General features: G+C 38.3%; 8 protein-coding genes across 16 annotated transcripts; 2 read left to right on the forward strand and 6 right to left on the reverse strand.

Moving 5' to 3' along the window:
* Positions 1–1,488: 1,488 nt before the first annotated feature.
* On the reverse strand, positions 1,489–3,869 carry LOC137748877 (uncharacterized). Its single transcript, XM_068489066.1, has 3 exons — positions 3,843–3,869; positions 3,585–3,746; positions 1,489–1,966 (listed from the first exon to the last, which is right to left on the reverse strand). Exons 1-3 carry the CDS (start codon positions 3,848–3,850, stop codon positions 1,711–1,713), a joined length of 426 nt encoding a protein of 141 aa, XP_068345167.1. The 5' UTR covers positions 3,851–3,869; the 3' UTR covers positions 1,489–1,710.
* A 571-nt stretch (positions 3,870–4,440) lies between these two features.
* Positions 4,441–11,425, reverse strand: LOC137747132 (citrate synthase, mitochondrial). Its single transcript, XM_068487155.1, has 19 exons — positions 11,159–11,425; positions 10,965–11,027; positions 10,782–10,823; positions 10,284–10,349; positions 10,014–10,079; positions 9,782–9,895; positions 9,404–9,467; positions 9,103–9,185; positions 7,367–7,416; positions 7,211–7,288; positions 6,833–6,961; positions 6,702–6,744; positions 6,431–6,517; positions 6,173–6,274; positions 5,554–5,661; positions 5,393–5,443; positions 5,057–5,130; positions 4,894–4,945; positions 4,441–4,802 (listed from the first exon to the last, which is right to left on the reverse strand). The coding sequence occupies exons 1-19, from the start codon at positions 11,207–11,209 to the stop codon at positions 4,704–4,706; spliced, it is 1,422 nt and encodes a 473-aa protein (XP_068343256.1). The 5' UTR covers positions 11,210–11,425; the 3' UTR covers positions 4,441–4,703.
* Positions 11,426–12,411: 986 nt separating this feature from the next.
* On the forward strand, positions 12,412–16,649 carry LOC137747695 (GTP 3',8-cyclase, mitochondrial). 2 transcript variants are annotated; one of them, XM_068487852.1, is made up of 7 exons: positions 12,412–12,725; positions 13,078–13,704; positions 13,823–13,990; positions 14,078–14,269; positions 15,432–15,500; positions 15,651–15,740; positions 15,871–16,649. In XM_068487852.1, the coding sequence occupies exons 1-6, from the start codon at positions 12,633–12,635 to the stop codon at positions 15,732–15,734; spliced, it is 1,233 nt and encodes a 410-aa protein (XP_068343953.1). In that variant the 5' UTR covers positions 12,412–12,632; the 3' UTR covers positions 15,735–15,740; positions 15,871–16,649. The 2 variants fall into 2 exon arrangements, with proteins under 2 accessions (XP_068343953.1, XP_068343954.1); XM_068487853.1 differs by lacking the exon at positions 15,871–16,649 and having other exon boundaries at positions 15,597–15,730.
* Positions 16,650–17,951: 1,302 nt separating this feature from the next.
* Positions 17,952–18,612, reverse strand: LOC137748787 (uncharacterized). The gene has a single exon (XM_068488973.1). It carries the CDS (start codon positions 18,453–18,455, stop codon positions 18,141–18,143), a length of 315 nt encoding a protein of 104 aa, XP_068345074.1. The 5' UTR covers positions 18,456–18,612; the 3' UTR covers positions 17,952–18,140.
* Positions 18,613–19,567: 955 nt separating this feature from the next.
* On the forward strand, positions 19,568–25,179 carry LOC137747488 (phosphoenolpyruvate carboxykinase (ATP)-like). Of its 8 annotated transcripts, none has more exons than XM_068487604.1 (14): positions 19,593–20,342; positions 20,461–20,546; positions 20,702–20,950; positions 21,049–21,143; positions 21,262–21,346; positions 21,851–21,904; positions 22,015–22,085; positions 22,183–22,356; positions 22,488–22,553; positions 22,711–22,757; positions 24,002–24,054; positions 24,466–24,530; positions 24,736–24,827; positions 24,947–25,179. In XM_068487604.1, the coding sequence occupies exons 5-10, from the start codon at positions 21,270–21,272 to the stop codon at positions 22,719–22,721; spliced, it is 453 nt and encodes a 150-aa protein (XP_068343705.1). In that variant the 5' UTR covers positions 19,593–20,342; positions 20,461–20,546; positions 20,702–20,950; positions 21,049–21,143; positions 21,262–21,269; the 3' UTR covers positions 22,722–22,757; positions 24,002–24,054; positions 24,466–24,530; positions 24,736–24,827; positions 24,947–25,179. The 8 variants fall into 8 exon arrangements, with proteins under 8 accessions (XP_068343712.1, XP_068343706.1, XP_068343705.1 ...); XM_068487608.1 differs by having other exon boundaries at positions 19,594–20,342; positions 21,049–21,140; positions 21,260–21,346; positions 24,935–25,179; XM_068487603.1 differs by having other exon boundaries at positions 19,594–20,342; positions 21,049–21,140; positions 21,260–21,346.
* Positions 25,180–25,581: 402 nt separating this feature from the next.
* Positions 25,582–29,454, reverse strand: LOC137747487 (uncharacterized). The gene is made up of 2 exons (XM_068487602.1): positions 28,385–29,454; positions 25,582–26,009 (listed from the first exon to the last, which is right to left on the reverse strand). Exons 1-2 carry the CDS (start codon positions 29,424–29,426, stop codon positions 25,999–26,001), a joined length of 1,053 nt encoding a protein of 350 aa, XP_068343703.1. The 5' UTR covers positions 29,427–29,454; the 3' UTR covers positions 25,582–25,998.
* A 13,559-nt stretch (positions 29,455–43,013) lies between these two features.
* On the reverse strand, positions 43,014–43,941 carry LOC137748207 (calmodulin-like protein 6). The gene has a single exon (XM_068488319.1). It carries the CDS (start codon positions 43,799–43,801, stop codon positions 43,346–43,348), a length of 456 nt encoding a protein of 151 aa, XP_068344420.1. The 5' UTR covers positions 43,802–43,941; the 3' UTR covers positions 43,014–43,345.
* A 4,541-nt stretch (positions 43,942–48,482) lies between these two features.
* LOC137748903 (AAA-ATPase At4g30250-like) lies at positions 48,483–50,654 on the reverse strand. The gene has a single exon (XM_068489096.1). The coding sequence runs from the start codon at positions 50,318–50,320 to the stop codon at positions 48,656–48,658; it is 1,665 nt and encodes a 554-aa protein (XP_068345197.1). The 5' UTR covers positions 50,321–50,654; the 3' UTR covers positions 48,483–48,655.
* Positions 50,655–56,487: the final 5,833 nt, after the last annotated feature.

Below are 56,487 nucleotides of genomic sequence, written 5' to 3' on the forward strand. Positions count from 1 at the left end.
TAATTCCATCATAATTCAAAAACTATTGCTCCAATTTTCTCTCAATTCTAATATGCACAATTCATCTAATTATACACTTCATGGTTGCGTATGTTACTCATTTTATTCTTTTTCTTACTTGAAAATCCATATTTAATCTTGAAACCCTACAACAGAATTATTGTAGAAATCTGACATAAATACAATTACATTTACATCTCTCTCTATGAATGATGATCTTTTTACATCAAAAGTTTCTCTTCTTGCAAGTGGTGCTTGCTTACTTAGGCATCAAGAAATATCAGATGAAGCTCTTTTTCATAATGCTAATCATCTCCTTAGGGAATATGATATTCGAAGATAAGATAAGACCGGTAAAAGCCAAGACGGCTATACATAGAAAACATAGGGTCCCGTCATCCACCAAACTTTGCAGCCTGCAAAAGACAATGGTGACTTATATATAAATATTTGGTTACCATGCATGTATCCATATTTATGCTATTGGCTCACCTGTGGAAAAAGTATCTTCTAAATTTAATAATTGATCCCTTTAAATAGTTACCTTTTGCTTTCTACAGTTTTGATACCTAACTTAACATGCACCTTTTTTATATGACAGCACTGATTTTCTCTATGTTATTGTTGGGTAATTTTTGGAAACCTATTTTGCTAGCTTAATTTAAAGTACGTGTTATATGACCCGGCAAGGCCGCGGCAAGGTTTTTACTGAGGTCGAAATAAATGCACGGTATCTTTCTATGTACTTGTTTATTCTTTGTATGAACGAATATCATATTTCTTATAAATAGAAAAATAAAAACTTTTAGAGTAAACTGTTATTTTCACTCATTTTAGGAAATTGATTTGTGGCATCCATGCATTCAAGTAGGTGGTGTTAATTAATTAGTTAATTTAACAAAAGAAAGCATGAGGAGAAAGACATAAAGCGACAAATGTAAAGCAATGGAGAAAATGTGGTGAAGTTGTTTTTTGTAAAGGAAAAATATAAAGTTAGTGATGTGTTAGCATCAGCAAAAGATAGATAGATAAACTTTCTCTATCTGCTGAAGAAATCAGCTAGTAATTAGCATGCAAGAACACGAAAACCATCGAACACGAGAGAGAGAAAAGTGACACCAATAATTTCAATACTAATTAAACAATGGTCACTTGGATGATGGCAGATGTCATGATATGTATATTTTTATGTACACATTATACATTATATATGTTAGTCATTGTGTTGTGGGTCCCATTGATTAAGACTAATCACTTATCTTTTATCATGTACACTAAATGTATACATATGACTGACCTAATCACTTACCTTAATTTGTTATCGACTGGAGACTTAAGACTTGTATCATGCAAAATGCAATGCATCCATGGCAAACTTGATCAGTACCCCACATCTAACTTTTATCCGACGAAGTCGATTCCGCATCTGGATTAGGTAGTTAGAACATTTCTCCTCAATCTTTCATTTGTGATTGACGTATTTTACCACTCGACAATACAATACATTGCACGTAACTATGTGTCCTTGTCAGGTGTTGTATTGGATTCTACACAGGTTTCAGGTTTTACATTGCACCATCCATCCACCCAAGTCAGTCTACAGAAACACCGAAGAATGGAATCATAAATTTGCAATCCAATAAAACACGTTTGCTATTCATAAATACTTTCAGCATAACGATCGAACAAAGTTGAGACGGAATTATGTTCCTATTTTGACGGAGGCAACCTAAAAAGAAGACTAATCACCCACATTAGGATCGATCCAAGAACCCAAAACACGAGAAAAAGGACTAGAAATCCAGCCAAAATGGTTAGCAGAGGAGGGCCCTGGGGAGCAGGATCATTCGTTTCAACCCCACCTGATTTATCTTTGGTCGAATCTCCATCTGGAGGGTTGGAGTTTGATGCAGACACAGCGTGCCTTGTTTCCTTTATTTGCAATCCCAAAACATTCTTGTTGAACCTGTTAAAAGAAAGTAGCTAACATTAGGATATTATACAGCAAACCTATTATAGTTGACCAAAAATTGACCCGTACAAATACAGTATATGACAAACAACCATCATATTTTCTACTTGTTCGGACAACAAATCAAGCAAACAACTAAGTTTACAGAATGAAGTACCAACCACGATACTCATATCAATTGTTCAGAAAGTAATTACCAACCGCGGAAAATAGTGCTAGTTGTCAAGGTATATATTGAGACCCCATGGCCATGGTTACGAAGCACTTTCTTCCTCCTTGACGGACACTATCCACAAGATCAAAACAGTCCATCCGCATTTGATTTGGATGTGACCCAGCAAGTAAGTGACAAAACAACATTCATCCATAAAGTAACAATTCTTCTGAAATCTGGGGTCTTGGTGATATAAATGAAGTCAAATGTTATTGAGAGCAGCCAGCACCCTAGGCTTATTTTTGGTCAAAGCACGAATGTTTAAAGCCGCTATAGGCTACTTAACCAAAACATGATTGTTTAAAGTTATTACATTACATCAACATAATGTCTATATTTGTGAAAATTAGTTCTTCAACTTTTACCATAGTTTACAATTGCTCTCATGACTAAAAATTTGATAACTGAGGTCCCTAAGTTTAGCAAAATGTGCACCATTGGTCCCTATCATTAACTTCCGTCAAAGGTTTTGTTAGTTTGATGACGTAGAACACATGTGGGTCCCCACTTTTTGAACGCGTTCATGGACCAAATCTAAACTAGAGTGAAAGTTAAAGGGCAAATTGTGAGTCACACGTCCTGCCATGTAATCAAATTGAAGGAAGATCTCATAGAAGGCGTTTTGTTAAATTTGGATTACAATTAACGAATTTTTAGAGGGGGTATTCAATTGGGAATTTGAGATAGTTTAATGGATTTATAAATTCATGGATTTTGATTCAATTCTCTCGAAATCTCATGAGGAGATGTGAGATTTGTGGATGCTTAAAATACACCACAAAATTTCTACAATTCCTTCTAATTCCTAACACTTCCAAATTATTTAAATTCTAATTCTAATTGAATACACCTCGAATGTTATAAATTTCTTTAAAATTCTAATTGAATACACCCGGATTTCAAAATATTTTAATAAACTATCTTAAAATCCTGATTGAATACACATTGAATTTCAGATAATCACTTAAAATCTAGATTGAATACGAATTTATTAAAAGAATTAAAATCCCTAAAATCCCAATTGAATAGTTTAAAGAACAAATCTGAACTATGCTAAAAGCTCAAAATCCCAATTGAATAGCTTAAAGAACAAATCTGAACTATGCTAAAAGCTCAAAATCCCAATTGAATAGTTTAAAGAACAAATCTGAACTATGCTAAAAGCTCAAAATCCCAATTGAATAGCTTAAAGAACAAATCTGAACTATCCTAAAAGCTCAAAATCCCAATTGAATAGTTTAAAGAACAAATCTGAACTATGCTAAAAGCTCACGACCAATTCTAAATTTTATTCCCCAATTAAATTACTAGAGAATGCCCTGAAACTAGACTAGTGGTCTTGATTCTCATCCGCAAACAACGGATATAATATTGCTCAGAATTGAGAAATTAAACTACCTGAAATGGATAGTCGGTGGTGCTGCTGGTGCTTTAACGGCGCTGAGTTTGAGGGAAGTCTGAGGTGCTACCGCGCTTGGACGAAGCAGAAGCCGCCGGCAATCAGAATTATGGGATGGTCGCGCTCCGCCTCCACCCAACAACACAGATCTTGCCATTTTCCTGCACTTTCACACAATCACACAACGAACAACCAAGTATCACACGTTTGGACTTTCTTCAAAATAATTTTATTTTTTTTGGGCCTCAAGTTTTTACCATTTCATAGCAAGTTTTCACCTTTTTCCATCCGTCCAAAACTGTTTTTTCCTTTATTTTGTTTTTATAATTTCGGAAATTACGTGGAGCTCCTTTTTTTTTATTTAATTTCTTTTGAACAGTATTTTTCACACATTTATTTTTATGTTTTACACATCTTCGTTAATTTTTATCGATTAATCTTTTTCCATTCATTTTAACGATCAAAAATTTAAAGAGATATATGAGAAATAAAAACAAGTATACAGACACCACTACTTTTTTTTTTTGGTTTTTTTTTTTTTTTGTTAAACATGGAGTTCGAGGAAATCGGGTGAGAGTTGTAACCACTGACCAAGGGCTAGGCTTGACACATTTCTTTTCGATTTTGTTCTCTTCAGACCAGAAAGAGAAAAGGCATTGGCCAAAAAGAACAAGAGATGTAGGTAAAAGGAACCACGGAGTTTACCAGATTAACCGACGACAAGGAACAGAGGACAAAGCATAAATTAACAACATACAAAGAAATAATTTTTTTCTTTTTTGCAAATTCATACCAAGTGGCAAGCGGCGAGAGCAGAACACGCGTAAAAAATAAAATGCATAAAACTTGTGGAAATCTTTAAACTATACGATTTATTCGAAAAGCTCCAATCTGTTTATTAAAAGAGCAGCAAAACCCCCTGCACCTATGTCACCTCAAAATTCCTTCAAAGTAGTTGAAAATGCTCAAGTGTGTGCGTGTTAAGGTTTTCATTGAACAATTTCTCAACTAAAACCAACAGAAACTGACATTTTTACACCACCGTTACATCCTTCACAAAGCCATCAATCGGGAGCAATTATTACTCAAACAAGCGATTTCATACAGCACTCCATTTCTCAAGACGAAGCTGCTTTCTTGCAGAAATTCTCAAGCGATTCCATCGTAACACTTTTAGGCCTTTCGAGAGGCAAACCTAGAGCTCGGTCCCATATCAACTGAAACAAACCAAACCAAACCAAACCAAGACAATACATTAAGATAATGAAATTTTAACAATTTGTAATAAACTAGAGAGAGGGAGCTAACCTGAGAACCAATCCCTATACTCCTCGACACACCAAAGAGAACAGTAAAATATCTGCCACAGTTGAATTTCAAGTACATTATCATCTCCAAACAGGTGCCGCTTCAGAATATCATGGACCATCACCAGGAACAACGGAAGAAATAATAACATGAAATATCATACCTTGCCTCAGTCAAACCAAAATGGTTCAACAGAACTCCACTGTGTGCATCTACATTGGGCCATGGGTTTTTAACCTACGAACATGATAAAATCCCAGATACAATCAGCATCAGATTGCTCCTCAGTTTAAATGGAAAAGACAGATATAATGATTGTGAAAAATTATCAATTTCTCACTCAGCTTTAAGCGAAAGATCCTAGCTCAAGCACAATAAAAGATTTTGCACTTCCGTTGGTACATAAAATAATTAATTTCAAATCTAAAGGATTACGGTATATTCTGAGAGGCAAAGATATAACATATTTTACTTTCATAAAGTAAAGTTATTAAATTACCTTGCCTAGTTCGGTAAGTATGGGAGGCACAACTTCATAAAGCTTGGAGACCTGTTTAAGGTAATGGATAAGTGAGCTCATAAAGGATGGATGCAATTACAACTACAATTAATAGTGTGCATAAAAAGCGTACACCCTTGTGCAATCAGGGTTACACCTACCAACTGAAACAGCGGATCATCAGGCATGTGTTTCAATGCAAACTCCCTTTGACATGTGTATCGTGGGTCTGTTTTACGCAAGACCCCATGTCCAAAACCAGGAACGACCTGCAATATGAGAAAAAGAGGAGAGGTGACAACTAGAGACAAGAATTTAGCAGCTCATCAAACAATGGTGTCAAACGAAGTTTCAAAAATATTTCAAATGGTGAAGATTCAAGAAAAGTGAAAGTCCATTTTGCTTAGGGAATGAAAACACAAGCTAATGAGGTCTGATGAGGCAACTTCCTTTGCAAGTTTAAAACTTCTACAAAGTCACAGGTAGAATAGTCAATCACCTATTAGTTATGACTACCTATTTTATTTTATTTTATCTGTTGGATGACAGTACTAAGCTCAGTAGACGAGTTCTGACAAAGATTGAATGGTTTAGCCAATTTTCTGGCAGAAAATGTCAACGAGCAAAGATGCATATTGCTCGTTAGATAATAGACCCATACAAAAATAATAATAAATTCATGAGCTAAGAATCAACCGTGCATGTTTAGTACAACAAGAGAATAAACTAAACATGGGCCACATCTAAATAGATTATTTAGGTAAAAGTTAATGGCTTTACCTTCCCACTTTTTAACGTTTGCCAGACATAATCTTTCAACTGCTCGGTAGTTACATTCTCTCCAACTTCATCTACCACAGATTTTATCCAAAGCAATACTTCCTGCAATAAAACAGTTCCGTATGAGGAAAAGAGAATACATGTTGCAACATGCACCCTTTCTAAACAGCAATACCATTTTTTGATAAACAAAATATAGTTCCCGCTTTTATTAGAATAGACAAATGGAAACAACCAGACAAAAGAAAAAAATAATACCTGATTAGCCAAACCATGGAGTGGGCCAGCCAAGCCATTTAAAGCAGCTGCAAATGAAAGATACGGATCTGAAAGTGCACTAGCAACCTGTATTCAGAAGGTAACATCAAAGAACATATACATCCGCATCCAAAATTGGAATAAATATCAAGTTATCGATCAAACTCACATGATTCACATTTTTCAAGATGAAATGATGTTAACTAGAGTCCTCGTTACCAATGTATAAGAAAATAACAAGGGAAAAAAGAACAAAAATTGGGTAGCTTACCAAGTGTCCCGTGTGAGCACTGACATTCCCACCCTCATGATCACTGTAATGCATTATTACTTAAGAAGTCATATAACTTGAAACCAAAATAATATATCATAAATGTCCTGGAAAGAGAGGTTTATACAAACCTATGGATGGTGACATAAAGCCTCATGAGCTCATGCACCTTGGGATCGTCAAAACCCAGCATGTGTGAAAAATTTGCACCATAATCCAAAGAATCATCAATCTGTTTTACTTTTCCATCCTTGAAAATTCTTCAAACCACATGGAGGAAGAAGAGAAATAATGCCACCGACCACCAGTCAGTTGAGAATATCATACATAAGAAACAACTTTTTAACACACAAAAGTTTCACAGATTTAGATTAATGCTGTTCTAAAACATGCACAACTCACAATGTTAAACCCTTTTTTTTTTTTTTTTTTTTTTTGTGTGTGTGTGTGTGAAAAGAACACAAGGTGAAGCCCATAACTATGAGGAAGATGTAATCTGCTTTACTAACCTTCGATAAATATAGGCAGCTACTACTGGCACTTGTGCAATCAAGCTAAGTGAATCCTCAAAAGTTGGCTCCCAGTACCTAAAAATACCATATGTTAAGATGTCTAAAAAGTAATGGAAGACTTAGGTTAAAGAGAAAATGTAAAATCAAACTTACTTTGATTTATGTATCCCCTTTTCATATGCCTTCTGGAATTCACTCTCTACCTGAAAGCGGTATTAAAAAGTGGGATATTTAGTCGCATATACTAGAGATACTCAGAAAATCCGGTAAATGAGTACTGCCAGCCTTTTAATGAAATAATTAATTATTTCATTCACATGGATAAGATTTCATTCTCCTACAATGAAATACAATCAATAAAAAAAAAAAGAAACACTGAAGCTGACTGAATGATCCGATAAGGAATAGTCATTCAGAAAAATTAGCCTCCTTAAATCTAGAACAACAAGAACAAAGATGAAAGACAACACGCAGTATTGCACCACATAATCAGTAGCATGCATCAGCCTTTTGTGACAAATACTAATTGATAACTGTACAGCCAAACAGACCATGCCCAAGCAAGGACTTCATCTAATTACTTGATTGTATGTAACTCATTGTGATAGAAAAAATTGCATAGTAAACTCAGGTCTATTAAGTTCTTATCTCAGAAAGTAATTAGGAAATTTTACAACATAAAACAAAATCTCACATTTTACATATTCAGAAAAAGTTTATGAAGAGAAAATCTGGGGACTCAACACTCCTAAGTTTTCTTACATATAAGTAGTAGCTCTCCAGATCAATCTTACATAATGTACAGCAAATTTTCCTCTATTTTTAAAAGGCGAAGGCACAAGCGAGGGGTTTCATGGATAGCCCCTCACGAAAGCCTTGAGGCGTGAGGCGAAGCCTCAAGGGACTTGAGATTTTTAGTATATATTTAAAATTACCAAAAAATAAACAAAAAAAATGCTTATTTTTTCTTGCTGGTCAATCACATTTTTTAGTAAAGAATAATGTTTTTATAGAAATGTATTATTTTTAGTCTCTTGAAATCTATAAAACAATATTAAACGTAAAGTGTAATAAAAAAGAATATATTGGGGAATATGCTGGATTGCTGGTGAACAACTGTCAATGGCTTAAGTTTAAAGAGAGAAAAAAAAAAAAAAAAAAAGGCCAAAAAAATTATTAAAAAAAAAAACGAAAAATCAGCAAAATAAATCACTCCAAACAACACCGTCTTCTTCATCTTCTTCAAAGTGCAACGGCTCTACAACTAAAACTTTCAGATTTCAACTGAAAAAAATTCCAGATTCCGATGACTTTTAAACAAAAAAAGGCCCAATCGAACACCTCAGGCGTGCCTCGACCACGTCTAGGGGAGTTTTCGCCTACTCCCACTTGGCAGAGGCGATTTCAGCCCTCCTCTTCCCCACCTATGAAGCCACCTAGGTGTGCCTCGGGGTGTGCTTTTTAAAACACTTATTTATACAAACCCTAAAACAAAACATCCTGGAATTGATCCTGATAATCATAATACTTTGCAGTTGGATGTCTGAAATCAAGCAATCAAGACTCAAGACGGGTAATAATGAGAAAATTTGGCATACATTACATCATCAATGATATATTACGATTACAAAATATCAAGTTATTCACATATGCAAACGCACCCTTAGCTAAGGGAAAAGCCTAAAAGAAATGCCCCACCTTCCATTTCACAGTTACCTGGAAGCCTGAGGGTTCCACGAAAGACAATTTGGCTAACCAAGAAACGAAACTAAATGCATGAATACAGAACACTAAATCTGATTTTGACAAACTGTGATTATGGCATAAGGGCAAACGTAAAATAACTGAAATATGAGTATAATGCAACCCTGAGTAGCCCATATACCAACCTGGAGGGCCATGACACCAGTGGTAAACTGGGTCATTGGATGTGCTGTAATAGGCAGAGCATCAATGGCCTTATACACATAATCTGCAATGGAGAATTATATATATATGAGGAGTAATCTTGCATTAATGATCAAAACCAAAGCACTTCAATCACATAAAAGCCTTTCTAGATACAAATATCAAGTGAAACAAACATCTTCGGTAAGTAGGCTTCTTATGAAGACAAATAATATTATCCAATTTTTTTTTTTCATTAATAAAATTATGGGTATCAAAATAGACAAATATAAGCTACCGAACCTGGAACTACGGCACGAGTCCTCAATTCCTTGGATAATGCATCTACTTGCTCTTTGCTAGGTACCTATGACACATAAGCAAGGCAAAAGGTGTGTTCAATGTTAGGATATACCAAAACTAACACAAAGCAAAAAGGAAAACAAAGCCACATAAATAATAAATACAAATACAGTCCATGTTATAGGCAACAAATGTTTTCGCAAAATTTGAACTGTGACATTAACGATGACATTCAGCTGAGGCTAAATATTTCAGGACGTGTATAGGGAGTTAAAGATATGTGTGGATACAGATTACAGTAAATGAATCTTTGTATTTTTTTCAAGAGTGCACCTTCAAAAAATATCTTGTGATGGAAAATGCCCTAAAAAACGATACCTTTCCTGTTAAAAGCAGCCACAGAAGACCCTCAGGCAAAGGTTCTCCACCTGGCTTTGCAGCTGGTAATACTTTCTGGCATTCTGGAATTGACAAACCCCTGAAGCGAATTCCCTGCATAAAGTAGCCAAGACATCCTATTAACATAATCTTTTCAATTCGCTGTTAGAATTATCAGAAATTTATCCACGTTGATTCATAAAGTTTCAAGCTGACTAATTCAAATGCAGACCTCATCTGGATCAAGTAAGGAGGTTTCCCACAGCAACCCTGTCATTCCTCTCATTCCACCAATCACCTACGCAATTTTAGATCGAATCCACACACAGGTTACAAACTATGACCATATGTAAGTCCAAAATTAAGAGTTTATTCAAAAGAAAAATAACAAAGATCAGATGAAGGTTCACTAATTGGCTTTTAGTCGTACAAGCATTAAGTTCTTCCACTGATAACAAAGAGAAACATTCTACAATTTCTTTATGAAAGAAAGATACTTTACCATATCAACAGTTATATTGCCCAGTTGAACTTTTCCATAATCTGCCTTGAGTTTCTTCAGACGTTCCTGTTACCACAAAAAAAAAAAAAAACAAAACAAAAAATACGGGTGTGATAATATTAACATATCTAATATTCATATATAAGTAATTGTTTTACTTTTTAGATCTCAGAACCGCTCAAAGTCATAAAAACTGTTTTAACTGAAATAGACATGGCATAAGACCTCTATTCAAACCTTTCTCCACAGCTAATTCTCATAGAAGAATGAAAACAAGTTAGAGTTATAGATAGCTCTTCAGCACAGATACACTGCTTTTGCAGCAGATGGAAAGCACGGATTCTCACCCATACATTACACCCAGGCATCTCAATAAACAAAGATTGCACCAAAAGAAACTAACTCAAATTATATCGACTCAACCGAACTATCTTAGCATATGAGTAACTAAAAATAAGAAAACGGAACCATTGTGAAAGTAAATGCCGTACAACAAACCTGTTGTTCAGGAATCAATTCAGCCAGCTGAGAACGAAGTTCCTGCATGGCATTGGCAACAAAAACACAATCACAATCACAAACAAAATGATGGTCATGAGCAAGTTAATTACTACTTTGCACATGCTAGTAAATTAATTGAAACCAAAAGCCTCGAATGTACAAGGAAGAAGAAGAACTCACAAGATCTGTGGAGCTCTGCGTTTGGATCCATCTGACGGAATCTCTGAGACTCGACTGTTGCCCCTGCAACCAAAAGCGATCGCCATCACAATCACAACCACATTTGGTTCCAGAAAAATAAAAATTCCAAAGAATCTGAGAAATAATAAAGAGCCGATTTCAGTCTGAATAAGGGAAAAGGAAAAGGAACTCACGAGACGGGAACGGAGCTTGGAAAGCGCGGTGACGCTCCTGAAGAACACCATCGATGACTGCAGCGATCGATCACCTGTCTCTCTCTTGCGGTACTCTGCACCGATCCAACTCAATTACGTATTAAATATGAATTTCACAAAATGCAGACAACATTCCAGAGCCCAGCCCAACCCAACCCGAAAGACAGAGAGAATGAAGAGTCGAGGGGAGAATTACAATCTAATTTTGGAGTTGCGCTTGAAAATTCAAAATGGCTGAAAAAAGGAAAGTACGTAGGGACTAGGGAAGGAGTGAGTCAAAACTCAAAAGTCAGAGAAATAGTAGTGGAATCTGAACGTCAAACGTAATTTGAGACCGACCACCAAATCAAACGCAGTCATTCCCTCGTTTACCTTTCAAAGTTTCAAACCCCTCTTTTCCCCTCGTTCCTTTTTTGTTTTAACATTACACTCCGGTATATTTATATTTTAGTTATTTAAACAATACATTAGGAAAAAAAAATTATTTATCAATTGATAAGGATTCCATCTTTTTTTATCAATTGCCTATTTCACCGGCTAACGAAATTATTTTACAAGAAAATTGGACTTTAATAATTTTTTATTCATAAGTGCTAGATTTTATGTTTCAACAATTGAAAGATATTTGATATCATAATAAATTAAGAATGTGACTTGGACTAATACTAATATTTTATTTAAAAAATTCGAAGGCAATATATTTATATTATAGGAGAGCAAATAGAAATAGGTAGAGCATTTTCCTGGCGGGCGGCCAGCGCATAGCTGTCAACATCACTTTGGTATCTGATGCCTTTCACTGACCGTTCAAAATTCAGAAAAATCTAGTTTGAAAGATTTTTATTTAGACAACAAAAAAGACAAAAGATCTGGATTGTCTGCCTTCCTCATTCCATACCTTTTTCATTCTCTCTTATTTCTGTGATCACGGTTAAATCACGTCAATATTTTACATTCCTGCTTTTTATCTTATTATTTCTATAAAAATATAAATATATGTTAATGTGGCTTAATTATGATCACAGACAGAAATAAGAGAAGATGAGAAGGCATGGGAGCTTAGATTTTAAAGTTAAAAAAACATCAAAAACGTGTTTGTTTCCAATAATTAGTAGAATGAGCATGGGTTGGGCCGACTACTTGAGCCCAATTGGCGAATTTATCCACCTATTGAGAATAGGTCATGGTTTAAAACGAAGAGCTCAAAATTAGCACGAGTCTCCAAAGAAAGGTGCACTCAAATGTCACCCCAAAAAATAAGCTTTTCGGCGCTTGAAAAGAAAAAATGATGGAGAAGCAGACGAGACCACCAAAGCTTCCTTTTCCCATCCCTTCCCAAAATATCCATCATCCCCAAACTTAGATTTAAGATTACTATGAATTTATTTATGTAGGAAAGAAGGAGGGAGGGTCGGTTTCTTTCTTTCATACCTCCACCGCCGCCACCACCACCATGATGATGATGAAGCGTCGTCACCATTTCAGCTTTGCCCGCTCGGCTTTGGAATTGGGCTTGGTTTCAATTTCCAATTCCAGTTGCTTCTTGGTATGTATCTCTCTTTGCTTTGCTTTGTTTTCTATTCCCATGGACGCCACGCCACTTTTTAGCTTTGTTTCTAGCTGAAATCAAATTAGTCTGCAATTCTACCCCGTTTTTCTTTCTTTTCTAATTTTATTTTGCTTGCTTATTCATTTGATTTCCGTTATCAATTGATGCAAAAATGAATTCCCAACTCCCTTAGTTTTGCTTCCAATACTCAACGCAGACTCTGTCTGTGATAGGAGGCAGATGCACTTAACTCTCACAAGCACCCAATAGTTTCATTTCTTGTTGCTCATATCTGTTCTGAGCGAGAATTATATATATGTGACTATCGAAATCATACGCTTTCTATTAGGCCCACTTGGAAACTGCCTCGTCTTCCACCTCCGGAATTGGAATTATTCATGCTAACGGTTCACTTCCCCCTCAAATGAATGCATCCACGCCAAGGATGTTCGCTACTTCTAGCGCTAACTTATCAGAACATCTTCCTAAAAACAATCCTGCTTCTGATATGTTAATCGACTCATTTGGGAGGCTCCACACTTACTTGAGGATCTCCTTGACAGAACGTTGCAATCTCCGCTGTCAATACTGTATGCCAGCTGACGGTGTGGAGCTCACCCCCAGCCCTAAACTTCTTTCACAGACTGAGATTGTTCGCTTGGCAAAGCTGTTTGTAAGCTCAGGAGTAGACAAAATTCGTTTGACTGGAGGGGAGCCAACCGTAAGGAAAGATATTGAAGACATATGTTTAAACTTATCTAACTTGAATGGATTGAAAACGCTGGCCATTACTACCAATGGAATTACTCTTGCAAGAAAACTTCCCAAGCTCAAAGAATGTGGCCTTACTGCTCTCAATATTAGCTTAGACACGTTGGTCCCTTCAAAGTTCGAATTTATGACCAGGCGTAAAGGCCATCAACGGGTTATGGAATCAATTAACACTGCCATAGAACTTGGATATAATCCTGTTAAAGTATGTTTCTTTCTCTCAAACTTGTACTACTATTTTCATTTCCTCTGAACTTTGCATACACTAATACATTATCATGCACAAGTGCCATTCATTATATGCTTTCTATTCTATTATTCAGGTAAACTGTGTGGTGATGCGTGGATTCAATGATGATGAAATTTGTGATTTCGTAGAGCTGACACGTGATAAACCGATTAACATTCGATTCATTGAATTCATGCCTTTTGATGGAAATGTTTGGAATGTTAAAAAACTTGTACGCTACTCGGAAATGTTGGATACAGTGGTAAGGTAGAACTCGGACTAAGAATCCTGCAAATTTATTTCTTAATGCCTTAATACATCCCTCACCTCACATGCTATTAATGAACAGGTAAAGCGTTTTACAGGTCTAAAGAGACTTAAGGATCACCCAACAGATACGGCCAAGAATTTCAGGGTAGATGAACATGTTGGAATAGTTTCTTTTATCACATCAATGACTGAGCATTTTTGTGCGGGTTGCAATAGACTGCGACTCTTAGCTGATGGGAACTTCAAAGTTTGCTTGTTTGGTCCTTCAGAGGTGAGTTGTCACCCTGTTTAAGCTTTTGGCTTAGTACTAGAATTTGACAAGTATTATATGCAGTAAACCAGCGTCATCATTTCCGATATTTTTCTTTCTGCCATGGATTATTAAGAATACTTTCAGGGATGTATGCATATGCTATTTTTGCTTAAGCAATCCATCTAGCTTTTTGGACAGATTGATGCTTACTTTTTTGCAAGTCAAGTGCTAAGTTTGCTTAGTGCACCATTGATACAGGACTAGACCAGAAACATACAAAGGAAAAGAAAAGATTGTGCTCGGTTACTATTCATAGTACCATAGTTGCACTTATCATTAGGTTTTTGTGTCCTTTTGTGTTCTTTGTATCGGGATTTTGGATGGTTTAAGGGCAAGAGTTTATTCCTATTAAGGATTTTGCGCATCATCTTCTTATAGTTATATAAAATCACCTAGTAGTAGTACTATACTCCTTACTTGTTATTAAGATAGCCTAAAATAGCTATTAGCCACCCTCCAGATTTCTCAAACATGCGTACCTTTAAATTTTTGTAGCTCAGCGTAAAGGTGGTCCACATTTTAGTTTTCTGGCTATAAGAAGCCTCCCCTTTTTTTAGGTTTTTCATATCGATTACCGGATAGGCTATAAGCTCAAAATTATTAAAGGGAAGAGGCCATTGTAGTCCAAACTTAATATATAATATATGGGTGGGATGCATTGATAGCCATGAAGGGTAAGGGATATCTGAAATTGGGGTGCTGATCAGTACGGACAGTGACACTAGACTTATCTCACAGAAGATCATAGGCTTTTCTGGCAACTTTGCTGGACTACGTCTATAGAACTGAAATTCTTGATGAACACAACATTATCTCCTGCACATCAACTAAAAGCTCACAAAATCATAGTTGAAATTTAACAAACAATAAAAGAAATTCAAGAAACACCAGAGTAGAAAGTGTGATTCTTTATTTTTGATGAAGATCCTCTATCTGTATGTTATTATTCCTAAATCTATATTTATTCTCCACGAGGCTTTCTTTTTAATCTCTTTTGTTTTTCTTTTGGTTTTGTTTGTGGTCTACTTATATTAGCTTTAAGTTAAGGCATTAGGAATATGTGCAACAGAAATTTTAAATAATACTTTGCTGTTATTAAAATAAGATGTTTAATTTGCAGGTCAGCTTAAGAGATCCTCTTCGTGATGGTGCTGATGATCACGAGCTGAGAGAAATAATCGGGTCAGCGGTATGTGCATGATAATTTGTTCAGAAATGCTCAGTGCTTCAACTATCGAATTGTTTTGTGTTTGATCAAAAGTTCTTGTTCTCATGCAAAATTCAGCTTTCAAGCTTTCCTGGTTTGGATTTTGAAGCCTTCTTTTCATGTTTGCTATAGGTAAAGAGGAAGAAAGCTTCGCACGCCGGAATGTTTGACATTGCGAAGACGGCGAATAGGCCTATGATACATATTGGTGGCTAATGCTTGGTATGACCTCTATTCACGAAATTCTATATTGGCAATTTCTTCAAAGGAAACATCTACAGATTTAGTGGTAAAAACTTGATCCGCCTTAATCCAGTGAGAGTGATACAAAATGGAATAACTGTATCTGCAGGTTCTGTAGAATATAAACTTGGACGTAGAGAGCATAAACAGAGCCGTGTGTCATATTTTGTAGTGCCGATCTGAGCCTCTCATTAAAGAGTGGAAAGAAAATGTTGGTGCTATTTGTTACTGGGGCTGCTGGCATCTGGATAAGCAAGCAGTGAGATACTTGAGCCAGGACAAGAAAAAAGATGTTGGATTTGTACTTTTAGATTTCCTCTGATCTTTGTTGGCATTTATGGTGAAAGAAACATTTTTCCTTGTAACCTATATTGTGTAGTAGCGAAGGAATAAATAGCTAAATTGTATGGACTGAGCAATTTAGCAGTTGTTCGTAATTGTGTGTAATCTTTCCAATGAATAAGCATTCATTTTCTCATGTACTTTACTTGTTCTACAACTGCTGCTCTACAATGGACTCGACGAAAAAAATTAAACCAGAGGCATAGGGATATACGTGGGAGTTCGAAAAAGATTTAAGTAATTAAAAGAGAGAGATGATGAGCAATGACATCTTAATATATGGGATTATACGTAGTTTGCACTAGCCACGGCTACTTAATTAAGAAACTCTCTAGAGAGATGATATAGTTAGTCATTCATCTCTAAGTAAATCCATGGGGATGGAGGAAGATGTTAATCATGAATGAAGTTAAGGAAATCCAGTACTTAACTCTTCGATGAAGCCATCCAAATCTGAGAAACCATCCAACAAACCGTTTATCTTCTCACTGTGCAGGTCGCCTGACAACGATGTGGATGATCTCCCCGCGTAGTTGAGAGAGAGAAATGGAGGAACTGTTAAATAAAGGAGGTAGTAGTATTAATATTCAACAAGTTGCTGCAGGCCATAACCATAGAAAGGTAAGATCCCTCGTCCTCCTCCATTCCCCGTTTGAAGGCTTTCGGCTAAAGCTAGTGACAGAAAAAAGAAAAAAAAATAATATATATACATACATATATATATATATATATATATATATATAAAATAAAAACGGGCATGCACTGCACGGATACAGGTACAATGATTCGAGGGTCTGCATCTGCATGCAACTTAATATGATGTGCACGTACGCTCGAGTGCAAACGTTAATGTTGCAGACTGCGGTTGGGGTGAAATGACATTTACCAATCAATCCATATTCCATTGTGTTGTACTAGAGAAGATAGTACCACTCTTACTGCAAGTCTGACAACAATTCGGCTTGAATCAGCTGCAACATACCAAACCCGTTCAAGAGACGACGGAAGGCCCAGTGAACTAATTCTTGGTTTCACGTGGCAAGATGGTCCCGTTGAAGACTAGATTGCCTCAACTTCACTAGCGGTTTTGTTTGTCCCCACGACCACGAGACTACTGATTGATCGAGCTACCATATAACACATTTATTTTCAGCGGGCGTACAACCACAACCGACAAGATATGATCGGCCTACCAAAACTCATCCCTTCATTTGTTTAGGCCTTTTCATGGAAGATTGAACCACGTAAATGCTCTACTTGAGCCCCCTTCCCCCAGACAAACTTCTTTTTCGTAAAATACAAACGACATCATTACTTTAATATACGTTAGGAGGAGGGGACGATTTGAATGTTAGACACATTGAGTTGAAGAGAGAAATACCCTAACCACCAAAGTAAACTCATACTTGCGAGTCCTACCCGAACTTTAGCTGTAACAAGTCTGCAAAGGACCTGAGCCTTGAACTGATTCTGAATTTCTGATTAGCGCTTGGTAAGGAGTGTGATCAATGATCGATCATGCCCTTGTCCACTCGCAAATTTTTTCAATTTATTTCAATAGCTGGTGGATTAAATGGATAGATCATAGGTGGTGACTGGTTTCCTTGTGAAATTTAAATACTTTTTGGAAAGACCATATGTGAAGGAGCTTGTTAAAACGTTTGGGGATAAATCACTAACTGAGAAATATTCCCCAAAGCTAATTTATACAAAATAATACCAATCATAACAATTTTTCTCAATTTTCTTTTGCCCAGCTAGCTTGTAAGAGGAGATTTTAGATTATATTCTAGTGTACTCGCACGCGTTCACACACATGTATCAAAATTCATTCTAATTTTCAAAATATTGTCTCAAAATTCTAATACCAATATATACCCAGTATTACATATTACAAGGCATTTAACCAAAATAACAAATGAATAATCTCTCAACTCACAAACAAATTTAGTAGCTAGCCTAGAATATTAACAATCTTGTGTACAAAAGTAAATTTAAATCCAAATGGACTCACATATAAATATGTGCTTAATTTAATTAGGAGAATCGAGCGGTTGAGTTTTCTTGGCCACTACTTTTGCTGTTAGGGGAGTGCATCATCATCGTGTTCAAGTCCGTTGAGTTTGTTGAAGGAGAGAGCTCGCCGCCGGCGGGTAAGTCAGAAAGAGCAGCAAGCATCCGGCGAATACTAACAGAGCGAGCTGGTTTGAAGCTGTGGGACCTCGGGGTAGTTTTGGAGAAGATATTGGATGAGTTGGAAAGGATGAGATATACCAAGCCCTGAACAAGGATGAACATGCCTACCTTCACCAGCACATCTGCGAAGCTGCTTTCCATCATCATCAGCATCATATTTCCCAGAATAAATTAGACAAGTTTGATTGGGTGGAAGTGGACGAGTGAATGAATGAATGAATTGGATTCAATCAAAACTATATTGCCAAACAAGTATTCATAAATACATATATATAGAGATGGGATTATGGAGGGCGGGAGGGAAGGAGGAAGGGAGGGGAGGGGAAATGGAACATGGAAAACATGGCATGGGATGTTGGAAGGCAAGCAAGCCAACCTCTTTGACTTTGCCGTATCAATCTAGAACTTGTGCTTACGTGATTATTATGTTGACCATTTATTGCAAGTTGAAAAGTAAACCAGTAGCTGAGCTGTAAATATATGAATAAATGTTTGTTTGCAAGGAAGGGGAAGGGAAGGAGGCAACTAGTTTGAATTCGTTGTAGTGATTACTGCCACGGCTCTACCGTAAAATTAGCCACAACTTGAACTTGAACTTGAACTTGGTCCTTAGCAAAGCCAAGTTCTCTCCCTTTCACGCTTGACATTACTTTAGTCTAAAGAAGGAGGCGAAATTGCACTGTAGAAATGAACAGTGTTTTGGACCACATTTCAGTTTATTTACAGGATTGCCACTCGGTTGCTTTTAACACACTTTCGTTTTATTTACACAATTGCCACTCAGGCTTAAGAACTGATTTTCTACCGTTCGCTGCATTTCAGCTTTTGACTCGGGGAGAGCGGGGAGGGGGATATCACGGCTGACAGATTGGAGAGAGACGATGACTCCCATTTTTGACTCGGAGACAGCTGGGTGTCGCTGTGTCGAGCGGAGAGAGGGGGACAGAGCGACTACAGAGCAGGGAGACACAGGGCCTGCATTTCAGCTTTGACTTGGGGAGAGAGAGGGGAAGGGGACATCATGGCTGACGAATTTGAGAGAGATAATGGCTCCCATTTTTGACTCGGAGACAGCTGGGTGTCGCTGTGGCGAGCGGAGAGAGGGGGACAGAGAGACTACAGAGGAGGGAGACACAGGGCCTGACAGATTGGAGACGGATGGGTGCTACGGATTTGGACTGAGTGAGAGAAAGATTTTGCTAGCTCCTCTGCCAGGATCTATGGGATTTTCTCCCATTTTAGAGAGAGATACAGAGCGGAAAGCATGGGTGTGTGTATTCTTTAGGGTTGACAGGTTACGAATAGAGTCGGTGATGAGGGGATGCCTCAGGGACGAATGGCAGGGTCTGGCCTTCATTTCTGTAGCTCGAGAGCTTCGGTGAGATGAAGGAGAGGAGCAGGGAGATGGGCTTGAGTCGGCGAACGGCCGAAAAGATCTTCAGGGATTACAGTGATCGGAGAACCGACGCCGTCCACGATTTAACTAACGGTACTCCGATCTCTCTCTCTCTCTCTCACTCTCCTCCGTTTCTCTCTCTTAATTTCCTTTTGGTTTTGGAAATCTCTGACCTTTTGGGTGATGTTGTTTTCTCATGTGGACAGAGAGAGAGGTCGAGCAAGGTTTCGTCCATTTCGGTCAACTTGGGCTTCCCCCAACGTTTGGTAAGGTATCAATCTCTTCCTGGTTTTCACTTTGATTTTTTTTATGGAAGGTATGAGATTTCTTTAATCATACAATCAGCTTGCCCTTAATTATTCTTTCACTATATTTGACTGTTGTAGTCCTCAAATGACACAATAAAAATCCCAAGAAAAATTTTCTCACTCTGTAATTTCCCTCAGATCCCTCGCCGATCTCTTCTCTCGCCTATGTCGTCTTACTCCACTGTTCACGTCAGGAAGGCCCGTGCGTGGTTTTTTGGGTGGGGATTTCAGATTTCAAGGGGGAGAGAGGCTGTGCTTCATTTCAATTGGGCCAAGCCTCTATCTGCAAATCGAGGCCCCGGTGAAGCATAAGCATTACAGGCCTGCAGTAAATTCTAGGTCACCTCCTCCATCTCCGATAAGCTCTCCTATATACATAAGTATTAAAAGAACAATTTCCAATATTTAATTTCACCATTTTCTCACACTTCCAGTTGATTGTCCCTCGAATTTGCAGGGAAAGAAGAAGGAAGGAAATGCCGCGAGGTACGTCACCAGGTCACAAGCTGTCAAGCAGCTTCAAGTCAGTCTTCCCCTCTTCAGGTCTGTCTTTGGTATTCAAGTTGTAATTTCTGTATTTTCACATGATTTATGCAATTTATGTTAATCTAGGGTTTAGGGTTTGTGCATTATTCGGATTTATCGGTTGAATTATTGTATGATTGCTTAATATATGTGCATGTTGTTGGAAATTATAGAAAATTTTGTATTCTAAAGGGCGTGTTCCCTTGGGAGCTGAAGAAAAAGGTGAAAGGAAATCACCATACCTATTATTACTTGAAGGATGTTTCTTTCATTCAGCATGAACCGCTACTCGAGTAGTTGAGAGAGATAAAAGCATACGAAAGAAAAGTAAAGAGAGCCGATGCGAAGAAGAACAAGGAACGAGCTGCTCTCCTGAAAGAAAGAAGACCCACTTACAAATTAGATAGAATTATTTTGCAGAGGTTTGTTGGGTTTTTCTTACTGTTAAAAAATTAGTTGCATGTTTGTTATTGTATGTAGGGCCTCTGACAGTTGTTGTTTGGTATGTTTGGAATTGCAGATATCCAAAATTCGTTGATGCACTTAGAGATATAGACGACTGCCTCAGCTATTGAGGACAGAATTGATGTCAAACGCATTCATAACTGTCGACAGGTATATTTGAATTTTTCTAAAAAAAGGAGTTCTGAAGTATGAAATGATGCTTAGTTACTTCTAGGAGTTAATCGTTTCGTGGAATCTTCCCTTAATATTGGTGTTGCTTTCGTACCAGGTTGAGTCATGAATGACAAGCTTACATATCTTGGACTCATAAATTGCGTAAAGTCTTTGTATCTGTTAAGGGCATATATTATCAGGTTTGGTTATGTACTGTACACTGCTTATCAAATCTTCAACTGTGCATTTTATGTTATTGTGTTATTTGGGTATGAATTCTTCCGTTGTTTGTCCATGCAAGCAGAGGTTAAGGGGAAAAAAGTCATATGGTTGATCCCTCATCCTTTGCACCAAGTTTCGACTGATGATATTGATTATATTTCGTACTTTGTATTTCTTTTTGTCCGTTATCAACCTCTGTTCGATTCCGGAGTGGGAGTTTGATAAAGAATGTGACTTTGAGATGACAGAGTTTTTGAAATTGTGTTGTAGCCATGTGTGAAGCTAAATGATGCAACCTTTGATCCCTCCCATCTGAATAAAGCTAAATTTTTGTATTAAAATGTTATAATATTCAAATGTATACTAAGTTTCTCGGTAGCCAAAACAGACCCTTTACATGATTTTGTCTAGAATTCATTTAAAGATTTAAAATTTCTCTTCACTCTGTTAATGGGTTTGATTTTTCCCCATCTGTTTTGCAGTTTGAGTCTACTGAGTTCTGCGGATTCACTCAATTGCAATCATCTCTTCTGCAAGTAATCTCTACCTTCATTATTATTCGCATATGAATGTTAGGTTTTATTTAGATGTATTAATACTTGGAATGTGCTTGATCATATTGCCAGTGTTTGCTTATTTTTTACAGCATTTGCACCGTGAAGTCAATGAAATCGGGTTCCATTTGTCCAGTTTATAAAATTCCATATCGATGCAGAGGTATGAATCATGATAATTTTATGTGTGCAATGATCAATTGGCGATGATACATCAATCTTTTGTGTTTGTGTAACTGATCCTAGGATGTTTGTTGCAGGCACTGGGAAGACGACTCTGTCTACGGATCATAATCGGTATCTAATTGGATTTGATGAGCACTGCTGGAGCAACAATGGTGTGTCAAACATTGAAGGTGGTTGCTATGCCAAGTGCATTGATTTGTCAAAGAACTGGGAACCAGATATTTGGAATGCTATCAAATTTGGGACTGGTACTTAACATCATGATTTAATTGAACATTCTACTTTAAAAATGACAGTTAGCGCGAAATGTTTATGTTCTGTGTCATGATTGGAGTGATATTTCAAATTCTTATCAAATATGGTTGCAAGTGTTTGGCAGTTTTGGAGAATGTTGTGTTCGATGACCATAATCGAGAAGTTGATTACTCAGAGAAATCTGTTACTGGTAAGTAATTTAAATTTTGGGGTATTTAGTTGAAAGTTTTAATTTATAGTTTAGTTTAGTTTTTTATTTATTTATAATTTTGGTATTTTGTTTGTGTTTGATTATATTGAATTCGGATTTTAGTGAACTTATGTTTGGGCTTGATATTTTCCTACAGGTTGTGATTGAGGGAGCTTGAAATAGTAGTTGGATTTCATCGTCGTTGGTAAGGAAGACCTTCTCCCTCTCTCATTTCCATGCTAATCATTCCAATTTTCATTTTTGTGTCCAATTCTAAATTTTAGAATCAGGGTTTAGATTAGAACCATGTGTTACGCATTTGGGATTTTGAGTACAGTTAGTATTTCATATTTTCCCTCTTGTTTTTTTTTTAGAGATAATCAACTGTTATTAAGCTGTTTTGGTAGTGATTATAACTTCCTTTAGAAATAATGAATCAAGTGATAGAGAGATAAGCTAATCGAAACAGTTCAAATATGAAGGAAAAAATGTTTTGCTTTTTGAAGGTTTCAATTTTTTTGAAGTTTGGAGGCTTATATCAATCTATAACAATTGTTTGAATGGTTGTATCTAAGCATGCATTATACATTCAATTGAGCCGACGATGCATGTGTGCCAATGAATTTTGAAGAGTTCGGCTTGGTTTTCTCTCTTTGGTCTTTAACATGAAAGGTGAGGCACCTGTTCGTTGACTAATTGAGTCCCTTCTCCAAGTTTTTAGTATAGATTGGGTCGCTGTAATTTGCTTTTATGAGCACATCTGTGACTAAAGAAAATTTAAGCTGTCAAGTTCCCAAAATGTCTAAGGATATATCAAGTTTAACAAGTCACGAACTGTGATCAATCGAAATGCAGTGAAATTAGGGATTTTACACTAAAAAACTCAGTTAACTTTAGACCATAGGATTAGCATTTTGTTGCACATGTGAGTATCATTAACCTGCTCATTTTATTTTTCTGGATAAGAAACAAACTGTCATTGAAGGGAGAAGACACTGTACAAAAACAAAGTTTATGTAAGATTTATATACGTGAGATCTTTGCTGCCATAGTTTTTACTTGCTATATATATTTTGGGTCATAGTGGATAGCTGGGATAACCTCACAATAAGTATGTATTTTTCTTCTATATAATCAATTCTATAGCTGTTGTTTTTCCTGATCCATATTTGCATTCTACATGTTATCTTTGTGACTGGCTTATCAAGTCACTAAACAGCAAGCGGATGTGCTGTTTTTAATTTTAGTCAAATGGAACAAACTAATGGTCTAAGAGATTGCCTAAATGGATCCTAGAATAGTAAAAAATGCATAAAAGTTTGAAATAAATTGAGATCCAATATTATGAGTTGATTATCAGTACCATACATAAAACAAGGGAGTTCTTGATTCAAAGGTGAACCATTCCATGAAATTATGATATTCTGAACAATGAATTTGTGTTTTCCGTTAAACAAGAAGCTAAAGCGTAATCAAAGGATTTGTTGACCTATTGTGGAAGGTGAGATGCCAACTTTGTTTCCCAATGCTTATCTTTTATGGAAATTTTAATATTTTATATTTTGAAACTCTAAACTGATTGTCCTTCACGTGTTTTATGTAAATAGTGACATATCTATGCACAAATGATTACAATCAGTTCATCGAAATCTTGGTTATTTAAATTCTTAAGAGATGCCTACGTTGATTTGTGATTTTGTTGCCCTGTGTTTTACTTTGTTGGTTGGCAAGAAGCATGTTCAGTTGATTCAATTTATTCTTTTACTTTCTATGACAAAGCAATCCTTTGCAGTCCTTTGGTATCAAGGTTTTTTTTTTTCCGTATAAATCTGGTGCCCTACATGCAATTACATATGTGTGAGAGACTTTTTAAATTAGACGCACTACACACTTACGAATTTTATAACGTCAGATTCTCATTCAGTTGCTGTTTTAAATTTGGGCTTCCGTTTGGTTGAGCAATCTTTTCTCCAAAAGGTAACATTGTTTCTAATGCCTAATCAAATTTTGATTTCTTGGGTCATTACAATTTATGTAGTTTTGTAAAGAGAATTTTTTTTACAAGTGCAAACAACTGCCAGATTTTATTTTGAATTCTGAATATGCCAATAGAACCATATAATTATGATAGTTGGGCAGTTACCGTAAATCTTTTTGTGACGTTTTTTAATGGATATATTAGGGGATGGACAGAAGTCCCCGGCAGCAATCTCTTTGTGATCATTGCTGGGATAATATCTTGGTCATTTTGAGTTCAGATTCAGCTAGCATGTGGTAAGCGTTTCTTTTCCGATTACTTTCATTTGTTTATTTGTGAATCATTAACTTTTTTAGGAATAATGAATGTCACAATTGCTGATAAATTGATACTTTGTTCGGAGCTTGAATTGTAGATTTGTGCAAGCTATCCATATATGGATCAATGCTATGGACTCTTCTCAACTTATGGACCTCAAATTTCAGTGCGTCTTCCATCATTTATCCTACCTGACTATGTATGGAGCTATTACATTTGCAATCATATTAATTCCTTGAAAACAATATTTATATTTCTCTGTAAACTGCTAATTTTGTAATATACTATCGTTTCCTTGCTGGTACATTAAAATGAAAATATGAAAAGTAGCCTCAATCTTCTGAGGGAGAGAGGTGTTGGGTGCCTGAGACGAGGGGTTTCAGGTTAGGGAACCAAAACGTTCAGTTTCGTCCTATTCATTGTACAATGTATTTTCATGTCAGCTCAGTTGAATGTATATAAAAACGAAGCTGCATATCTTACTAACTTCATTCACTCATTTATCCCTCTTTTCATTTATGATTGTGTTAAATTTATTCAGGTAAAATGTATAATATTCATGCAATTTAAGGTGATGCATTCAAGTCCCGCAGCAACGCGCGCAGACACATTTTCTAGTGAAACATAATTGACTTGACCATTCCTTTTTAACGGTTTTTCTCCATTCATATCACATTTCTAATGGAAAAATTGGAAATCGTCAAATCCAAACAGTCATCCATTCACCTTTTTCAATCATCCTCTTAGCCAAAAAACATACTAGCACATTTAATTCTAAGAGGCTTAGGCTCGGAAAATCTAAAGAATAAAGGAAAAGAAGAAGACAGAAACAAAAAAAAAAAGGCGGCGGCCACAATATAGAGCCGTGGATTGTTAAAACAGAAGTTGCGTTCCTGGGTGGATAAGCTGCTTCACGTCCACAACACACATCACCACAGGCACCTCACAAACTCCACCGCTTCAAAACAACTTTGATTTCATGCATCACCAAACCAAAGAGGCGGACAATCCTTCCATTTATTAACTGAAAATTGAACCCCAAGCTCTGAAAGGGGGAGATGGGGACAGTTGACCTACACCAAGGAACAATCCTCTGCAGATTTACACTTGAGTTTTATCAAGACAATCAACATTCCTCAAACACTTCTGCTATAAATTCCCTGCATTCACTTGTTCAAATAGATACATTAGTTAAATCTACAAACTACAACACTTGCTCTTTTAGCTTTTCAAATTTGATAAAATGTATCTCAGGTGACATAAATAGTAATCCCCACTCAGGCCATCACCATTTATGCATAGAAAGCTAGGCTGGATATGTTCCGAAAGATTCCCCATGCAGACAATTTCAATGTCTTGTTTTTTACTGGAGTAAAACTACTACAATAATAAAGCAAAATAAAGAAAACAAGATTTCGCCCCAACTTCAGGCTGCACTTGCCAGAACCTTGAAAGTGGTACACGAGGCAACTTATGTTACCTTGAATATACTAATCCCAAATTCTGAATATGTCCTGTTAGAAAATCCTCCCAGTACAGACTTCAATATATAAACACACGAACCACAATGACGGGTAGAAATTTGTTGATTGCAAAAAGAATAGCCAAGTGTGATAGAGGCAAAATGGAAAAGACTAGCTCATTAAAATGAAAAATGATATAACTATCCGGCACTTGTGGTTTAAGTATAGTAGCACTCATAAAACTAAAATATGGATGCCAAATCAGTATAAGGTGGGCGGAAAAATAGTACAGGTGGGTGGGCAACTAGGCATAGTTGCACTACTAAACCCAAGCAAAATAAAATGGCTTTAGTAAACCCTTAAACCAAGGCCTTTCTAAATGGCCGATGACATTAACTTTCTCCTAACAATCCAAGAGCATATCAGACCACAAAAGTGTACTCCAAGCTGTTCAAGGTTCTTAGCAATCTAATAGGAGCCTAAACTCATGCCCTGCCTCAGCAAGAAATCCGATAGGCACAGGACAGGCCTCAGTGGGGGACCAGCAGGTCATGGAATCCCACATTGAGGGAGGAGTTTCAAAAAAATAATTTACTATATATGTGATTGTGAACAGAAAAAGAAATGTGAAAAAAGCATTCTTGGTCATTGTAAAGAGGTCCTTTTTTTCAAAAGAGAAAGGTGCAAAATATTACGAAATGCAATCCATCAAATTCCAAATTTTCCATGGTTTTCTAGTAGAGTTATTTCTTCAACTCTACAGATATAATTTCCCCCTACAACTTCTCAATTTGGAGGTTACCTGAATCTTCTTCCCATGTTAAACCAGTACATTAGTATATGTTCCCAGTATGCTTATCCAATGATCAGAATTTTTACCATGTAATCTCCCTAGGCTTAAGGTTCAACTTTTGAAACTCAATAAAATATTTCTTTTATAAGTTTAATTTTTTTTTCTTTTTGACCAATTGTCATTTCTTAATGATGTAGATTTCTTTACAAGTCTCTAGGACAGACCCTGTAAAGGCATCCCAAAGGAAAAAGAAAGTAAACAGACTAGACCATTGACCACTGATCATAGGTTTCAGCCATGATAAATTGGGCATTATAGTACTAACAAGTTACAAAGCTAAAGAAGGGAGCATCTAGGAAACAGCTTGAAGAAGAATAACACTCAAGCCACCCACACAAAACAGTCAAAATGAGCTCAACTGGCAGTCGCAGAGACTTGACTTCACTGGAAGCATAATCTTTGGTATGATCTAAAATGGAACCCAGGAAAATGTTGTCCATACCCATGCATAATATTGTTTACCATTGTATTCTAACCCTACAACACAGTAATCCTGCATAAAAATCAACTCTTTTCTAGTTTTAATCATAGCTTTATAATTTATAAACACCAATACACCAGTAATGTTAATTACTTAAAAGGCCAATGATTTTTGCTTCTCTATATCCAAGAATCTCAATGTAGTATAGTAAATCGTGGAGGAAACTGTTGGAAACTATCTAAAACAATAATGTTCTCATTGATATGAATATGAGTCTTTGGTAGCCAACGAACTAGCAACGCTCACTAAATTTTATTCCTTTAAAAGTATTGTAAAATTTTAGATGCAATGTAGTGAATGGGTGTATGTATCTCCAATTGTCCATGTTAAGACTGTTGAGAATGAATGCTAATAAGAGGTTGGGCTACTCCTCATATTGCCAATGTGTTTTATGGTGGAACCTCAACTTTCTTCAAAGACTTGTCTGAAACGGTGGCTTTGTTTTTTGGAACTGCTAATTACGACTAGAAGATATGCACATGCTTGCTGAAAGCTATAAGACCGTTGATTTGTTTGATTAGTAAAGTACAGAGCAGAAAGCAATCAAAGAAACTCAGTAAGCTGAAAGAAGAAGCTGGGTGTTGAGAGACATGAGAGAGATTGATGATATGAGAATGCAAGCAAAGGGCAATGCAATTCACAACTTAATACAATACAACACACATACAGCAGAGAGCAGACAACAACAATATAAGATTTGATTAACGACAAAGATAATGAAAAGGAAAGCAAACCAACCGTTGAAAGAAGTATCGGCATTGGCATTGAAATTGGGGGCTGCAGCAGGACCCAAATGTGCTTGGTTGGCCATGTGTCTTCCACCGGCCGAAATGTAGTTGAGACGGAGACTGGTTCCATAGGAGGAGGAGGACCCATATTCCGTAAACCAATCGTTGAGGTCCTCGTCGTGGTCATTGTCGAAGTTGAAGCGCAAGGGGGTATGGTGGCCAAGCTGAAGCTGGTGGTGCTGAGTTTCGGTGGGGAGCTGGAAGCGGCAGAGAGGGCAAGAGCTGTGGGAAGAGAGCCATGGGAGAATGCAGTGGGGGTGGTACAGATGGTTGCAAGGAAGCTGCTTGGCGTCGACGGAGTGGTGAAATTGCTCCTTGCAGACGGCGCAGAGGAGAAGAGGGTCACGATCGAGCATGGAGGAGGTGATCTTAAGGGTGGGGATGGAGTCGACAGAGGCCCTGGAGGCAGGGAGGGAGGAAGAGGGAACGGAGGAGGAAGAGGCGGTGGCAGAAGGGAGGAGGTCGTCGTGGTTGATGGGGTGGGTGGAGAGGTGGTGGATGAGTCGATGGAGGAATGGGCTGTTGAGGAGGTAGTTATCGCTGTGGGGATGTGGCTGGTGTGGTGGCGGTTGGAGGATGAGGGAGTCGTGCTGAAGAGAATCAGAATCCATGAGCTCCAAGAGGTCGCTGAAGCAGTGAGGGCAGAGAAGAGTGTCCCTCTGCCTCTCCCTCTCCCTCTCCCGGGAAAAAGAAGCGGGCAAAGGCAGGAGGCTCACGCTCATGTCGCACTCGTGGCACCAGAACGTCTGCTGATGGTGATCATCCATAATCTGATATTCACCAATTTTTGGTAATTTTTTCTGGCAATTTTTGGAAAATGCAGAGGAAGGAAGAGGAGGGAGGAGGCGGCCAGGGACGTCCCACTCACCACCAGGCAGCAGTGCAGTGGGGACTACTTCTTGGATCTTCCTTTGGATTTGGGCTTGCTGATATGAGGGCATTCTCGTCATTACGTTTTTCCTCCCACCTAACCCGAGTTCCCTCAAATCCATTGGAAGTAGAGGGGATTTTCCAGTGTTTCTGAACACGAGCAAATGTGTCAAATATCAATTATGGATATTTGAAAAAAATAATTTTGTTAAAACTCAAAATTTTAAGTTTTAATCTCACTCGTATACTTAGTCCTATGGTTTAATGGTATTCTTCCTCACTTGTAAGTAAGAGATCGATTCTCGCCAAAAGCAAAGTTGAACCATTTTATTTTGGTAAGCCCGCTATAAGGCTTAAACCCACTCCCCCACTCCCTTAGTGTAGATAATATCTTTTGTTACAAAAAAAGAAAAAAAAGAAAAAAAAAAAAAAGGGTTTTAAACTCACTCTTAAGCTTCTTCAATCATTGGGCTAAAATATATTTTGGATCAATTTTTTTTTTTTTTTGGGGAAAATTTGACCCGGAAAATAAGTCAAGGTTAGTTATTGAGACCCAGTTGATGACATCGTTGGCCACTTGAGGAAAAACCAACAACTAATTTTTTTTATTGGATGACCCTCGTGGTTGTCCGTTGGTTCAACCAATGGTCCAACTTCAATTTTAAAAAATAAAAATAATAAATACATTTAATCCAACCGTTGAGATTGAAATTGCACAAATCTAACAGCAAAAATTAAATTCAACGGTTAAAACAATTAAAAAATTATTTAAATTAAAATTCACCCATGAACTATAAATACCTATGTTATTGTTCAAACAATTCTTCTTCTTTTTTTCTTTCTATGCACCTATGTATTTGTGTTTACGAATGGGTTATGTTGTGCGGTTTATCTTGTTCTTTCATGTGGTGCATATGTCACATCTCGGCCCGGGGCGGATCACTTCTCGGGCCCGCTCCACCACCGTAGCATGATATTGTCCGCTTCGGGCTTACCATTCCCTCACGGTTTTGTTTTTGGGAACTCACGAGCAACTTCCCAGTGGGTCACCCATCATGGGATTGCTCTAGCCCCATTCTCGCTTAACTTCGGAGTTCTTACGGAACCCGAAGCCAGTGAGCTCCCAAAAGACCTCGCGCTAGGTAGGGATGAGAATATACATTTAAGGATCACTCCCCTGGGTGATGTGGGATGTCACAATCCACCCCCCTTAGGGGCCCGACGTTCTCGTCGGCACACCACAGCCAGGGTTAGGCTTTGATACCAATTTGTCACATCTCGGCCAGGGGTGAATCACTTCCCTGGCCCGCTCCACCACCGTAGCATAGTCCGCTTTGGGCTTACCATTCCCTCACGGTTTTGTTTTTGGGAACTCACGAGCAACTTCTTAGTGGGTCATCCATCATGGGATTGCTCTAGCCCCCTTCTCGCTTAACTTCGGAGTTCCTACGGAACCCGAAACCAGTGAGCTCTCAAAAGGCCTCGCGCTAGGTAGGGATGAGAATATACATTTAAGGATCACTCGCGATATTGTCCGCTTTGGGCTTACCATTCCCTCACGGTTTTATTTTTGGGAACTCACGAGCAACTTCCCAGTGGATCACCCATCCTACGGAACCTGAAGCCAGTGAGCTCCCAAAAGGCCTCGCGCTAGGTAAGGATAGGCATATACATTTAAGGATCACTCCCCTGGGCGATGTGGGATGTCACAGCATATGTGTAAGAATAAGGTAAGGTTAGTAATTTTCATTATTTATCAAAATTTAAATATTTTTAGGTTAAATGTTCATCAAAATAAATTAGGATAATCTATATAAATTGTACTTTTCAAAAAAGTTACCAAAAACATCAGAGTAAAATTATTATTTAATCATCTCGGGCTAAAATTTTAATCCAAAACATTAGAGGAGAAAAACTATTTCTACGTTAGAACCTAAATTTTATGGGCTAAAAATTTAAGTTTTAAACCCGATCATTGGAGTTAGTCTTATATAATAACATATGACATATCGCCTGTATTCCAGCACATTGAAAAATCTCTGTGAAGGTAGGCACGTTTCATGTTACTTTGTTTGTATTACAAGTCAATGCTCTTCGAGATTGTTTATGTAGTAAGCATATTTGTTAATAACTAAACTTTTTTCTAGAAGTGGTTTCATTAGAAACACGCTGGAGTTGAAGTGCCTTGGAAAAAAAGTATATGATATTTGTTTCTTCAAAAAAGTATATATATGATCAAAAGCACTTTCAATTTTTTATGTAACATGAAACCAAAAGAATTTATACTTATTAGAAAGCGTTTGTAATTTTTCAGAAACAATTACAAGCATGACAAATGATGTATAGGAAAGCTTATTCCAAAAGACTATGATACATGTGTAAGAAAGTATTGAGAATAAATCTCACACTGATGCGAAAAGGGACATTACATGTGCTTATAAGTAATTGGGTTACTTCCTATACTGCCAATTGTTGCGGGTGTGGAGCCTAAAATAATCCCAAATATTCTAAAGGTGACATATGAACTTTTTCTCTAGAAAGACAAGATTGCCCTTGTTAAATGGGTAGGCTTCTCATATACTCTCATGCGCAGCTCACACCCCTGAAAGTCCCTGCAGCTGAATACGATTGCCCACAACTCACTTACCATTGGCAAGGAAAAGTCAAAACATTAAAATAAGGATTAATTACCCAAATCCTATCTTTAATACATCCTAATTGAAGATTGACTCCATTTAAGTAAGTAATCCCTATTTAAATCAATTAAGGATACTTACTTCATTATCTCAAGATATTATTTCCTATTTAATATCTTGAGAATATTTCTCCATAAAACCTTGGCCAATAGGATGCCGCCATGTGTAGGGTAAGACCCTACCACTATGGCCGCCCTCTCCTCCTATATATTCCCCAAATTCTACCAATTTTTGGTAAACTTTTGCTACCCCTAAAAGCCCTAAACACTGTACTCTTCTAAGAGAAACTAACTTAGGCATCGAAGATCCATTGGCCTAACTCCCCCATCTCACGGGCTCGTGAGGCTTAGGTCCTTGATCAAAGGTGTTGATTATTTTGCAGATACATTTTCGTCAAAACTAGAGACAACGAAAATTTGCATTGACAACGAGTTCTCCAATTTAGTGTCTGCTTTATATCTCCCCCGCGTCAGCAACCCAGACAGTCACCCATGGTAGCAAGCTCCATTCCACCAACGGCTACTCTTACTCTTACGCCATCTCTAACTAAAATAGCTAAATATAGCCCCGTCCATAATTATAACTCTGCAAAATGTTATTTTTAAATGAATAGTATCATGTTATACTCATATACCACATCCTCCAACTTAAAGGGCTAAACATAACTCCCTTAATAATTTATTAGTTTTAAGTTTATATTTTAAGTTTATTAATTAATTTAATTAAACTACATTTGGAAGTTTTTAAATTTAGCCGTTGAATTTGAATCAATTATTGCAACTGAGGAGCTCACCCCCCCTCCCAACAACAAAAAAGGGCTAAGAGGTGGGCTACATATGGCCAGCTTGATGCTTATTTGGCCAAATAAGTGGCCTAGTGGGCTACATAGAATTATAGCTCAGCTTTCGGTTGGAGATGACCTTACTTACCGTCAGCAAAGCCTCTCCCATCTTCAAATTATAACTTTCCTTGATAACAAGAGGTAGGCAAAGGTCTAGTTAGTGTGCCTGTGATTGGGATGCTAAGAGTAATTCCAGTGTGTAAGGGCTTCCTATGGCAATTGGCAATTGAATCCCCTCGAGTGAATAGTAACTACCTTTAATGAACAGTAATTGCCTTTTGCATCTCCACCTCTAAACTAAATAGCCATGACAATAGGCAATAAAATATTACTATTTTTTATTTTATAAAATAATAAAAATTTTAAATTTAAATTTTGAATAAAATTTTTAACCAATCTCGTCACACCATGTGTCATTATTCGAAAGTACCATTTTTGTGAATAGATTTCAATAAGATTTTTAATCAATTTCATCACGCGACATGTCCTTACCTATTTAGAATCGTTAAAAATATTGAAATGTGGTATAAGGTGGGAGAAAATGGTAACATATTTATAAAAAAAAATTATAATTCTTTTTTAAAACTTTCTTTGGATTTTTAATTAGTTTTTTTTTTAATTATTAACTTAATTAATTTGGACCGTCGTATTACAAAAAAAATCTAACAGTCCAAAATAAGACACATGGGCACCCAAACATTTATGATTTTTTTCTTTTTCTAATTTTTTTTAAAGCCTAAAAAATTGGACCGTTGATCGAGAAATTAAACGGTCCAGATTCAAAGTGATTGAGTGAGGCTGACATGCGAGCCCCATCGTCTAAAAATATGCCTGAGAAGTGCCCCCACGCGCCTGACGCAAATTTTTTATAACGTGGCTGATGTCAACATCACTCCCTCTTAGGCACTTGGGCCTTGAACTCCCGCCTACCCTTTCCCACGGGTTTCCTCTTAGCTCAATTGCCCGAATGGGCTGGAGCTAGTTTGGGAAGGGATTAGATTGCAAATGGAGCTTGCCCACAGGGCAAAAGAGCACACTGGAAGTGCTCTAAAGAGGGTTCATGATAATTATGAAATTCTAATCTATTATATTCAGAGTATGATAGGTCAAATCCTAGATATACTATATTGTTAGGATTTAAGATTTAATTTATAGGAGATGAAGCTTTGCGGTGTTACATCCCACATTGCCCAGAGGAGTGGATCCTCTAAGCCTTATATATATATATATATATATATATATATATATATATATATATATATATATATATATATATATATATATATATTCCCATCTCTACCTAGCACGAGGCTTTTTGGGAGCTCACTCGCTTCGGGTTCTGTAGGAATTCCGAAGTTAAGTGAGTTCGCGCGAGAGTATTTCTAGGATGGGTGACCTACTGGGAAGTTCTCGTGTGAGTTCCCAAGACAAAATTGTGAGGGCGTGGTTGGGGCTCAAAGAGGACAATATCGTGCTACGGTGGAGTCAAGCCTTGGATGTAACAATTTGGTATCAGAGCCAATCCCTGGCCAGATGTGTGCCGACGAGGAATGGATCCTCTAAGCCTTATATGTATATTCTCATCTCTACCTAGCACGAGGCCTTTTGAGAGCTTACTGGCTTCGGATTTCGCAGGAACTCCGAAGTTAAGTGAGTTCGTGCGAGAGCATTTCCAGGATGTGTCACATCCTAGCCCGGGGCGGATCACTTCCAGGGACCGCTCCACCACCGTAGCACGATATTGTCCTCTTTGGGATTACCATTCCCTCACGATTTTGTTTTTGGGAACTCACGAGCAATTTCCCAGTGGGTCACCCATCATGAGATTGCTCAAGCCCCCTTCTCGCTTAACTTTGGAGTTCCTAAGGAACCCAAAGCCAGTGAGCTCCCAAAAGGCCTCGTGCTAGGTAAGGATAGGAATATACATATAAGGATCACTCCCCTGGGTGATGTGGGATGTCACAATCCACCCGCTTAGGGGCCCGACGTCTTCGTCGGCACACCACGGCCAGGGTTAGGCTCTGATACCAATTTGTCACAGCTTGGCCCGGGGCAGATCACTTCCCGGGACCGCTCCACCACCGTAGCACGATATTGTCCGCTTTGGGCTTACCATTCCCTCACGGTTTTATTTTTGGGAACTCACGAGCAACTTGCCAGTGGGTCACCCATCATGGGATTGCTCAAGCCCTCTTTTCGCTTAACTTCGGAGTTCCTAAGGAACCCGAAGCCGGTGAGCTCCCAAAAGGCCTCGTGTTAGGTAAGGATGGGAATATACATATAAGGATCACTTCCTTGGGTGATGTGGGATGTCACAGGATGGGTGACCCACCGGGAAGTTCTCATGTGAGTTCCCAAAAACAAAACTGTGTGAGTTCCTAAAAACAAAACCGTGTGTGAGTTCCTAAAAACAAAACCGTGAGGGCGTGGTCGGGGCCCAAAGCGGACAATATCGTGCTACGGTGAAGTCGAGCCCAGGATGTGGTGGGCGCCCGGGCTGGGATGTGACATGCGGACTGCGAGGATTCTCTCCTTTCATCTTTCCATCCTCTTCCATCACCTTTTCTCACATTCTCTATTTTGTCTTTCTCTTTCTATAAAAAATTAATATAAGATGCTGGCGTGGCTTAACCGTGATAGTTCAAATAGGAGGAAAGGGAAGGGGAGGGAAAAAAAGATGGGAGAGAATCTTACTTCGTCAGGGATGTTGTTAGTGACGTAAAGGTGGTTGGCGTTTGGGTCAAGGTCGAGGTTGCTGTCGGAGTATGTGTGGATATCGATGGGCAATAGTTTTCCCTGTTTTGATTTTAGTTTTGATTTTTCAATTTTATTAATAGTTAACAGAGTTAAGTTTGAGGTTAAGTGATTGGACACATCAAGAAATAAGTAAAGAGACATGAACGAGATACCAAATTGGGGACAACAGACCCTTAGTCATTGCCAATTAGTTTAATGGTGGAACCTCAACTTTCTTTATGGTATCATAGTAGGTTGTCCCATTGTTTGGACCCGATTTTACAATATCGGCCCGAGCAATTGAGACCGTTGAATGAGCGGGTTCTAGATTGTTGGATTTCATATTTTTCTAGATATTACTATTAGATTTTCGTAGTAATTATCTATGAAATATATTTTTGGAAGCAAAGGAGATAAATTCCAGTTCGAATTGCTACACTTACATGATGATTGGTTTGAAAGCTAACGTGGCGGGTTAAGAGACTATTTTCCATGCATTTCATGCATAAGATAATAGTTGGAAATGGAGACAAAAGATGGCAAAGGTGGATAAGGGCCGAATTTGCTCGGAACTAAACCATGCATGCAGGTTATCTCGGTAATGGTGGTATCTGATGATTACCAAAAGATAATTGGAATGGCAATGGGTGTGATCATATGGGTTTTGAAGAGATAAAAATTGGTAAAGAATGAAAGAATATTCTTTTGTTTTCATATCTGATCAAAATAACAGTGTGCATGCAGATTGAATGTTTGTCAGATAATAGAATAAGGAAATAAAGATGAGAATAAATAGTCAAAGGATGGGGTTGCATGCAGGTGTGTGGGTCTAAGTTTGAGATGATGCGATTTCATTGGTGCATAAGGCTCCAAGAAAGCTTTGAAGCTTTAATCATGTGGAAGGCTTTACAGTTTTGAAGTTTTCAACATTATCTTTAAGAAATTGGGAGATATATGCTTTGAATTATCTTGGAGAAAGTGAACGGCAGAGAGATATGATGCGCAAAACTTGAGATAAAGTTTGAATACAGGATGATGTTCCCTATTGTTGGATTGTTGATTGGACTCTACAAACACCATCAGGTCGTGCCAAGCAGATATCCAACCTTATAAATACAAGACTCAGTGTATTGTTCAGGACCCCTTAAAATCAACACACAAATTGCCTTGTGCAAAGCTTCTCAACAACCTTGAGATTTTTTCCTTTTCCCTTTTCTTCTCACCAACACATCTTCAGTTTGGATAAACAGCACTGTGAAGGCAATTGGCGACATCTTCAGTTTGCATAGGCATCACTGGTGCCGTAGAATCAACCGACCGAGGAGCACCTTCAGTTTGGATAGATAGCATTGCTTTGAGGCCAACTAATTATTTATCCAAGTCTCGGTTAAGAAGGATTTTCGAGTCTTTGTTGGCAGAGGTCATCTCATCAGCCTTCTCGGCGAAGTGAGGTGTTACTAAGTTACTAGGCTCAGCACATTGAAAACAGAGTTTTGTTTTATGATTGGATATTCACAAGTACATTTCATTGATCGGCATTCCGACGGCCGAACCACATTTACGATCAAGACATTTATCTCTTTCGAGTATTTGTGTCCATGTAGTCTGGTACCAGTTTAGCGTACTTATATTCTCACGAATATAATTACTGAAACCAAACCCGATGCCGACGATTTATGAACTTTGCAACACTAGCAACCTTGTCTTCAGGAAGTTATAACTAAAGAAAGGTTACCAGAACAAGGAAGTGAAAAATAATGCACCACAATAAGAGGGATGGAGAGAAAAATGAGGTCTGATCTAAAACAGAAAATAATTAAGATAGAGAACACACTTGATTTTAAGGGTATTGGATTGATATGTAGCACCAATATATGTTAGAGTAGCAAGGAAAACAAAGGCAGGATGGGACGGGGGCCATTTTGGTCCATTAGTGGCTACGCCGTGTTGTATGTCACACGATTTGTATTGTTCACGTGGACTTTAAAATTCATAAACGTGACGAGTATGTGGAGAATAAATCTCACATTAAGAGCAACTCCAGCGTTGGAGCCCTCCCCCCAGGCTATGCACTATTCAATCCACCTAATGAACAGTGACTGCCCTTAATGAATAGTAATAGTCCTGGCAATAGCATTTGCATCTCCACCGTTACACTTCAATAGCCCTGGCAATAGGCAATAAAATATTAGTATTTTTTTTATTTATAAAATAATACAAAATAATTTTAATTGTAATATCGGATAAGATTTTTAATCGTTCTCGTTGCGCTACGTGTCATTATCCGAAGTATTATTAAATAATACAAAATAATTTTATTTGTAATTTCGGATAAGATTTTTAATTGTTGTCGTTGCGCCACTTGTCATAAAATCCGAAAAGACAATTATTGGGGATGTATTTCCGATAAATGTTTTAATCGTACTCGTTATGCCACGTGTCATTATCCGAAAATACAATTATTGGTGATGGATTCCTGATAAGATTATTAACCAATCACGTCGCGTCACGTGTCATAATCTGTTCACAATCTTTGAGGATAGATTTCCATCAGATTTTTAACGAACGACGGCATGCCACGTGTCATAATCTGTTCACAATCTTTGAGGATAGATTTCCATCAGATTTGTAACGAATGATGGCATGCCACGTGGCATTATGTACAACCTAATCCTTTCTAAATCCTCCATATAATCCACCATCCATCCTCACAAATCTCACACCAATTTTCTCAAGATCTCTATCATTATTCATAGTTTCTGCTTCCTTCTTCACAAAAATCTGTATCATTATTCATAGTTTCTGTTTCTTTCTTACAATGTCTTCTTCTTCCTCAAGGATGATGTGGGAACTCGATAAAGAAGAAGAAGAATTGTTTAACCAATAAGAAGCAATGTTCAATCACCAGGGGCCAAAAAATAAGAGGGAAGAGGATGAGGAACGTAGGAGAGATGATGAAGTAAGAATGGGCAGAGCCTCACATTCCCGTCGAGTCGTCCAAGCTATGGGTCAGATCTGCAGGCCCAACCGTTCCAGAAACCTTGATAGAAGCAGGCAACGACAAGGTATGGAACTGTTGGATGATTATTTTGTTCCTAATAGTACATTCCCTGATACGTACTTTAGACGTCGTTTTAGAATGGAACGACATTTGTTCAACAAAATCATGATTGCTGTTTGGAACCATGATTCTTACTTTGTGCAAAAGAAAGATGATTTTGGTGCTATGGGTCTACTGCCTGAGCAAAAAATTACTGCTGCCTTGCGGATGCTTGCATATGGAGCATCTGCAGACCAAGTGGATGAGATAACGAGGATGGGAAATCAACCATTCTTGAGTCCCTGATGAGGTTTTGCGAAGCAATCAAATCTATCTACACCGCTGAGTACATTCGCAAACTTACAAACATGGACTTGGAACGGCTGTTGAAGAAGACTGAGATGCGTGGTTTTCCTGGGATGATTGGAAGCATTGATTGTATGCACTGGACGTGGAAAAACTGTCTAAGTGCATGGCAAGGCGCTAATGGGGACAAAAAATGAGCAAAAAGTATTATTCTGGAGGCGGTGGCATCTTTTGATACATGGATTTGGCACGCCTTTTTCAGGGTCCCGAGAGCTCAAAATAACATCAACGTCCTTACCCAATCCCCAGTATTCAACGATGTCCTGCAAGGAAAGGCACCAAAAGTCACGTATGAGGTCAACGGACATATGTACGACGGGCCATACTACCTAGCTGACGGCATTTACCCGTGATGGTCAACATTTGTCAAAACAGTGCCACGTCGGCGAAGTGCAAAGGAAAAACACTTTGCAAGCTGTCAAGAGGGGTGCAGGAAGGATGTGGAGCATTGTTTCGGTATCCTCCAAGCTCGCTGGGCGATCGTCAGGGGTGCTGCCAGATTGTTTGATGTAGAGTCGCTTTGATCCATCATGATGACGTGCATCATTCTTCACAACATGATTGTGGAATATGAGTACGATTATGAAGCCGTTGATGAATATGAGCCAGACACGATGAACAATTCAAGAACACGTATATATTGTGCTCATGACGCCACCGATGAGCCCATGCAACATGAGCCATTACAAAGGGATGGACGTAACAATGAAAGGCTCATTCAACGATATACTGCATTTCAAATGCCAGACATGCACAATGCCTGACAAATTGACTTGATAGAGCACTAGTGGGCATTGAAACAAGCTGAAGATAATTAAGTTTATTTAGTGTGTTTTTTTGAATTTGGTATGTTTATGTTATTTTATTTGGTGTGTTTTATTATTTGGTATGTTTATGTAATTTTTTTAGTGAGTTTTTAATTATTCCGTATGCTTATGTAATTTTATTTGGTGTGTTTTTGTCATTTCAATAAATATTCTCTTAGTATAAATAACTTACCAAATTAATTTGAATAAATATTCAATAAATTGGAAACAACATAAATAATACAAACAATAAATAATAAATTACAACCCAAAGTGATTGGAAAATTATGGGCTCCGATTACAAAAAGTACTCTATTCATCATCACTTAACCAATTTGTGGTGCTAGGATGATCTTCTCTTGTGGTGCTAGGACCACATTGGCTTGCTATCGCTTCTCTTGCACACCTCCTTCACACCACGTCCGCTGTCTTTGACTTCCAAAAAAATTTAGAATTTGGAGACTTCCCTTCTAAAGGCGTGTTCATAATCTCATGATCTCGTTGAGCCCGTCTTTCTTCTCTAATATGTTCCCTTTCTTGCCTAAGTAGCTCTCTTTCTCTCTCATTAGCCTGAAATTCTCTCTCAATAGCTGCAGCTTTTGCGTCCTCTCTAACCTTATCAGCCTCATATTTCGCTAGTTCCCTCACCAAAGTCAATTCACCTTGGCAAGTAAGTTCTTCCATGAACTTTGCATAATCATTCTTGGAAGCACTCCCTTTTCTCTTTGAAGCCTTCTTACCTTGAGGCCTAATTGGATAACGGGTCGAACCCGATGCTTGTTCAGGGAGGGGCGTTTCAGGCACTTCTTCTGCATCATCTTCATGAACATGCGAGACATGATCGGGTGTAGAGTGTAAATGGGTGCTGTTCATGTGCACTTCTGGACCAACTGGCACAACTCTAAATTTAGGACAATCTTTGACAATATTCCAACATTCCCACCGGTTGAATGATTTATTTTTGCTTTTGGTTTTGGCAGTGTACCAATCTTGTGCTTGAAGTTCCTACACAATGTGGGAGAAGAAATAATTATAATAAAAATAAGCATCAAATAAATAATACAAACAACATAATAATAATGTAAGTAGGTAACAAATAAATAATACAAACAATAAATAATAAATTATGTAGGTAACAAATAAATAATACAAACAAATAATTATAATGTAAATTTGGGTATCGAATAAATAATATATTGTTACCTGATCCGAGTAATTTTCCCCACTTCGAATATTACTACTAGCTTGTGACAAGGCGTCTCTCCACGTACTAAACGATTGGCTAAGTAATTTTCAACGACTGGACATCGATTCTTTGGTTCTTTGCCCACCAATTTTCTCAAGATAATTGGTATGAATAAGACTCCACATTTCTCGCAATTGCATCTCATTAACCATAAGCGAACTATGAGTAACTTCAACCCAGCTAGTACACAACGCAACATCTTCAATAAGCGACCAATTCGTACCTGCACCAGTGGTCATTTTGTTGAAAAAAAATGGATTCAAACTTTGAGACAAAGAAAGGAATGTGATTGAAAGTAGTTGAGAAAATATGAAATTGTTGTGTAAGGTAGATGATAATGAGAAGGTATTTATAGAAAAGTAAAAAGAATTTTTTTAAAAAAAATTTCAGATTTTTTTTTGAATTTTTTTGAATTTTTTACAATTTTTTTTAAATTTTTATTCAATTAAATAATCTCTGCCGTTGGATATAAAAAAATATGAATTCCAACACTCTAGATTGTGCCACGTGTCACAATGGTAACTTTTCTTAATTTGAAAACTATTTTTTCTTTTATTTTTTTATTTATAAAGCATATTAATATCCACCGTTGATCTCAGATCGAATGGTGGATATTAAATAAGACTTTTATTTTTTTTGACCGTTGAGATCGAATGGTCCAAATTAAATAACTGTTGAGATCGAACAGACCGTGGGAAGCCACGTGGCTTCCCAACGGTAACTGAAAAAGTTTTTTTTTTTTTTTTTTTTTTTTTCTGATTTTGTGTCGGCGACGCGCCCCCACGCGCGAGTGGGGTGCACGCGCCTGACACAAAAAAAATTAAATAATGCCTGATGCCAGGCTGACGTCAACGCTAACGTCACATGGCCTCAGGCTCTCGGGCTGGCAATTCTGCATGGGCCCGGAGCTCGGGCCTCCACCTTCACTCGGGTTTGCCCACGCTGGAGCTAGTCCACGGGGCCTCAGGCCCCTGTTCTGTCCCCTGTCCCCAGAGCATTTGCCCACACTGGGCTTCCTCTAATGAGATAATGAACCTTGCATAAGCTTATAAATAATTAAACTACTATCTATATTATCAATTATTTTATAATAAAACCTTAATTTTCTTCAAAAAATTTCTTTCAATGACTTTGAGATAATAAATTACTTGAGATATACCGCTACAACGACATTTCAAAGGATAATACTAAAGAGATTAAATTTATAGATAAAATATTATAAATTAAATAATATGGAAGTTGATAATTAGATTATTATCTTAATAAAACATACTCATTCTTATTAGGGACTTATCATTAAATTTACAAATTTTATCTACAAAATCAGCCTCTCAGCGTTTTACATATATAAAAGTTTCTTGTATCCAATCCATACCATCTCAGTTTCTTTCTCACCTAGAAGGTTTCTTAAGTCGAGTCTCAACCTAACTATCCTAGAGCTGGAAACATGTTTGATATATCGTCACTCGAACCAGCCCTGTCCTGTCAGTTCAAATATCCCCCACTTTCACTTCTACCTCCTACTCCTGACCTTCATTTCTTAATTATTAATTAATCTAGTATTACACACTTTTCTTTTACTTGAAAAACAATCAACATTTGTCATTCAATAGTAATATTTATCTTTACTTGTAAGTGAGAAATTTTAAGTTTGAATTTCGTGAATGACGAATTTGATGTCAAATTAAATTATCTATTATGTAATTTAGCTAAACTTCCTCCTCATTCTAGTATAAAATATATCGTTGTACTAAAAAAAAAAAAATTCAACATTTGACTTGGGCACATTTTATATTGTCCCATTCATTGGCTTGTTTGGTAGATCTAATGAAGATGTTGCCTACGCCATTTTATGGGGAATAAAACATAAAATGAATATTGTGATATTTTAAACTTGTTTCAAAGAAATGTCAATGGTTTGTTGAGATCCCTTTATAATTTATATATTACTCACAACTTAAAATGGTACACTAATGGGTTATCAAAATGTTATATATTAAGGACAATAACATTTGAATCCCAATCTCGTAATTTGATATCATCATCAATTTTATCATCCAGCAATATATAACAAAACATAAGGCCAATGAACAATGGAGAGTAGGACTAACATTCAATTTATTTATGATTATTTGTTAAAAAAAAAAATTATTTATGATTACGATCGATGACTTTCAGGTTTCTTATTAAGAGGAAAACTTTTGAAAGAAAAGATAAAGGACAAGAACAGAGGAACACTAAGCTAGACTAGAGCCATGCCAGCACTCACACGTGGCACAAGGCCAGCAAGTCTAGCTAGAAACTAGAAGCCTACAAGCCAGCAGCGCCAGTGCCGGCGGAGGAGATTGAGTGAGAGGCCTTGGCAGTCTCCAGATCTGCTGCTTTCTTGAGCAAGTTCTGGTCGTCGTCCTCCAGAACCATCTGGATGGGGGAGGAGCCCAGCCCGTCGGCGATGGCCAGCATAATCTTCTTCATCTCCTCCCTGAACTCTTCCAGATCCACCGTCCCACTCTGGTCGCTGTCGAACTTGTCGAATATGGAGTCGTACAGCTGCGTCAGCTGCTCCGGCGGGGTGGCCACGTCGATGCCGAAGTGGGCCTCGATGAGCCTGAGGGACTCGAAGGCTTTGCGGAGCTCCGGCCGGGAGAGGACGCCGTCGCTGTTGAGGTCGAGGGCGGCAAACTGGTCGTCGACGCTCTTCTTGAACTGGGCCTCGTCACTCACGAAGTCCCTCACAGTGCTTCCGTCGATTATCACCACTCCCATCGATGATTGATTCAGTGATTGTGTTGTGAAATTCAAATTAAGATGTGATTGTTTGGTGTTGGTGTTGGTGTTGTTTGTGTTTATTGATGGTGGAGATGGTCCATGGATGAAGGAGAAGGATAATATATGGATTGGTGGGCGGTGATTGACGAGAGATTTTTGAATACGAGTGTCATACGGATGCTACATCACGTATCGTTATATCAATGGTGGGATATATGTGTTAAAAAGTTAATAACTTAAAAAAATAATTTTTTTTATTATTTACATAAAAACACGTAACAATTAAAAATTTCTCAAGACTGACATTGGTAGAGTGGCACATGCCACGTGCAGTTACTGTGTGTGCTTAAATAAATAATAAATAAATGTACACAAAGTAGCCATTATTATTTAGAAAGCAAGTAAAATGTCTTGGCAAGCAGAATAATTGTCATGTGTCGTGGAGTGGAATAATAATCGAATAACATTTTGGTGATGGAAAGGATAAGGGAAGGGAAAGTTTTTGAGAAATTTTTTATTATGATAGGAATACTGATGGTACATCATATGTTTTTATATAAGTGATAAAAAATTTTATTTTTTTAAGTTATTAATTTTTTTAATACACATCTCTTATTATTTATATAATAATCAGTGTGACTGTCATACGGGATGGTACGTCATGTCTCTCTATCAATAGTGAGATATGTGTGTTAAAAAGTTAATAACTTAAAAAATAAAACTTTCACCATTTACATAAAAACACGTAATATACCATCTATGTTTCCGTCCCAACTAAAAATTTCTCAAAATTGGTGGAGTGGCACCTGCCATGTGCAGTTACTGTGTGTGCATAAATAAATAATAAATAAATGTACACAAAGTAGCCATTATTATTTAGAAAGCAAGTAAAATGTCTTGGCAAGCAGAATAATTGTCATGTGTCGTGGGGTGGAATAATAATCGAATAACACTTTGGTGATGGAAAGGATCAAGGGAAGGGAAAGTTTTCGAGAAATTTTTTATTGTGATGAGAATATTGACGGTATATCATATGTTTTTATGTAAATGATCAATAATTTTACTTTTTTAAGTTGTTAACTTTATAATACATATATTTCATTATTTATATAATAACATATGATATACCATTCCTTATGCTGATTACATTAAAAAAAATCTGTAATAGCTTTCGGTTTTAGATGAAGCGGTGGTGGTGGTAGACTGGCAGTGGTACAGGTCCTGGTAGGTAGAAGTGCTGTAGATGGGATGGACTCATGCATGATGACACACAATGCAACACGTTGCTCTTCCACCAACTGCCAATTTGACAACTTGGCAATTTGGCACCCACACCAAGAGAGTGTTCTGCTCAACATCTTATTTGCCACTGAGTTTGAATTTTAAGATTTGTGTAATGGATAATCAGAAATCTTAAAATTTAAACATATAATAAATAGAATGATAAACATACATCAAATAAATAGTGGTGAGCAAAAATGCACTCTCCACACCAAACACCAAACACCAACACCATTTAAGTGTAACATTGTAAATTACCTCCCCGTTTTGTTTGATTTGAAAATTGGTCTAAAAAGACGCAAAACAAAGACTTACGGTTGTTGGTTCATTCTATTCTATCTTATACGCAAAATGGATGAGCGGGCCCTCTATCTTATGGGCCTTCATATTAGGCCAGGACTCAATTACTTCACTGGGCTGGGTTAGCCACATATATCATCACTTTGATATTGGATCTAAGGAGGGGAGGGGGAGTGGGAGGAGGAGGAGCCTTTCGGTTAATTAATATCATGCTTAATTTTTTACAATAATAGTTTTACTAAAGCTATGCTCCTATAGTATTATTGTATAGCATTATCCGTATTTGGGTGTGTTGTAGTTTATTTTTTTTATTTTTTTATTTTTTTTATTTTTTACAAACGATATTATTAATACTAAGGGTGAGAATGTGCTAGTAATAATGTAGTTCGAAATCACCTTTAATAAGAATCGAATTTAAGACCTCTCACTTACAAGTTACAAGATTGAAGAAGAATCATGAGTAAAACAAAAATACTTGTACAAATTGGGAAAGTAACCACATCCCTAATGGTGATTTTTATCTTCTTAATAGGATTTTATCTATTACACAATTTTTAACTATTAAAAAAAATAAAGAGAGTAGATCTCTTTCCTTTTTTTTGTTTTTTTTTTTTTTTTTTTTTTTTTTTTGTTTCTATTTTTTAATATCACTAGAATTGTAGTAGTACGTGGTGGGTGTGATGTAGTTACTAACAAGGTTTTCATAGATGAGAATTGAGTAGTGGCGTTGCTGTTTGTTTTCCAAATTTGAGTATATAATAGATGAAGTCTCATAATGGGTTCTCGCCGCACTAAAGCACTACTCTGAGACTTCCCCTAATCTCTGAACTTCACTTCACACCAGTAGTTCCCATTCCGGTTTTACCTTACATGTCATATTTATTTATTTTCCGACGAATGTTTCTAGTGGTCACTTCACTACTCCAAGTCAAATTCACAACTAATTCCTATTGCATGTATATTACTATTAATTGCTAGCTGCTAGAAGCCTACAACCGGAATTGCAACATACACCCAAAATATAACATCACTAATTAACAGCTCTAATAGTTAATAAAAATAAAATAAAGGGGTTATTGAACTGTAATCCTTTAAGAAGATTAAAATTTAATAAAAATCTGATGTTAGAGTATATATTTGATACTGTGCTCGATGCACATATGCAGCAATGGCAGCCACCATCGCTATACTTCCTGGCGAGATTTCATGATTTTTCCGACCAAGGTAGGCCTTGGGAATCCCCCTCTCTCGTCCTTTCTAGTTGTTTGTGAAAGATTTTGAAGATATAGGCCTGTGTTTGTAGGATTTAAGGACATAAATCATGAGGGGATGTTTTCCCTAGTTTTTCCGGCGAGATTCCAAGGTTTTGCAGGCCATTTCCGGTTAACTCCGGCCACGGCTCCATCCCACATTGGTATATTTTGAACCTTTAGTTCACGAACTTCATTTTGACTTTTATTTCATTGAAAATGGTTGAGTTTTGAGCTTGAACAAAGCTCTGGTTCGCTGCCCAGTTTCCGGCCGAATCTGGCAACTTGCAATCGGGTTGACTCGGCCCGATTTAAAAAAAGAAAAGCCCAAAGCTTGATCCATGGGCCGACCCAATCTTTTAGCCTATTAATCCTAAACTAGGATCCGACCTGGCCCACTTCCTAATGGATTTGGAATATTCCTGAAATATTCCTTGCTTTGACTTTTTTAAAATTTTTCTTGAAAACCCTCCTAGGCTAATTTCGACACCCTGAGTCTGTTTTTGACATCCATTTAGTGAATTTCCAAAGTTTTAACGTAGTTGACTACTGGGGCGTCTCGGTTGACTTTTTAGGGTTGATCGTTGACTTTTACAAAATTTGCCTGTGACCCTTCTTAGCATGTTTCGACGTGTTGATTTCGAATATGCCGTCAATTTCTTCAAATTGAAATGTTTTAATTCATTTCGAATCTGTGAGTGGGTTTTTTCTTTCATAAAGTGTGTGTATATATATTATTTGAGTTGCCATACATATATTAATAATGTCTTTTCCATGTAATGGCATAATTAAATTGACGTTATAAGAATTGTCGAAATGGTGAAAATTATGAAATTATTCTAAATCTTGCGGGATGCACATGTATGCGTATTAATATGAGATGTTTTAGCCAGGCTTCATGTGTATGTTTACATCGCATTGCACACTCACTTTGGATCCATTGTAGGTGCCAATCATGTCCTAGATTGCTATAGGCAATTAAGACTCGTACGTGATGCGCATAGTGCCAGTCTTCACGTGATTGCAGTGCTAGAGTGTAAATCATTGTTACACTTAGTCCTATTCATGTTAGAATATCTTTGCATGAACTCGTATGTCAGCATACGTTGATGAACACTCGATTTGACATTCAATTATGCGATTTGTTGTGATTACCGGATTATTATGTGTTTATTTTGGAGATGTTGTAAAATGTTGTATGCTCGAGATATTATCGTTTACAGTAAGTATTTTCATACTATACGTAGTATGTTATATTTGGAAACTATAATTGTTTTACAGCAAGGGGTTATTATGTTTTCAAAAAGGTTTTTACAAAACTTTATTTTTAGGCCCACTCACCTTGTTTTTCGCCCCTCCAGGTTTTAGTGGCTGAGCTTTTGTGTCGACGAGGATTCTTGACAAACTTTGGTATAGGTGATTACCTTCAACGGTATAATTTTTATCCTACCTTTATTGTACTTTACTTATGCTCTGACATCATATGTGAATTGGGTTCATTCATGCTCACTTATGCATTCTTCCATTTTGGCACTTTTAGGTTTAAATTTACTGGCATTTTCCACATGACTACACTTTATGGCTTCGTCACCCTCCTGGTATTGCCCAGCATAACTCGATTTGGAGTCCATTCGGGTCGGGGTGTGTCAACATAAGTGTAAACGAAAAGTCCGTACCCAAACATATTATATTAAATAAATGTACCGAAATGTCCGTACCTAAATATTATGCTAAATTAGTGTAGCGAAATGTCTGTACCTAAACATATTATAAAAAAAGGAAGACATTGAAAGCATATACTGACATTAATTAGAGTTTAGGGACTAGAATCAAATTTTAATCTTGTATAAGACATTTTTCTAAACTTCATCAAATTTTAGTGTTGCTCTTACACGATGACATGAGTTTAAATCCCATCAACCCTCTAATATAACAAATCTATACCAAAAAAAAAAAAAAAACTAATTTACTAGATAATTAATTAATTAACAAATGATGGAGTTATGAAAGGTGCGGAGGGTCAGACTCCCCTCCTTCCGGAGTCGGACTTGGTCAAAGACCTAAGCCTCACTAACAATTTCATCTTCATCCTCTGGCTGCTCTGATCCCCTTCAGCTTCAGCTCCAGCAGCCGCCTTCTTCTTCCTCCCCATCCCCCGCGGTGACGACGTCACCCAATTTTCCGGTGACCCACCACCCACTCCCACCAGCACGCTCTCCGGTGACGATGACCTCATCCTCACCGTCTGATCATCACACGATGAGTAAAGCTCCGGTAGTTGATCTCGGCTTCCCCCATCAACACCCAAGTTGATTCTGGCCTGCATCGCCAACACCACCTCCTTCATTGCCACGTCAGCATCCCCTCTGTTCCTGAGCAGAATCTCTCCCACCTGGGCCGGCGTGAGTACCCCGCCCGACCTCACGCACCCGTCCGCTGCCTCGAAGAGCGGGTGGGCATCGAGCCCCAAGTAGTTCTTTGCCAGCTGCCGGAACGCGTGGGGACCGCAGGTGCCGAGGCTGACGTGGACGTCCATGCGTCCGCAGCGCAGCAGCGCCGGGTCCACATTGTCCCTATGGTTGGTGGTGAACACTATGATGCGTTCATCTCCGCAACAAGACCAGAGGCCGTCCGTGAAGTTGAGCAACCCCGACAGCGTCACTCTCCCTCCGCCGTTTTGCTCGTCGTCGTCCTGCTTCTGCTGAGCCTGCTTCCTCGATGATCTCAGCCTAGTCTTGGAAGTTGAATTCGAGATCATTTGCTGCTGCCTGTCAGCCGTCAGATCGAGGGAGCAGTCTATGTCTTCTATGACTACGATGGAGCGGTTGGTGGTCTGTATAAGCAGAGCTCGCAGCTCCGAGTTGTCAGAAACCTTGGTGAGCTCGAGGTCGTAGACGTCGTAGCACAGGTAGTTGGCCATGGCAGCGATCAAGCTCGACTTGCCTGAACCGGGAGGGCCGTACAGAAGGTAACCCCGCTTCCACGCGCGTCCCACCCTGTGGTAAAACTCTTTGCCCTCGGCAAACGCCGTGAGGTCTCCGGTAAGCTGGTTCTTGAGTTGGGGTTCGAGAGCGAGGGTTTCGAAGGTGGAGGGGTGACGGAAGGGGACGGAGACCCAGCCGGACTCGTAGGAGGCGTGGCCGTTGTTGGTGAAGAGCCGCCTCTCACGAGAGACGCGCTCGAATTCCTCGGCACGTGCGGTGAGATGGTGGAGGTAAGGCTGGAGGAGGGCGTGGCGGTGGCGCTTGGGGAGCTTGAGGACGAAGGAGCGCTTCTCTTCAAGGGAGTCTTGGACGGTGTCGACGTGGTGGGTCCAGGAGAGGGTGAGGCCGCGGAAGGAGTCGTGGACGGAGTGGTTCGGGGCGACGGTGAAGGAGATGCGGTTGGAAGAGTTGGAGCGGGAGAGGGTGAGGCGGGAATTGAATGAGGAGGAGGAGGAGGTGGCAGAACTGGCAGAGGCGTTGGCGTTGACGAGGGAGTTGAGGTAGAGGTTGACGTGGCGGTAGAGGTGATTGAGGTGGACGCCGCAGTAGCCGTTGAACTCGGGGACGTCGAAGTAGGAGTAGGGGCTGAGCATGTCTTGGAGGGACTCGTATAGGGAGTGGAGGAGGGAGAGCAGCTGGGAAGGCAGCACATTCTGGAGGACTGTCAGCAGCCCCAGCAACGACCACAGCTGTGACAACATCTATAAATCTCTAATCGTTTCTCTGGCTACCTATCTTTTGTCTTGCTTGCAGACTTGCAGTTGCAGCCGCTATATATAGTACGCAGTGATCACTGATCGATTGCGATTTTGTCTCTGTCTAGAAGTAGTTGTAGTAATTAAGTAGGTGCCATGGAGATGGTCTACTTAATGTCATGTGAGGACCTTATCTTCATGCATGGAAATGCATTATTTATTTTTATATGTACTATGGGAGAAGAAAACAAATTATTAAGCAGGGGCCGGGGCCAGAGTTGCATGCATTCTAATGTGTAAGGATAATGCTAGGAAACCATTACATTTTATTGTGTAAGAATAATGCTACGGAAATCATTAAATTTTATAAATAATATGGTGTGATTGTTGATGATTGTATGATTAAGTTTCAATTAACGTTATTGGTTACATATCACAAAATTTGTAAATTTAGTTAAAAAAAATTAGTCTATCTAGAATTACTTAATATGTAAATAAAGGGCGATATTGTGGGGAAATATATCTGACTGGTCACTGGGGGCGTCTTTAAATCTCATTCACCATATTAATATGGAGTTCAGATCTACTGTTAGAGGTGGCTGAAAAAGCATCAGCAAAGCAAAAGAATATGGCTAATAAAGATGATGCATGAAAGCAGAAAGCAGAAAGCAGAAAGCTGACTCTTCTTCTTTTGCTTTTTGATATTCTCTATCCCCATTCCGTAGAGGTTTTCATATTCTGCTTCACTCTCTCGTGTACAAGGTGAGTACATGAACAATAAAACCAATTCACGAAACAAGTCCAACTCTTAATGAAGAGGAAAGTTGAGGTTTTGTCACAATTTGATAAATTTTTAGGTTTATTATGATTAATCAACATCATCAATATTATTTCAACCATTTATTGTATTGAATTTTACAAAAGTTTCAGTGATATTAGTAGTGAAATTCTTACATCTAAGTTGTATATTATTTCGTTATATTTTCATTTGTAATAATCTATTCTCCAACATACAATTATATAATGATATTAAGAGTAATTCAACTCTTTATACATATTTAGTAAAGTTCAAGTATTGAACATTTTTTGCAGTTCACACACGTCATGTCATAGTGAAGCCAAAACCTTAGCCAAGATCTTATAAGAATAATTACATAAGCTAATCAGTCGGAACTAGGAAACATATTTTGGATTTTGAACTTTCGGAATAAGCACAATATGAGTTGCGTTGAGTCGGCGAGGATTAACCTCCCCAAATTCCAGCATCCGAACCAGAGCATTAACCTCCTCCCTAATACTCTCCCAAAAAGAATGATAGAACACACCTTGGAAGCCATCAGGTCCCGGAGCCTTGAGACTGCCCATTTGCAGCGTTGCTTCTTTAATTTCCACATCCGAGATTGAAGACATCAAGGACTTATTCATGCTGCCGGCAACCGACGGAGTTACACACTCCAATATTGGTCCCCACTCCCTTCTCCCTGCAAAGGTGAAGAGATTTAGAAAATAGTCATCTATTAGCTTCCTCACTCGATTCAGATGCTCCACCCAATTGCCATCCTCCTTTTTAAGTTTCATCACATGATTTCTCCTCTACCGTTGCATGGTGGATTGATGGAAAAACTTGGTGTTAGCATCTCTTTTACGAAGCCATTTAACCCTTGACCTTTGTTGCCAAAAGCTTTCCTCTTGTGCCGATAACCTATCAATCAACTTTGTCTTCTCATGAATCTTATCAATATGTGCTCCCCAATCTTTTTGAAGCTCCCCAAGCTGGGACATAAGCTCCGCAATTTCTTGTTCCCTCATTTTGAATTTCCTTCTACTCTAAGTAATGAGTTGAGATTGACAATCATTGATTTGTTTTTGCCATCGATCAAACGCATCGCTACTGCAAGGACGGTCCCAGCAAGCTTTCACCAACCTTTTGCATTCTTTATCCTTAGCCCAAAAAGCTTCGAAGTGGAATAACTTTTGACCAGCAGTTCGCCGGGATCACAAGATGATAATAGGGCAATGGTCTGAACCCAAAATAGTACCGTGTGTGACCATAGTATACGGCCAAGAAACCTGCCGTAACTGATTGATAAGCCCCTTATCTAACCTCCCCTCCACTAGTTCTCAATTTCTAGTACCTTTCCAAGTGAAGGAGAGGCCATTGAAGTTGAGATCAACCAGCTTCGCCGTGTTCATAAAATCTGCCAGATATTGGGGCCTATTATACAAAACATCCGTTCCATCAGATTTCCCGTAATCCCAAATAAACTCATTGAAATCGCTGCCACATAGCCAAGGAATACTAGAGGGGTTGAAATGAGTATTCATCCAATCCTAAAGCAGTGCTTTCTTCATTCGATAAGCAGTGCCATAGACCCCTGTCACTCTCACCCATCGAGACTCCCCCACCGTTCACATCCGAGCATCAATAACATGCTTTGAAGAAAAACTGATGTCAACTTCCAATTGGTCATTCCACCATAGGCTCAATCCACCAGACTTACCAGTTGGGGAAACATCGAAACCATTCTTGAACCCCATTCGTCTTCTCACACCATTAATTCTATGATCATTCGTCTTAGTTTCTGATCGAAAAATCATAGAGGGCCTATATTTCCGAATAAGCCCATGAAGGGCTTGAATTATTGTGTCCGACCCAAGACCACGACAGTTCCAAAAGACGTAAATCATGGTGACTTTGTGGTTGTTGAAGGCCGACCGCCACCACCTTAAGAAGACTTTCCCTCTTTTCAGGCCAATAATGCCTCACTCTTATGCTCAGAGACCTCCTCCATGAACTCCCACATATCCTAATACCCAACTGGGATGTCCTGTAATTCCTCATCCACATAAATAGCTCGTTTCACCATCAAGCATTTTTCTCATAACAAATTCAAGATAATGTAGGGATTGCTCATGAACTCTTCCATTTCCTTAAACTAAGGAAAACAAGAAGTAAGTTTGAGCTTGACATTAAGCTGGATATGCATAGAGTGTATGATCGAATGGAGTGGGATTTCCTTGATGCGGTTATGGAGAAGATGGGTTTAATTCTAGTTGGCGGAAGCTTATCATGGGGTGTGTGAGCTCGATTAACTTTGCGGTAATTCTTAATGGGCTACCGGGCAAGAAGTTTGCTCATTCAAGAAGTTTACGACAAAGGGATCCTTTATCTTTTTATTTGTTCCTATTGGTCAGTGATGTTATTTCCAAGATGCTTCAATCAGCGGTGTGGCGAAAACATTTGGAAGGGGTGAAGATGAAGCCGTATGGTCTGATAATATCCCATATTTTCTTTGCTCATAACACACTAATATTTTTGAAGCCCACTAGAATGAACTGTTGCAATCTGGTCAAAATCATTAAAGACTATTGTGCAATCTAGTCAAAATCATTGAAGACTAAGTAAATCTACAAAAATTGTGCTTTTTCTTTGGTGCCAATATGCCGATGGCAGTGTTGACGAAGTTGGGACAAGTTCTTAATATGCATGTTGTTTCCGATCTGGGGACATACCTTAGTGTTCCTGCCATGTGGAGAAGATCAAAGTGGCAAGATCTTGCTTATGTCAAAGGTAGGATTTTGTGGAAAATACAAGGGTGGAAGCAAAATACTCTCCCTCAAGCGAGCAAAAAGGTATTAATTAAAGCAGTTGCTCAAGCAATTCCAGCATGCCACATTTCACATTCTTCAAAGGGGATGAAAACCCGGAGAGACATCTAAAGCATTATCGAAGCTCAATGATCCTCTATCGAAACAACAACGATCTCATGTGCAAGATATTCGCCACCACTCTACAAGGCAAGGCGCAAGATTGGTTCTACACCCTGCCGCCACAATCCATCCGGAGTTTCGATGAATTTTCTTTGGTTTTCACCAAAGAATATTCATCATATCGCTTGATCAAGAAAAAGTCCTACCATTTGTTCAAAGTCAAGAAGAACCCAAAGGAGTCGCTTCACGACTATGTGAAAAGGTTCAAAGTAGAGAAGGCAAAGATAGTTGGATGCAATGACTCGATAGCTAGAGTAGCCTTTCAAAAAGGACTCCCAGCAGACCACCCACTATTCGGAGAATTGATCATGAAAGAAGATCTAACTCTGGTAGACTTTTTCGCTTTGGCGGAAAAGCATGCACTTTGGGACAAGGTTCGCCGATGCACATTCAATGCAAATCCGAGCGATCTTGAATATGAAGTCCCCCATTACTTTGGAGGAAATTCAAGGTCTGACTGGACGAGTAGCCGCATTTGAATCATCAATAAGCTTTACCTTTATACGAGAAGAGCTGGGGGCCCAATTACCTATATTCCATAGTTCAAAATCTTTCATCGATGCGGAAACCAGCTACCAGAAATTCAAAAGGTAACTTTGGCGATAGTTGTTGCAACCTGAAAACTCAAGTTATACCTTTAGATGCACTCAATCATCCTCATGACACACTATTCTGCCTAATCCAGACACGCGACGATAAAGGCGCAGACACTGGTGGTGCAAAATTTTTTTATGAATGCAACAACTTAGCTCAAAAGGCACGCCAAGGGCAGACGAACACTAGAAGGACTGTTACATCCAGGCATGGGCCTCCACCACATCCCGGGTGCAACTCCGTCGTAGCACGATATTGTCCGTTTTGGGCCCCGACCACGCCCTCACGGTTTTGTTTCTGAGAACTCACACGATAACTTCCTAGTGGGTCACCTATCATGAAATTGCTCTCGCGCACTACTCGCTTGACTTCGGAGTTCTAATGGAATCTGAAGCCAATGATTTCCTAAAAGGCCTCGTGCTAGGTAGAGATGAGAATATACATATAAGGCTTACATGATCCACTCCCTTAGGCGATGTGGGATGTTATAGTCCACCCCCCTTAGACCATCTCCAATGGTTGGGCTAAAAGCCAAATATTTTAGCTCGAAAAATTTAGCTTTTAGCCCAGAAACAACTTTTTTACTCCAACCGTTATGGTCTAAAATTTTAGCCTGGGATTATTAAAGAATAAATTTAGGCTATTTTTTTAAAAATTAAATTTCAAAAAAAAAAAAATGTAGACTACTGTAAATTAATTTTATGAACATTTTAATCTAAGAAAATTTAAATTTCGATAAATATTGAAAAATCACTAAATTTTCCACAAAGCAAGCCTTCAACTTTTACCAATCTTTCAACCCTGGGCTAACTTTCAATTCACCAACCTTTCAACACCAAATTTTCAATTCACCAACCGTTCAACACCAAACTTTCAACTTTCATCAATCATCCTGTATATAAACATATGTCCAATATTTATTGATCACACAACCTTTCAACCTTCAATCATCCTCTATATTCACCAATCTTTCAACTTTCAAAGAGTTTTTGTTTCCTAAAAATCCTCAATATCTTATCAATGGGTGATAGAAGAAGGCGTAGCATGGCAGTGCAGATGGCGCAATACCAAGCAAGGATCGAGATTGAGGATGCAGAATTGTTCAACGCCAAAGTTGAACTTATCAACTCGTTTATGCAATATGAGCACCATGGCGAATCTAGCCATCGTGGTTCTATCACGGGACGTTCATATGTATAGCGTGTTAGAGAAGAGTGTCATGACCGAATGATGAAAGATTATTTCATCGAGCGTCCGAGATTTCCTGCTCATGATTTTCGGAGGCGGTTTCGGATGAGGAGATAGCTTTTTGAAAGCATCTTGAATGCAGTTGTCAATCATAACCACTACTTTGCAAGGAGGCTAGATGCTGCAACCTGACAAGGTCTATCACCTCATCAGAAGCTCACATCTGGTTTTTGCATGCTAGCTAATGGGTGCTCTGCAGACTCAACTGACGAGTATGGCCGACTTGTAGAAAGTACTACTATTGAGAACCTGAAGTGCTTTTGTAAGGCAATTGAATGCATATATGGAGCCACATACCTCCGCAACCCAAATCGTGAAGACTTGAAGAAGCTTCTACGCAAGGCAGACAAAAGAGGCTTATTTGGCATGATAGGAAGTCTCAATTGTATGCATTGGGACTGGAAGAATTGTCCTACTGCTTGGGCTGGCCAATTTAAAGGCCGTCATGACAAGCCAACCATCGTGCTCAAGGCTATGGCGTCTTACGACACATGAATTTGGCATGCTTTCTTCGGCGCTCTTGGATCAAACAACGATATCAACGTTCTTTGGTCTTCTCC

The sequence above is a fragment of the Pyrus communis genome, chromosome 10, assembly GCF_963583255.1.
Source record: "Pyrus communis chromosome 10, drPyrComm1.1, whole genome shotgun sequence".
Classification (NCBI taxonomy): domain Eukaryota; kingdom Viridiplantae; phylum Streptophyta; class Magnoliopsida; order Rosales; family Rosaceae; genus Pyrus; species Pyrus communis.

Excerpts from the sequence above, each read along its gene's own strand:
- LOC137747488 (XM_068487605.1), top strand. The coding sequence starts at position 21,270 with ATGAATGACAAGCTTACATATCTTGGACTCATAAATTGCGTAAAGTCT. Across the intron at positions 21,347-21,850 it reads TTAAGGGCATATATTATCAG|TTTGAGTCTACTGAGTTCTG; the intron begins GTTTGGTTATGT and ends TCTGTTTTGCAG. Across the intron at positions 22,086-22,182 it reads AATTCCATATCGATGCAGAG|GCACTGGGAAGACGACTCTG; the intron begins GTATGAATCATG and ends TGTTTGTTGCAG.
- LOC137747487 (XM_068487602.1), bottom strand. The coding sequence starts at position 29,426 with ATGGATTTGAGGGAACTCGGGTTAGGTGGGAGGAAAAACGTAATGACG.
- LOC137747695 (XM_068487852.1), top strand. The coding sequence starts at position 12,633 with ATGATGATGATGAAGCGTCGTCACCATTTCAGCTTTGCCCGCTCGGCT. Across the intron at positions 12,726-13,077 it reads CCAATTCCAGTTGCTTCTTG|GCCCACTTGGAAACTGCCTC; the intron begins GTATGTATCTCT and ends GCTTTCTATTAG. Across the intron at positions 15,501-15,650 it reads GAGAAATAATCGGGTCAGCG|GTAAAGAGGAAGAAAGCTTC; the intron begins GTATGTGCATGA and ends TGTTTGCTATAG.
- LOC137748903 (XM_068489096.1), bottom strand. The coding sequence starts at position 50,320 with ATGTTGTCACAGCTGTGGTCGTTGCTGGGGCTGCTGACAGTCCTCCAG.
- LOC137748207 (XM_068488319.1), bottom strand. The coding sequence starts at position 43,801 with ATGGGAGTGGTGATAATCGACGGAAGCACTGTGAGGGACTTCGTGAGT.
- LOC137748877 (XM_068489066.1), bottom strand. Across the intron at positions 1,967-3,584 it reads CCACCGACTATCCATTTCAG|GTTCAACAAGAATGTTTTGG; the intron begins GTAGTTTAATTT and ends TTCTTTTAACAG.
- LOC137748787 (XM_068488973.1), bottom strand. The coding sequence starts at position 18,455 with ATGATGCTGATGATGATGGAAAGCAGCTTCGCAGATGTGCTGGTGAAG.
- LOC137747132 (XM_068487155.1), bottom strand. The coding sequence starts at position 11,209 with ATGGTGTTCTTCAGGAGCGTCACCGCGCTTTCCAAGCTCCGTTCCCGT. Across the intron at positions 10,824-10,964 it reads CGCAGAGCTCCACAGATCTT|GAACTTCGTTCTCAGCTGGC; the intron begins GTGAGTTCTTCT and ends AATGCCATGCAG. Across the intron at positions 10,080-10,283 it reads GCAATATAACTGTTGATATG|GTGATTGGTGGAATGAGAGG; the intron begins GTAAAGTATCTT and ends AAAATTGCGTAG.